This window comes from Xiphophorus maculatus, chromosome 2, assembly GCF_002775205.1.
Source record: "Xiphophorus maculatus strain JP 163 A chromosome 2, X_maculatus-5.0-male, whole genome shotgun sequence".
NCBI lineage: Eukaryota > Metazoa > Chordata > Actinopteri > Cyprinodontiformes > Poeciliidae > Xiphophorus > Xiphophorus maculatus.
In genome coordinates this window covers 28,247,961-28,320,049 of record NC_036444.1, presented here as the reverse complement: position 1 = coordinate 28,320,049, position 72,089 = coordinate 28,247,961, and the positions used below count along the sequence as shown (strand labels likewise).

The 72,089-nt window shown below is 40.8% G+C and overlaps 2 long non-coding RNA genes across 3 annotated transcripts; one reads left to right on the top strand and one right to left on the bottom strand.

The window, feature by feature from the left end:
* Positions 1–41,677: 41,677 nt before the first annotated feature.
* LOC111611698 lies at positions 41,678–47,402 on the bottom strand. The gene is made up of 2 exons (XR_002754169.1): positions 46,058–47,402; positions 41,678–42,270 (listed from the first exon to the last, which is right to left on the bottom strand). It is a non-coding gene; the product is annotated as an uncharacterized LOC111611698 (long non-coding RNA).
* Positions 47,403–47,423: 21 nt separating this feature from the next.
* On the top strand, positions 47,424–71,508 carry LOC111611697. 2 transcript variants are annotated; one of them, XR_002754168.1, is made up of 5 exons: positions 47,424–49,046; positions 49,236–49,316; positions 57,412–57,488; positions 68,698–68,797; positions 68,924–71,508. It is a non-coding gene; the product is annotated as an uncharacterized LOC111611697 (long non-coding RNA). The 2 variants fall into 2 exon arrangements; XR_002754167.1 differs by having other exon boundaries at positions 68,698–71,508.
* The last annotated feature ends 581 nt before the right edge of the window (positions 71,509–72,089 follow it).

Here is a 72,089-nt window from a genome sequence, read left to right as displayed (position 1 = left end):
CAATGATGAGCTGCTACAACCTGCTTTCTAAAAAGCCTCAGACACCTTTTATGATTTTACCTTGGTGATCAGGCACGTCAACTATCAGGAGCTAACCAAATCTAAATCTGAGGTTTAAACAGGGCAAACGTTCAGCAACCTGTTAAATAATCATGTTCTCATCATGTCCACCTGATGTGATTTACTGGTCTCTAACTCTTTCATAGTTGCTCTGTGAAGAGGGCCTGTGAGTTTACCTTGACTTACCCCACACTGACATTTCCTCAACCCATAACATCACAGTTTCCATTTTCCAATGAATAGAGTGGGCTTCTCTGTATGGTCCTTTGGGTGAAACAATCCCCGGTAAATTGACTGACATACACCTTTCTTTAACAGTTACATCTCCGAGGATTAAAGTTTGCTGAGGTTTGAGTCTCCGACGACGCTCTCCCAATAAAGCATCTCCGTCAGGTAGACCTATGCTTCCTGTTTACACAGTGCTTCCTGTTTGTCCAGTCACTCTCCTGTTTCCTTCTCTTTTTGAACGGAAAGCTGCCTGTCATCTTGCGCATGCAACTTGTTGTCAATAAGACTTGTTTTAACTATTCCTGGGTTGTCTGATCAGTGGGTCCGAACTGTACTTCATCCATTATAGTAAACTGGCCTCTCAGATGAGAGGCAGATAGGAGTCTAAAGCCATTCACCGACTTCAAGATTGATTACTAGCTGCTCATAAACAGCAACAGAAAATGGGATAAAACATAAAAAATACTATCTCCTGAAAGCCTGACGCTCTGGGTAGTGAGCCATATCATCCATATCCAAAACCACCACTGGCTGTCCTCATAAGACAATCCAACACTGGTTAGTATTTTCTCTAAGATTTTGCTAGCGAAACAACTCAAATTTAATCTCAGTAGAGTGAAATGCAAGTTGAATTGTGATTCTTTTCACATTGTTATGCACATACTATTATTAGATTACTCCTACAGTATTCATTTCAGCACTTAGTATAAAGTATGACTATGGAGTTTACTCCATCTGCATCTTTGTCAGTAGACCTCCTGCAGCCAACACCTAGAAATACTTCCACTAATGAGATCATGTGTTTTTTTCCCCCCTAAATGCTTCAAAGATTTTGAGAGAGATAAAAATCAAGATTCAGTGACCCAGTAAATTATACTGATGGAATCTGCACTAAATTTCCTCTGCATATACAATCAGCCTTTGGTGTGTCTATACCAATTTGCACCTTTTAAACAGAGCAGACCCCAGAGCAATAAACTGCTTGACTCTCATATGTTTAACATCCCCTGCACTTGCAGCTGTCTAATCACACGGGTCAGATAGAAGTTCAGTGAGTAATAATCACACATTTGCCAGTTTACCCTCTTTTATTTCCTTTGCCTTTTTTTTTAATAGATAGCACAAGGTATTAATCTGCTTGTTGGTCACGATGAAACCGTGCAGCTACAAAACGTAAATACAGATATTATTTAAAAATGTCAAATTGAGAGCAGGAAAAGAAACAGATTACAGAGAAACCTCATCATGTCTTCCTGATTTATTGCGCCTGTTTCTCCTTAAATCTTTAAGCAACATGTTTTTTTAAGAAAAAAGTGACTTTTAAGCTATGTCGGCTGTTTCAAATCTGTTTCCAGCTCACGCTGCTGTCTGTTAACTTTTTCTGGTGATGCATGGGCCTTATAGACTGAGCAATACTGTGGTGATGCCATTGCATAGCCACACCGGGAGGCCGACTGTACTGAGGGAGTGATACAAAGAGGGGGAAAATGTCACTAAACAGTAACTCAAATGTCTCTGTGTGCACATTTTACCTGCAACACAAATATGTTTAAAGTAAAATCCACAATTAAACATCAATAATTATCTGTCTTCCCCATTTTCTTTTCCACATGTGTGCATATTTTCAGTCCTGCAGCTCTTAAAGATTCATGAACTCATGAACTTACTAACCTCTGAGCATTCCAGCACAAAGAAAGGGATTGTTCTTTCCTCTTACAAGGACAATGCATGTTTGTCATCTCAGGGAGGAGTCTGTGTCTAGTGTGTCTGTTTGAGATTTCTTGAAGTCAAAAACGCTTAAGGGAGTAGGCTAAGTGTTTCGATATGTAATATATCCACCAGCTCGTCCATTAGCTGAGTTGATGCTCTTGAAGTTTTCACAGCTTTAATGGTGAAAAAATGGCACTTCACAAAGAAAAGCCATTCCTGCCTCTCCCTTAATCGTTGTGAATCTTTGCAAATGTGCATTTTCAATAAGACAATACGCAAATGTGCTAGTAGAGGTGGAAGCAGTATTCGGCATGGCTGCCACTGACAACTCATGATGGATAACTATGCTATGGATGCTATGATCAGTTACAAAAAAACTGCTACTCAGTTGTGTGCGCTAGCCAGCAGGCAGTCTGCAAAATGAACAATTTTCTTTGTCAGTCAGACGGATGAAACCCTGAAATGGAGACCATCCAAGCGTGCTGACGAGAATCAGGCGCAGTTAGAACTCTACCAAACTCTAAAAGATATTCCCCTGTAAAAGTATCCTTACCGTTTTCTATGTCAAATCAATTTAAAGCCACAATCTTCAACTTATTCTATGTGGTAGACCAATATAAAGATACTGTCAAAATGAATAAAAATGAAACATTTGGTGTTTTCTGCAACCCAAAAGCCTGCCACTGGGGCAAACGGTCGCTTTCCAGCAAAACAACCCTAAGAAAATGCTTTCCAATGCTCTCGTGAACATGTTTGAGCATTATGTTTTCTTTTAATACTACATGGATTTGATTGAAGTAATAAAAGAATGTTCATGTTGGATCCTGAATCCCTGACTCACTGTTTCTGATTTGCCCTGGCTGGGGTGAACAAGTCCACGGAGTCCCATGACTGAAAATAGAGAGCTCATCTGAGTGTGTTATCAAGGCCGTCCCCACGTCCTGTTAAGGCACGTCTGCCAGCCTGTGAAGGCCTATCACTGCGCTCCGGGGGAAAACAAACAAGACCCACATACACCCATGTTCGAAAACACCTGGCAGCATGGGTACTCACATTTTCAGCCGTGTCCTCAGAGCGAAGGTCACAGGTAAACAGTGGAGTTGAAAGCTTTATTCGCTTCCCAGCTGTTCTGGCTGTGTCCCAGGGCTGGACTCACTTTTTGACAGAGGCGAGATTTCAGATCAAAAACATTAGATAAAGTACCACACCTGAAGTATCTTGGGAGATCACATGATGACTTTACCTTAGATGGCCCTTCCCAGGATGAGAATGACTCACTTTCCTGGCACCGCTAGGGTTTTCCTGAGTCCTATCACAATAAAACATGAACACCTCCTGCACATTAAACCCCATTCATGTCAATGATTCTTGCTGAGTTTTTGAGATTTCTGTTAGAAACTGATTCTAAATACGGCTGCTTGTGTATATTGTGAAAGAAAATTCACAAATATTCATGATTATCTTCTCATGGATATGTCAGGCTTTGTCTGTGTTTAGCCCTGAATACCCAAACAGAATTGGAGTTTTCAGCCTATAATTCACGTTCAAATTCAGCCTAAACAAAGGCCTTAAAAGTTTTCTCATCTTTTTGATTTGGTTTCCTGTTAATCATTGAGCTCATATTTAGCTGTATAAACACGAGTTTATGAGAACCGTTTCACATCTGTGTCCAGCAACTTCTGGCTCCTGTGAACAGGCTTTCCAACCCAGGATGACTGAACTACATTCAACAATTCCCCTACATTTCTTGGTTTTGCCTCAACAAAACCATGCTTGAAGTCAACCTACAGGTTTTCCATTGAGTTAAGCTCCAGGGATTTGTGATAGAACCACCATGAGATTGATCTTGTTGGTCTGAAACAATGACGCTCCTCACTTTGTGGTCTGTTTTCGGTCATCGTCTTTTGCAAATTTGACAGCCATTTCCTCTTAAACATGATGATCTCTTCAAAATATTTGATGTTTTCAAAGGTATTCCTTGATCCCATGGTATGTGATAGTCATGTTTGACGCCACAGTATGAAAAACAGTTCCTTATCACCTTGCTTTATAGTGTACTATGGCTTGAATGTCTTATCTGAGGGAGGCATCTGGCAAACTGTCTTCAGCCCCTAGACTCAAAAACATTTGTACTTCCATCAGTTCATAATATCTAAGATAGTCGGTATGTTGTTTGACTAATTCAGCTCATCCTTTCTTTTCAACAATGGGAGTTTATTGGAACTTCTTGTCACACAGGTGTCTAGCAATCGTCTCAGTACTCACTGATTAGTGCACAACTTTTTTGATCATCCTACAGTTGGTTTTTATTTAAAGCATTTTAGGTCATTTTAACTGCGAACCTTCAAAGCACGCTGTTCTTCCGAACGCTGTTTAGAGCTACCTGTTTTAATGAGACTTTTTGAAAGGAATTAACTTTAACCATCAGGTAGAACATTTGCTGCCTTCATCCTTACATAAGGGCCACCTGTTTGGAGGCCTGACTGACTTTCTGCTACTTTCAATTAATTATTCAATCACCCACAATCAGCAGCATGAACATCATGACTATTTGACTATTCCTATTACTTTACTACATCTGCTAGGAAGGTATTTGCCATGGACAAATCTACTTTCTGTCAAAACAGTGAGTGATTTGGTTAGTGATGTTGGATTGCATTGTAACACAACTTTACCAAGATATTTTTGTTTTGCCGTGTATTTCTGATTAGCAGTCAAGAGTCTTAAACCTCAGTCGTATCTTCTGTAACAATCTCCAAACTAAGCACTAGCACTAATGAATGGATTTGTGTCCGAATATAATTCACGTTATTGTTGAGAAGTATCACTTTACCAAGAGGGATTTAGGATTTATATTTTCCTCAGTTTGCTTCAGTGGAAACCCAAGTGATGAATAAGAGATTGCGACTGCGTAAACAGTGCGATGAACGGATCAGTTAACATTCAAAGAGATAAGATTAGCATATAGATCGCCAGCAAATCCTTTTCACGTACTGAAAAGGCCTGCTGCTCCTTTTCACTTCTGCAGTCTCTTGGCATTAGCTGGTTGTGTACGACATAAATGGTATTAGTGTGGGCGCTTTTGGACATCAGCTCAACCAATGTTAATGCACTACTCAGTAAGGTATAGTGTTCCTCTCCAAACACTGGTGCTCATTTAATAAACACTCAGCTTTACTTAAGTATGCAAGCCCCCAGAACAAGATATGCCCGATGAAAGATAAATTATTCAACTGGAAATGTTTTTGGAGTTCTAAGAAAATAGCTTCCTTGAGGGTTTCCAAGCCAATGTTCCCACAGAGCATTACGATTTTAACTTGTACCAGCTTCGGAAGAGAAGGCCGATCATTTTACTTTCTGATAAAGTGAGGAAACGGCAGCAATGTCCTACTCAACCCTTTAATCAAATAAAGATTTGCAAATAAGTAAAAAAAAAAAAAAAAAACGCTGGCAATTTATGCGACCCTTGCTGCACGATTTAAAAATTCATCAGTTTATTTGGCCAGCGAAAGGGGTTAATCACCAACTTTCTCGGCGGAAGAGAATTGGATTTCATCAAGCAATTGAAGGGAGTTTTCAAAAACATCTTTTAGTCTGAGTAATTAACACATTTCCTCTGTTGTAATTTGAGAGCAACTGTAAATAAACCAGGATGAGAACAAAGGGTTATGCTTCCTCACACAAGGTCCAAGATGGCTGCAACACAGTCACTTATACTTCTAGCTCAGTGCAAGGCAAATTAATATTCATTCCACATCTTTGTTCTGCTACGTTCCAGGTTAAATAGTGTGTTTTAGTCTAGTCTTCTTTATAAAGAAATAAAGTGATTTCACCCAACAACCCAAAGCCAGTCTTACATACAGATCAGCAATATGTCAATATTGCCCGAGGGCACTAAACCGGTCCATATTAGTTCTGCCTTTGTGTTTTTTACCATTATCTTACTGAAAGACAGAAGAGATAATAGAAATAATTTTTATTGTCCTTCAGTAGGGAAAGTCAGATGTAGCAACAGCAAAGTGACAGGCAAGTCGGAGCATAATACACACAAAGGCAAAAACATAAACTGTAAGAATGATGGACTATACGGTAGGGGCAAATTTATACAGTATAATAAAAAAAATACTGTGCAGTTATTAAAATGTGCATGTTCATATTAAGATATAAGATGATTTTTGTTTATATGCAACATGCATGCATACTGTATTTGTGCATAAAAACAACAGACAATTTACAAGCAATAAAAAAAATCTGTAAATAGCAGCAGGGATGAAAACTCATGGAGTTTGTTGAGAGCTGTGATGGTTATAAAGTAGCAGCTGCTAAAAGGAAGGATGTATGATGGTGTTTCTTTGTACATCTAGGATGCAGTCTGTCTGCTTCGTGAATGGTGTGGAAGTCATTTTCCAATGGTGAAATTATTTTAGTGTCCTTATGTCTTCACCACATTGCACTGGGTCAAGGGGACATCCATAGGGTCAAGCTGGCCTTTCTGGTGAGCTTATCTGACCGCTTCCCCTGGGGTTTAGATAAGCTGCCGCTCTAATGAACTACGTCTTAGAAAAAGGCCAATTCCACAAAGTCAAAACAGCTCAAGAGCACAACCTGCACCCGAAGAAATATCTCTCCCAGTCTCTTTAGCACAGCAGGTCCTTGAGGTCCAAAGTGGGTCCTCGAGGACTGGCATCCTGGATGTTTTAATTCTCTCCCTGGTTTAGCGCACCTGGACCAAATGATGGGTCATTAGAAGGTCTAAGAAGAACACTGACAAACTGAAGAGGTTACTACTACCACCAGTGAGAGAACTAAAACATGCAGGATGCCGGCCCTCAAGGACCGACTTTGGGCACCACTGCTTTAGCAGATAGAAACTACTCGTATCCTTCCTGTAAAGAACATCAATGTTGTGTCTCCTGTCCAGTTTACTCTTCAGATGAACACTAAGGTACTTACAATGTTGAAATTGTTGAGGCCTCAAACTTCAGTCCTCAAGGGCCAGTGTCCTGCAACCTTCAGATGTCTCTCTGCTTCAGGACACCTGGCTCCAATTTTAGCTCAATAGCAAAGATATGTAGAGCTGGACTGGATGCTAATGAGGCAGTTTTGCTATTTAATTCAAGTGTGTAGGAGCAAGAACGCATCTAAAAGTGTCACATTTGCCCTGTGTCCCCTGCCTGCCTGGCTTTTGCAAACTTTAATCACAAGGCTTTCGTTCAACAATGGTTTTTATCTTGACATTGTTATGCAAAGATTTATGAAGTGCTGTGACTAATACTTTCATTGTTGACCATTTCTCCCACCCAAGCTCTGTGGATCTTGCTTCAGAGTTACCATCAGCACTTTGGCTGCTTCTCTGATTAGTGCTCACTGACCATGTCTTGGTAGAATTTAGCCTGAAATTGTTTACACTGCTGACAGATTACAGTTGAATGATTTTTTTAAAATTATACCAACATGTTACTTCTGACTGTAAGTGTTTTGGAGTGGCCTAGCCAAAGATGAGGGTGATGCCAAAAAGGCTTTCCAATTCCAAAGACTTGGAGCTCATCACTAAAGATGCAGCATCTAAATATTTGTGGAAATGTGCTAATAGCTGATCAGCACCTACAAGAAAGGTTTGACTTCTGAAATCAAGATTTCTTTAATTGATTATTGAGAAGCATACAAACATTTTTTGTCATGATATAGCAACTAATTTCTCATGTTTTTAATGACTGAAATTGATTGAAAACCATTAATCACTTTTCTTTAAGTTTGCAAATTTTATATTTCCATTAAAGAAGTTTGGAAAATGACAAATAAAATAAAAAATCCAAGATCTGTAGTCAATAAGAAGAAAAATACATTTTGACCTGCTCTCAGGGGTTTATCGTAGGTCTTCTTGAGTGCATGCACATTAATGGACCCATAAAACATTAAGAGCAAAAGCAATCTGTTGAATAAATACAGCAAGTAAATAACTGAAAGCACAATTTTTTGGGGAATCTGCCACCGATTAAAGATCACTCTTCCACATGTTGCGCGATAACAAAGCAAACAACAAGTGCAACACGTAAAGCTGGTAAACTTCTAACACGCTACCGCAGTGTTAATGGTGAAACCATGGGAAAGGTAGTGGCAGGTCGGGGCGGCATATTGCCGCGAACTGAACTAATTCAAGATAATGGCGGGGGAGTATGCCATGCCACAGCAAGCAGATAATCCCTCATCAGCTGCTGTCTGGACTCCGAATGAGGAGTGCAATTCAAGAAAGGGCTCCCACTGCGGAGCTGCAGAAACCGAGAGGCAGCCTTCCTAATTGCTTGCGCTACTAGCGACACTCAGACCGGGACAGTACACCACACGAGGGCGGTGGGAGCCTCACTGGGTGGGTGGGGAGGCGAGAGAGAGAGGGGATGCCGAGCACCCAGCCCCCATGGTCTAACTGTGGAAAAAACGAAAAAAACCAAAACGTGAACAATGGCATTTTGTTTAGGCTGAGGGCTCTGTATCTTTGCCTCAGTTGCCATTGTCTCGGACTTTTTCTAAAGCCCCTTCGTAGGTTACAAATCCAGACGCATTGAGTCATTATTGAGTCTGTCATTGACAGGGTGAAACCCGGGAATCCTGCTGGGAACTTGATGCACATGTTTTCCTAAGGAGCTCCGAAAGTGAACAGACCAGCGTGGGTGAGAACAGGAGAAAGCTAGTCGTGGCCGTAATGCCAGTTCTTTTGGTTTACAATCTTGTTGGATTTCATGCAGCAGTTTACACCACGTTTTGTGGTGATGCTGGCGGTCGAGTTCCAAACATTACCTTGAAGTTGTTTATCCACCATTGCTCATTTTGGTGTTTAATTTACGCTCTGTGCAAAGCTAAGCGTTGTTTTCTGATCCCACATTAAATGGGCCATCCTTGCTCCGAAGAATGGCGAAATGACAGGAAGGCGTAGAACGGTCTCCTTGTGTAAATCAGGCTGACTTACAGACAGGCAGTGAGTGTAGGAGACATTCAGAAAACATGCTGTTTACAAATAAGTAAGGTCGTAGAGGGCAAAGTGCCTCGAGACAGTCAGAGGTCAAGGAGCGTTCGAGCAAAAATATCTCAGCAGAATCCCAGGTGACCTCCACACTCTGGCTTCTGGTGGGGTTTTGGCAAACCAGATTGATTTCAGGGTGAAGCAGCGAGATGAGGGAGCCGTAATCTTTTGCCTAAAATTTTAATTATTCCCAACTCGGAAAGTAGGAATCTTGGTAAAGAAGCAGAATCACACTATTGTAAAAATAAAAATAATAATAATATTTCTGTAACTGTGGCGGAGATGATTTCGTTTAATTTGTTAATAAAACATAACTTTTCATAGTTACAATTCTGGGATTGTTTAGAAGGTCAACAAAAGCAATGCGTAAAGTTTTTACTTCTTAAGAATTCAGTATTCAGCTGACATTTGCAGTAATTTAAATGTACAAAAGTTTCTAAAGTTTTGAAAAGTTTGAAAAATTAGAAGAAGAACCTTGAAATGGGTCAGAATTTGGTCGTGATGGAGAAAAAGGTCTGAACACTCAATGTCATGTTGTCGTAAGATGATGAGCTGATGAGGAACAAAAGGAAGGAAGGAAGGAAAGACTGGGGAGGACAAAGGACACAAGGAAGACATGAGGAAGGAAGGAAAATGGAAGAACATGTTAAAGGAGGGAAGGAAAAAAGAACAATGTTAGAAGGAAAGGAAATGAAGGAGATCAGTTTGGAAAGATTTAAAAACGTGGAAGAAAGAAAGGAAGGATTACTAAGCATAAGGAAGGGAAGGAGTGAATGTGGGACACTATCAAGGAAAAATAGGGAGTCAAGAACAAGGAAAGAATGAAGATAGGACAGGAAAAGAAGTACAATTAAGTGACAAGGAAGGACACAAAGAAAAAAGAAAGTAAGGTAGAAATATAGCAAGGAAAGACATAAGGGTAAAGGTGAAGGAAAGAAGAAGGGAGGAAGCAAGGACAGAAGGAAGAACCAAACAGAAGGTACAACATTTATTAAACATTGGAATAAGGACAATATAATGAAAACATATTTTTCCATTCTCGTTTTCATTTCCAGTACTCATCCATACATGGAAATGCTGAAGATTCCCTCGTCTCCCCTATCCCCAACACACACACACACGCTTCCAGAGCGTGTAGGAACCCGGCAGAAATCATAGGGAATGATGCCCATTGATGGCACAAGATGTGACAGTCCTGCTCTGATGATTCATCACTGTCCTGAAAGCTAGCAGAAGTCTGGTCTAAACAGTTTCACACAGAAACTGACAGCAGCCCTTTGATTTGACAGGCAGAATAATAGCTGTGTCTTTGTTTGCGTTCTCTTGTGACGCGTGGAGCCGCCTGATGGATGGCTGTTAAGAGAGAAGACGTTCGTCTTTTAATCTTTTGAAGCCTGATTTGGTGGTCTGCGTGGATTCGCAAGCCAGAAACCGATACGCATGATGGCGTGCAATGAAGATCCAGGATACCCCGGGAACACATTCGACTTTTTCTGGACTAAATCATCATGTAAAATATAGATTTGTTGTCTGATACCTCTGTGGATGATTGATTAAACACATTACGTACAGAGTTAACTAATTTGCTGTATTGAGGTGTAGCAAGGTTTAGAAATGCTTTCAAAATGGCAGAGTTCAGATCAGCTAGAGCTGGATGAAAAAAGGCTACAAGACTTTTCCATTGAAAGACAAAATTAACTGTGAAATGAATTTCAAGTAATGAAAAAGTGGCTTGGAAATGTAAAAACGCCATCAGTTTTTTTAAAAATGACAGAGTTCAGAGGCCAGTTAACATAAAATTATCAAGCTAGCATCAGCTTGTTATACTCTGAGAACTATCAAACTGTACAAACTTATTTTATCTTTTGCTATAAGCGCATTTATTTGAGTATGACTTCTAAATCCAGAGTGTTGCATTCTACGAGGCTTCATTGGGTTACCTCGGTTTCAAACCAGCAAACATCTTCAATCACGACGTCCTATGACTTGAGTTACCAGTTTTCTTCTGTTGTATAGATGGCCCCTCGCCAACTTGTTGCTTTCCACTTTCTGGTCAGCTAGCTAAAAGATGGCCGCTGAACGTTTCTCTTGCTTACCAACAAGTAGTGTTTAAATAATTGACTTGACCAAGTCAATTGTCTTGACAGATGGCTAGCTTTGACATAAAAGCTAGTTAAACAGCTAAAGTTTTATTAATCTAGTCAACAAGTTAAATGTTGCAGATCACATTATTAATACTGTAGTAATCAATATCTCTCATTTTTAGAACTCTGTTTGTATCTTAGTTTTTTTAAAATCTTTATTTTCTTCTTTTTTTACTTGCTCTGACACCCTATTGTACTCGAACAAACCCGTGTGAAATCTTATTTTCACACGGGTTTTTTCTGACTGCAGTAAAAGTAAATTGAGTTATTTCAAATCTTAGAGATTTGATCATTTAGCGTCTAGCCAATATTTTTGCTTATATGTATGTATAAAAATCCTAAATAATCCCAAATCTATGTTATAGATGCCAAAATTGTAAATGCCTATAATAAATATGTTTAACTGTAATTGAGACATTATGGACAATTGGACAATCTTTTTCAATTAAAAATTTTTTCTTGCACCTTTTAAATTTAGTGTAAGCAAAATTAAATAGTAAAACCAGGCTACTTTTACTCAAGGTTATCATACAGTGGAAACCTTGGTGCTGAACATGTGTGATTAAACTTATCGCCTTCTGTCCAACGCCACCTGGAGTATGTGACCTACAAGGTGAATCATGTTACTGTGTTTTCTTTTCCAGAAACTAAAGAAAAACTTCTGCAGTCCAAGTTATGGAGTGAGGCTATTACAACTCGGTGCCAAGTGTGTATTTTAAAATTAAACTAACCAGGCATTCCTCCCAGTAATAGTTAGAAATCCTTGACATTTAATGTAATTTTCTTTTGGCAGAAGCTCATTACTTTTTACTTTTTGCACCGAACAGACAGCTCAGTGTGAACCCGGCGACCCCACCAGTAATCCTTCCACTCTTTAACTGCAGATATTGTCACATGAGCCTGCTGAGCCTGAAAGACAGCGGGCACACACACACACACACACACACAGACACAGACACACAATCTGGAGAGGACGCGTCACAAACAACTCTCACACTCATGCACAGATAATCTCATTACCCTTGTCTCTATGCAGCACGGGTTCAACAGGGTCATGCCTTCGCAACGCAATGGGAATCAAATTGATCAGAAAAGTCATCTCAATGAAAACATGGTCTCTTTATTGTTATTTGTTGTTGTTGATGATGTTTTGAAGCCCGTTGGCCTGTCTCCAGAGGGGGGGAAGAAAACTAGTGGTTGAGAAAAGTCGTATTCTGCAGGGTAAGAAGTGCAGCGCTGCCCACGTTTGGTCCCTCAAATTCAGGTATTTGAGAGGAGTTCAGCCAACAGGTGGCACTTCAGATACAGCAAGAGGGAGGCGAACAGAATGAAAGCTCAAATTCAAACATCTCTAAGGCCACTCAGTCTGTCTGAAGCACTGCAGGCTGAACTGCTTTCCCACTTAAGAGGATAATGCTGCACAGAGGCCTCTTGGTACCGCGGCGCTGACAAATGAGTCAGAGAGTTTTTTACTTATTCCATTGGAAATGAAAATCTGCTGAAAAGATTCATTTCGTGTTTGAAAGAACTGTGGTAAAAGATGTACCTGCTGCCCTTGTCGAAGCATTTCTCATATTGTTCGAGCATGTCTGAGACTGGTTTCAGTCTTGCTCTAAATAGCTGCATTTCCATTTGCCATATACGTACATCCGTATACATCCACTCTCTTTTGACAGTCAGCCCAAGATCGCGTGGAATATGATTTGGGCCTCATTTCTATTTCATCTGATTTGATAACTAAATAGCAGAAAATAAACTGTAGAGAACACGAACGCTTTTGTAGATTCTAAATGATTTCAACATCAGTCTTTTTACTGTAACTACGAGTTTAAACTTTTGAGATCTATGCTTTGAGACAAGTTTTCCTGGCCAGCAGCCGAGTTTTCATATGCTTTGGTCTTGCTGTGCCTTTTGTAAAATCCAACATTATTTAACAAGAAATTATAACAGCTCATTTGAAGAACCTCAACTGCAGCTTAATATGGTAAATGGTCTATTACTTAAAGTTTTATTGCAATATTTTGTGGCATTATTGATAATAAGAACTATTTATTACTGCTTTTTTAGGTGACTATATGGCTGTGACTGCATGACGGCGATAGTCGCCCCACAAACACCAAGTCTGCTCTTGAAAAACATTTCTGTTTGCGAATCGCTTCTTCAGGATGTGTACCAGTCACATAAAAATGTGTGATTTCTATCGCAAAAATACACACAGCGACTGAATTTAATCATATTTTCAAATTTATTGATATCTATTGATACACTTTTATTGAACAAACAGCTGAATAAGATAATATAGAAAACAGAAAAGTGGAGGAAAATAGTAAAATTAACACTAGATAGAATTAATTTAAACCAAGAAATATGATTATGAGCTTGAATAAGAAGCAGCTGCTTAGGGCCCCACACCAGCAGGGGGCCCCTGAATGCATTAAAAGAATCACATGTGTCTGGTTTACACATGTAAGTAACTCATCAGGATGGCTACAAAAAATATGCAGTGTATATCTCAGATCTCTTCTTATTTGGATATTCAAAGGGCTATTGGTAGAAACCTGATGTGAAATTAATGATTCATTCATTCACGTAAATCAAGTAGCATATTTAGTTTTACAGTTAATTGATTTTGTGTTATTGGCTAATTTTATGAATTTATTTTCGGTAATAAGTTATAATATTTGAAATGTACAGTACAAATGTGTTCTAACATGGGCTTTGTGTCTTAATAAATTAGAATAAAAAATTCTTTTCTTTTCATTTACACAGTTCAAAACTTGAAAATCATGCATTATTTAGATTGAATCACACGGAGTGATTCATGTGCCGCGGCAAAACTAGGAAGTTGGCAAAGGGCAAACAGAAAAAGAAGAAGAACAAAAATTTAAAAAGGTTTATTGCTAAGAATTGTGAATAATCTGACTTAGGTTTTATGTAGAACCAAATAGTCTTCGAATTTTGGAATATTTGAACACTACAAAAGTTCAATAAAACCATTTTAACACAGTAATTTTATGTTAAGGTTTTCACAATCATGAGAAAAACGGCAATGACAGTCATTGACATCCACCAATGTCAATGACTGTAATACATTTAACCCACTACTTTCTGAAGAACTTGACTGTTAACAGAGTGCTGTATCCAAGGAGATTAATAGAAAATTGAGTGGAAGAAAAAAGGTGCACAAGCAGCAAGGCTAACTGTAGCCTTGAGCGGATTGTGGAAGCAAAGTCCATTCAAGACTGTGGGAAAAAAAAAAAAAGTCCAGAGGTCCAATATTAAGCTTCCACAGTCAATAATGATTTGGGAGGTTGAATCATCTTCTGGTGTTGGTCCACTGTGTTTAATTATCTCAGAACAGCCAACTATCTAAAAATGTCATCGCACTTCCTGCTTCCCTCTGCTGACGATGTTCATGGAAATGGAGATTTCACTTTCCGACAGAGCTTGGCAGCCGAACCAAAAGTTCAGGACTGTCTTCATCAGCCCATGATGGCGATAGGCAAATGAGGCTTTTAGAGATTTGTTGACGACTGTCTTCGTTGTGCCAGGTTATGCACAAAAAAATTAAAGCTGTAGAACTGACTGATGCGTTTGTCCATTTTCATCCTGTGCAACCTTTCGGCTGGAGAGTTTTATTTTCTGCATAGAAAAGTAGTTTTACATTACAGGAGTCAAATCCGTTACAACAATCAAAATGTGTTTTGAACTTTTCTTGTACAATTAATTTAATGGCAGGTTTTCATTATGTAAGCCATAATCATTAAAACGGTAACATAAATAAACCCTTGAAAAGTAACTAATGTCTGTGTATTAACTCTATACAATATAAGTGTAAAATAGGGATGTATGCATCGGTGCTGTTTAACACAAATTTCAATCATTATGCTCACATAGCAAAGATAATCAATGCAGAGAGAATGAAACGCAAAAAAAAAAAAAAAAAAAAAAAAAAAAAAAAAAAAAAAAAAAAGAGTCCCTGCTCCGTTGTGATAATAAGCGGCAGTCCGGAGTTTTCCGCCATACGTGCAGCCCTCCCTTTGGAGACTCTCAGGACCTTGTGCGCAGCGGATGGAAACAGATGAGAAGCTTTCCTTCCCTGGGAGCTGCTCTAATCCCCGTCCTCGTTGCAGAGCCGTCACGCCACCTCACAGGTTACCTGGAGCCCGGAGGATCGCGCGCGCGCTGCTCACTTTTTGGCTCTCTACAGGAAGAAAACATTTTTTTTTTTTTTTATTTTTTTTTTTTTTGGTAGTTACTTTCTGGACGCTCTGCGGGAACCAACAAAAAGAAAGGAGGAGAAAAACGTACGCAACGCGCGTAGGAATTATATATTTTTCTTTCTGTCTCTGTTTTTGTTGTTGCTAGTTTTGTTTAATTTGCCGTTGTCGGCCATGGCTGACGCGTCGCGTGGACACTCAGCTGACAAGCAGCACATGGTTCCTTGTTATGGTGAGTCGCTTCCAACTTTCTCTTATCCCTCCATTCACTTTTAACACGGTGGTTTTACTCGGTTTGAAAAGTCCTGTAAAAAGTTTAACTGTCCCATAAATGTCGTTTTTACAAGATAGGAGCTATTGTTGGAAAATTGATTTGCCAAATGGGGGGCTGCCTTTGAAACTCGACTTGACAATGACTTTTAGAGTAATTTATCTTTAAAGTTTAGGAGGACCGGTGAACAAGTCTGGTATTGAAAATGATTACATTGTTTAAATGTGAAATATTTGCTTTTTTTTTTTTTGTAGTTTTATGCTATGAGCTATTAGGTGTTCTGCAGTTTTAAACATCCAAATACAAATGGTCATAATTAAAAAAAAAATACTTACAATTTTGTCAGTTAGGAAGTTAAAACTTGAAGTATGGTTAATAGTGCATTTCAGTCCTGTGACTGCACCACTCCAGAAAAAATACTGACCTTCCTCTGTGACTGTGCACCAGCAGCCTGCAGGGTTTTCACTGGAACCATGGAGTACAGAGTGACCTGAAACTGTGATTAAAAATATATTCTGACATCCTGCTGATAAAAAAAAAAAAAAGATGCACCGAGCACACTTTTCCTGGCTAATGCAGAATTTTGAAAGATTTTGTGGCACTAGTAACCTTTATTAAATGTAACCAGGTAAGGAAATTGTAGACAGAGATTTAGGTAGAACATTCAGCAAATGCCCCAAGGTCAGGACCAGATTAACGCTGCATAACCAGCAGCCCCGATTTTTGATTCTCAATCAATTTAGATTGATTCCGTTTTTTTAAAAACATATATGTTCTTGCATATTAATTTCTAAAACTACAGTATTTTAAATTCAACAAAAAAAATTGAGGAATTACAAGACTTTGCAGATGAGCGTAACCTTTATTCAAAAAACAAAAATAGCATAAAGTACATGTTATTGGTTGATTTATTATTGACCGAACATCCCTGGAATAGCCAGGCTTGATGGATTTAGTGAATAAAAACCAACAAAACTCTTCTTTTTTTTTTTGATCAGCTGATCTCAAATTGGAGCCAGTCGAGAGAAAATCAACCTGATCTCTGGCCGATTGATGCATCTCTAGATAAAAATACAGATTTATTAACTTTTTTCTGGTACAGTTGTCAAATAAAGGAATATCCTGTTCAGTGTGAAATAAACCCTCAAGTGAAATTCCAGTGCATCGGCTACCTGTTTTGTCCTAAATTTAGTCCTTTTTCTGCGTCTAACTGTTGCTGGAGTCGATAGAATTGCCTCTGTAATCTACCGCAGTGATTCGGTCGACGTGGATTTTCCTCCGGTGATGAAGCACACCTACCTCCGGGCATATGCTCATCGTTTTCTGCAGCGATTTTGTATTTGCTTTCCAAACTGCACCGAAAATGAGAGGCTCCGGTTCACCAGAGGAACGTTGAGTCAACTTTAATTACATTCTGGCAACAAATATTTATTTCTGACAATAAGCAGGAGACAGAAAAGCAAGATTGCAAACACTGGCATGATGACTTTTCTCTGAGAGTGAAATTACTTCACTCTGCCATGTCTTCAGAGGTCAGAGCCAACGTAGCCAGGTCTTCTGTGCATCCCCTTGACCTCCTCCTCATTTTAAGACAATTTCAAGATAATTATTTTTGCTCCAACAAAGCGACCTCTGAAAATTTCCGACAGCAGCATGTCTGCTGTCGTTACAAGCAGCGCAGTTATGGGTGCATTAAAGCCTCTGACAATGTCATGCAAATGGCTTTTATCCTTTCCATGTAACTTAATGCCTGATGTTAGCATGATCTAATTTTACTGCCGAGTTCTACGTGGCGCTTACTTGCAAAGTGAGCTGCACTGTCCTGAGTTGCAAGCTGCATGCTTTGTGGACTTATGCCTGCTTCATTTTAAAATTGGCTACTATTTTAATGTGTTGGAATATAAAAATTTACTATTAGTGTATTTATTTAAAGATACAGGATCTTTCAAAGTGATTTTTTTTCCCCATTTTATTACGTTACAGCCACAAGCTTCAGTGTATTGTACTGTGATTTTATGAGGTAACTCAAAGAGGTGCATAATGGGGATGTGACAAAGAATAAACACATTTTGCAGTTTTGAGAATATAATATTTCTCTCGGCTGTTATTTACATGCCGTCGTGATCATTTTCAGCATTGCATAATAACTCAGTTGGATTAAATGGAGTTTCTGTGAGCATCGATTTTTATTATTATTTTTTTTTTAAGTCTTGACTTGTATGTCGATTGGTTGTTGGTCTGGCCTTTGACTAGGCCGTTCAAACATATGGACATGCTTTGCTTCAAACTATTCCGTTGTAGATCTTCCTGTTTATGTTTTCCAACACACATAAGGTTAAAAGTGTGATTTTGGTCCCATCTGGCAAGATTGCCTTGTTCAACATGCATCTTTTCTCTGTCCTCATCTGTGCTTCAGTCTGCGACCTTTAGCATTTTTATGCAGTGTTACTTGTGTCCAGTGAGAACATCTGCTCCCATAATGCTTTGGTTAGCCAGCTTTAATATTAAATAAGCATGTAATGTGCACGTTCACAATAACTGGAATATACAGTATTAGCCAACTCCACTCCAAACAGTCCTTTGCAATATGAATATTGCACAAACCCACATTGCGATGACAGTAGAGGTGGGCGACGTGGACCTAAAGTTTTATGACAATATTTTATAGTACTAAATAGGAACAATATTTGAAGTAACTATTCATTACTTCTTTTTTAGGTAACAGGATTTATAGCCCCACAAACACAAAAACCGCTCTTAAAAAACATTCCCATTTGTAACAGGCTTCTCTAGGATTCATAAAGAAGTGTGATTTGTGTCATTAAGCTGAGCGTAGTAACTGCATTTAATAATATTTTCTAATTTATTGATATTTATTGAAACTGTGTGTCTAACAATAAGGACAGTTTTGGTTTTAAAAAAACATTAATTGGAATTTAATGACAACAATAAATCAAAATCCTTATCTTGATATGAAATTTCTCACCATAAATGATTAACGTTTCGATAAATAGCCCCCCGTAGATGACGATATGTTTGCGATATATAGTGCAGCCCAAATAGGACCTTTAATTTATATCATTTATGTAGCTTCACTTTTGCCTCTTTTTGATAAAAAAACTAACATATTTTTGTAGCCTACTTCTAATCCCTGTTCTGTCGTCGCATGCTTCCACCTGAGCTTTGGATTTCAGCAGCTCCTCCTAAGTGGACATGCACTTCCTGGCTACTTCTTTTTTTAAGTCTCACTTTACTTAGTACTGTCAGTTTGGATTCGATGGCCGGTAAGATGTTCAAAGTTTGGGATATAGTATCATAACCTAAGCCTCACAACTGCAACTTTATCTGTGACCCCTCTGTCGAGTTCGTCGCTCTCCATGCTGCTGGTTGTTCATTAATGCTCTCCAGTAAAACCTCTGAAGCCTTTAATGAACAGCTGGATGCAGACTGAGATTAAATCACACACAGATGGACTCAGGTAGGAATCTTCCGAAGACAGTTTATGTTCTTTTTTTTTTGTTTCCTCTGAATTACTTTGTTCAAACCTGCGACAGAATTTCAACAAAGTCTATAGGTGTCTGCAAAACACTCTAACAAAATATTATGATAAGCAGAAACAATCGAGAAGCAAGGCGAATTCTTTTCCCTCCAAAATAAATAAAGTACAAACAACTATCATTTGAGAATAAATCAAACCAAAATCTATCATTTATTTTTTTTTTAATTTTAGATCAAGTTCAAGAAAGTATCAGCTTTTACCACACTAGTGTCAGTCCGATACTGCTACTGACTTGGCATCAATATTTTGTACCTACCATACGGCTGATTCACCAAACTGGGGAACATTTGCTTTTGGGGTTTTTTCATCACAAAAAATTACACTCATCTCTTACTTTTCCTACTTGTGAATCCTTTTTTTTGTTTGTTGATTTTTTGTTTCGCCCTTGCCTCCTGACGGAAAAGTGTTTTGCGTTTTTTGTAGTAGAGGCTGTGTTTGTGTGCGTTTGTTTGGGGTATTTGGTGGGCTTTTATGAACATTACCTAATTTCACAGTGGGCAAAGAATGCGCTTTAATGGCCATGTGGTCATGTGTATGCGCGTACACACGCATGTCTGTGCAACCGAGCTTGCTGCAGTGTCGTCGCCCTCATTCACCCCACCCTCACCCCGCCCACCCGCCTCTCTCCACGGCTTCCATGTAAAAAAAAAAAACGATGGAGAGCGTGCCGAGTTCATCCGAGGACAGGGCAATGCTTTTTCTTTTCAGCATGAATCATTTTGGAAAAATGAGCCTCTGCACTGAATTGCCCCGGCAATTTGGCATGTTCCTCCATTCTGCTTTATTGTCTGTTTTGGCTGAACTTGCACTCCTCCGGTTCCCTGCCAAGAAAACTTCAGGTCCTATACAGCGAACCGAGCCAAATTCGGAGTCCTTGTCTGTGAGCAAATAAAATAAACCCCTTCGAAATACCGTGATCATTTCCTGTTTAGCTGTTGACTCCAGAGAGAGCTACAGCTAGAAAAGCACAGGCGAGTTCTTCGTTTAGTGCTTTCGGTGAACTTAAAAGAAAATCACATTGGGGAAAAAAACAACCCAATGTGAATGCAATTTTAATGTAATACTTTTAGATAAGGACCACCAGCGCCATCTTTTTTGTGAAAGCAATTGTCAGAGGCTAGGCTTCTGCTCTTGTGCAGTTTTGAAGAAAGAAACTCTACCATGCAGTGAGAAGAAAGAAAGAAGCGGTGGGACTGGGGTGCTGGGGGAGAGAGAGGGGGGCAGTAATTATGTAGTCAGCCAGCCAGCTCCCCTTATAATTTCACAACCCCCTCCATCCCCCTCCTCATCGCAGGGAGTGGCCTGCACCGGGGTCCAGGCCGAGCCGGCGGAGGGCTGTGGCAGGGCGGCAGCTGTGGGGTTTGGGTTGGGGGGCGACTCGCTACTTACGTCCTCCAGCTCCGGCCTGAAATATGAAGGCTTGGGAACGGCAGCGGCCCTAATTACAATGACTGATTGCCCCGTCTGTTGGCATTTCTCAAACAGTGATTGTCGTCGTGTGTGTAGGATATTAGTGGGGCGGTGTGGTGGGGGGGCTGCAGGGGAGGGAAGGAAGGAGGAGGGCCATCATTCATTGGTCTTCCCCTTTTGTTCTTTGCTTGAGAACAGCCAGCGATTGAGATCTGATTGGCTGCAGGGAAAAGAGATGTTTCATGATTTGGCGAGGCAGAGCTGGTGGAAAGCCAGAGACAGGTGATGCTGCGCATGGTGTTGCCTTTTGGTGCCCGGTTGAGTGTCTGGCACATCTGAAAGGCTGCGTGTTTCACCACAGTTTAGCCGAGCAGGCGTCGACTTTTCAATCCCATTCAAAGTATACGTGCAAAGCCAGGTAATGAGAATCTTCAACCTGTTGACGTCTGGAGCGTTTTCTCCACCTACAAAAGTCAAGAACCTGGCAAATAAAGGAGTCGTCTTGAACCGGGCGTTTGTACGTCAGCACACCACTAAGAGGTGTGATGTGTGTGTTAAGTGGGAGCTGGTTTGAGTTGCTCTGCCTTGCTTTGTCCAGTGCTTTGGCTTTTGTTCCTCCAGTAATGAATTGTGGAAGCCTTGGCTTCAGCTTGAGTGTCTCATAGCAACTGAAAAGAGAGACGGAGAGCTGAAAAGGCCAGGAGGATATGCCCTCGAAAAGGGCAAGACGGAGCTGACCATTTCTTCTTTTTTCATATTTCTTTGGACAGTTTTAGTTAGGAGAGAAAAATCCTACTGGACAGTTTGTATTTTTGCAATATGAATCGAATTAATTTGTGTGTTTTAAACTGGTAGATTATGGGGTATTGAATGCATATGTTCTAAGATATATATACATATATATATTTTTTTCTCATCAGTACATGGTTTAAGTTTTACATTCAGGCTCAATTATATACATACACCCCAGTAGTATTTGAATAAATGTTTTTTTAGTACATTATTTGTGATCATGATCAAGGTCCTGTCCAGAGTTGTCTAGTAACTCTTGTCTAGTAACTAGTTGCATTTACTCAACTAGTTGCATTTAGTAGCTACATTTACTTGAGCAACATTTTGGAAAAGCTGCACACTACTTTTTGCTTTTAGTTGGGCCACGTTATTATGAAGTATTACTACTCTTATTGAGTAAAACTTCTGGATGCTCTACTCACTTTGAGTAACTTCACTGAATGAAGAACATTTTAACCAAAAATACATCAGATGCAGTTGAATTGAGTCTTCTTGCTTGTACGCTAGCTTTGTTGTTCTAATGTTATACTGTCTGCTGAGCCTTTTGTGCCATTTTTAGATCAGGTGAAGACAATATATATTGTCACTGGAAGTAATCTACCCTGTTTTATTATCTAACGTATAAACTGTACATAACTGTTTATAAGTGCTAGATCCAAATAGAAAAGGCAAAGCTTTCTATTTGCCTTACTTGTTTTTATTTTGTAATTAAGTTATGTATTTGGATTTATGCTTTCACTTTAGTCATCAAAATATCAGCATTTGTGCATAATTTGATATTTTTAGTCTTTCTGATGAGGTTGTAAAATATTGAATCTGATTTTACAATCAATAACGTTTAAGCCGAATACAATTTTTATACCTTTACATGAATAATTGGATGCCTCTTTTTACCTTTGCTTGAGTAAAAGCATGTTAAAATAGTACTACTATTGCGTACACTACTCCAAATTTATGCTAGGGTTTTTGTTGGGGCCTTTCCAGTACTTGAAAGTTGGCATGCTTTGTCCATCCCAAAAAAACATTTTGGTGTGTGCTTTGGATCGTCGTCTCACCTTTGCTCTCACCTTGAGAAAAAAACAAACAAAAGCGGTTCAAGATTTCCAGCTGCTCGCATGAACAAGCCACATGTATTTTAGACACACATTTTATGAGTAGTCAAAAGGTTTGACCTATGGGCAACCCTTGTGTTACAAAGACTGACTAAAATGATGAAGTTCGTCTTAAAGCACCAAGACGAGCACCAAAACCTCTACCATCTACCTACCATAGTAGTGGCAGCATCCTGCTGAGCGACTGTTTCCTGCAAGTGAAACAACAATTAGAAATATCAATTTCAGGACCTCCCCTCCCTTTAGTTTCTCTGTAGTTTGTTGGGATGTTTATGCATTTTATCCTGTATGTATAATTTGGACCATGTGTGATTAAATAGTATTGTTTTTTTTCCATGACTATTGTTCATAAAAGTTAGAAATTATGTCTTAAAATCAAGTTTATTGATTTATATATCTTATATCTGGCTGGCGAGCTGATAAGGTGCCAGTGGTTGCTGGCTAAAACTGTGCCTCATGAGCTCGGTGCTCCAGCTGATTGCAGTGTCGTGTGACGACGTTTTGCATGCGAGGCTCCATTTTTATGACAGGCTACGCATAAATGAGTGGATGAAAATTTACTCCAGGTTGGTGTTAGATCAGCACAGTCATTGCTGTAGTCTGGTCATGTTTGCCCTGTGACCCAGACACTACCTGTCTGCTGCCATGGTTACAGGGGCAGAGCTGGTTTAGTGGACAGACTCCAGGGATTACTTTCCCTGATCTTTAGCAATCAGGCCTGTACCCAAGTGACTGTAAAATGGACCAGATTTCACCCTAACAGTGATGGGAGCGTTACAGTTTGCCCTTGTGGCCTTTAAAACCATCCTAAGTGCTATGTGAAGGATTAGACTTGTGCAGCCTAATTATTCTGGTGTCACTGACTGTTCCTTTGTGATCAGGTTCACTTCAAGTGATTAGCTCTCGTAAATGAAAGAGCATCCAACACTCAAATGTTTTCTGGTTCTGATGGGCTTGGATTGCCTTTACCTGTCAGAGCCATCATTACAAAACCTCATTAGAATTAATAAAAATTACTACCATCCCTACTTTACTCAGCAAGAAAAATGAAAGTACAGGGTGTTTTTTGAAGCACACTCTTCATCTAGAAAAGTTGAATGCAGTGACAATAAAGTATAAATTTGTTGCTAAATGATTTGGCAAGTGATTACATCATCAATTTTAAGCATATTTTCTATTGCCAATCTGTAAAAACGTGAATGTTGATTGGATTCAAGCGCATCAGGGGACGTGTATTTATTTAACTATATCTAGGTATGTATACCTATTATAAAGTTTATATTCCTTATGTAAAATGGGACTGACTCAGTTGTTTACACATTTTAAATAGCCAAGATCATTGGGATGAAACAAGTAGTAAATAAGTTTGCAAGAAACTATTGAGAAGAAAATATGTAACTAAGTAATGTGAGAAAATCTCACACATCTCATCGCATCCTCATTGAGTTCTGAGTTATCCTCATTTTAATAGATATAAATAGACAAGTCACATGAGAAAATCTTATTTTTTTTATTTGGCTGCTTGATTAAGGTGTACACTAAAATTTGTCCAATAATTTGATCTTTGACTTTATTTTAAAAACAAACAATGTACAACTTGAACCAGATTATCAGGTCACAAACATTGTGCCCGTCACTACAGACATAAAATAATCTAGTTCAGGTTTGGCCACCCAAATTGTTTTAGATTTTTAATTAGAAATAGTCAAGTGTTGCATTAAAATAACCGTTTAGTTTAGAACTCCAAAGCATTTGCTTTCTTTAGCCATGTTAGCAACTAAAAATTAGCTAGTCTATATCAGTGGTGCCCAAAGTCGGTCCTCGAGGGCCGGCATCCTGCACGTTTTAGTTCTCTCCCTGGTGGTACCAACAACCTTTAGGTCTTCTAACGAGCCATCGTTTGATTCAGGTGCGTTAAACCAGGGAGAGAACTAAAACATGCAGGATGCCGGCCCTCCAGGACCCACTTTGGACACCCCTGGTCTATATGCTGAACATCTTTTATCTGTCGTGGTTTCTTATTTTTACTAAGTACTCAAACTAAAAAAACGAGCAAAGGCTTACTCGGTACTTTCTGTAAGTGTTCTCAGCCAGCCAGACAACGTCTTTCCTAGCTCCGTTTGGGCAACAAGAGAAGAAGAGGTACACTTAAAAAGCAGACGTCACTTTTGCTTCGTCGACTCTGTGTCGGTCATTTCACGAACCCCAACAGTTCTTGGCAGGACTTCATTTGCAGTCCATACAAGACTATTCTTGAGCTGAGCACATTGTTGTTGACATTTTATTACTGCCTTAATTCATGTTGGCTTTGCATCCACTGCTGAGAGCTTAGGTTAAATACTCTACATGGCTCTGGAGGTCTAGATAAATACCACCTGGCTCACATTTTTTAGTGTCTTATCCGACTCTTGAAGTCTCCCATAAACCTTCCAAAGACTTGCAGTCTTGTAGGTGTCCACCAGATGCTGCAGGCAGCCTGCACTGTCCCTCGCATGTCAGCCAGTGCAGCCCAAGTATCCACTTTGAAGCAAAAAGGGTCTGAGCTGTTTCCATGGCATTAGGATTAAGTATAATTTAGTTGTTCATCACAGAAAATGGGTCCCATTTCAAGCTATTAAGTGGCTTTGATCATACATTTGTTGAATGTGTCTCTAATTCCAGTGATTTAGCTTCAGATTCCGGAAAGCTGAATAAAGCAGATAAAATCAAATTCATGAGGCGTCATGGAAAGGAAAGGTTTTTGGGTTTTTTTGTTTGTTTGTTTTTTCCAATCACAGCTTAAATTTCAGTAAAGCATCAAAAGCTGTCCAAGATTCTTTAATAAAAACCCTAGCTAGAACAGACACAGAAAATTGAGATCTGCCAATAAAACATCTAAGATAAAAGTACGATTGCACACGATCATTTATCATCTAAAAACTTGCGTGAGCGAGAGGGCAGCAGGGCTTTCAGTCAGGCTCTGGAGGGCAACTTTTCAGTTAACTTTGGGAACAAAGCTACCCCCTGCAATATGGCGTGCTGGGAAATTTGGAAGCTGATGAGAGTGCCTTCCAAGCACCCATAGAGTGCCTCTGAAGATCTTTTCAAAAACCTGAAAAATGAAGTTTGAAAGTGGACGAGAGAGGGCTCTCACAGCTGTGGGTTCCGGCCCTTTTTCAAAGAGATATCGCCAAAACCGTCCTCGCTCATGCATAAACTTGAGAAGCAATGACTCTATGCACTGCACAGGATGAACGAAGGGTAATGTTGATTTTGAGTATCCTCAAGTGCATTTCAAATGATTGTTGTGGATATAAAAGCCCTTTCTTTAGATCCAGATGTGTACCTGCACTAGAGAGACTAGAGATGCAAAGTATCCACAGATCAGAATAATCTTCCTTTCCTGCTGAATTGAAATCTATATCTATGAAGTAACCAGCAAACATACACGAGTTACAGTCTGGAGCATGAAAAAAAAAAAAATCAGTCAGCTGAAATTTTAATCATCAGGTCAGACCTCAAAGTTTGGTATCAGCCTGTTTGGTGGATCTCTAGATGAGACTAAAGACAACCCTATATTAGTAGTTTAAAGGGAGGACCTTATGTATTTTACAGCACAATCAAGTAACTTCAGTTGTTATAAAATGCTGTGTGTAAAAAAATTTACTTTAAAAAATTTATTCATAGTCAAGTCTGGCACTTTGAAATTGACCTATGTCTCTTTAAGAACCTCCTACCCTTCCAGACACTCACTTTAGCAAATCAAAACAACAATGCTTCTCAGTGCCACCCATTGATGCCGTTTATAATCGTTCTTAGAAGCTCAGCAGATGCTCAATTCCAGCAGGTGTTTGTTAATTACTGCTGCCGCTAGTCTGAAGGAGCTCTGAGAGTGAGTGCTAAAGTGACAAGGCTAAGCTTTGGGTAAGTAGGCGGTGCAAAACAGCTGAATGGTGTTAGAGTTGCAGTTTCCAAGCTTCCGCCTCACAGAGCATCCCTCCCTTGCAACTCCCAGATTCAGCTCCTTCAAACTACCCAGCTGCAATTAGCAAACATCTGCTGAGCTCGAAATGCGAACTACTTCTCAGTGAAAAGCTGGTAAAAACGTTGTTAAAGGGTTAATAGAGGAGCGACTTCCTACAGAAGAGTATTAGAAAGAGCTGGAGCTTCTTAAAGAGACAGATGCCCAATTTCTAGTCATATGGTGCCATTTTTATAAAATGGCACCATATGCATTGAAAACACACAGTACTGCCCCTTCAAAGGATTTTCCAACCATGGATGAAAGAGTCAAAGTAACATTGTGTGTTTGATGAGAGAATAACACTATTAGATGATGTGAAGCTCAAAAAGTACATTTTCCATAATCACCTTCCTAAAAACAGCTTTATGTGCTAATTAATCTGGTTTTGAAAATGCATGACATCAATTTTCGTTAGCTATACACTGCATATGTATTAAACATTAGTCTGTGACTGCATCGTTTTACGTTTGTGTTTTCCAGTTATTGCGAGTTGCGGTGGTCAGCTTTGCTATTGTGTTATCAGCCGATGCTCTGCTCAGTGGTAGGCAGCCGGAGGGGTCCCTGAGCCTTCGCTCCACAGCTTCCCCCCTTGCGGCTCTCACACATTGTACCATTCAAGGCCCAGACCGTACATTCACCCCGCTCAGGGCACTGCACCATTGTCAGAATAAGCTCACTTGAAAAGCCTTCAGGAGTTTTTTTTTTTTTTCTTTTTTTTTTTTTTTGTGCGAGCAAGTCAGAGCTATTTGCATTTGTTCCAGTCTCAAAGATTTTACAGGTCAGTTGAGACAGGCGGTTATTGAACATGATAGAGTTTTACCACTGACTGTCATCTCCATTATTCATTTGTCTGCCTTGCGCTTTCTACATCCCAGCGCCTCATCATTATTTTACGGTATGTCTTCTGAGTCGCTCAGCTAAAGTGTACGTTGTGTTGATATTATTTCTACCAACAAGTGATTCAAAGTAAATCCTGCAAAGATAAATGTATGTATTTATTTTAGTTAATTAATACACTCAATCATTCAATATCTGAATGAGCATAAAACTAAAGAAACAAACATGAAATATAGCAAACTTCTGCTTGTCAAACAATAATTTTAAACCATGTGATTGAGAGCGACTGAAAATAATGTTTCCCAACGTTTTTGTTTTACATACAGTGGAACATGTGAGGGAAAAAATGGCTTGGAATGGAAACATGTTTATGCTTAGAAGATCCACATGTACAGAAACTTACAAAATCATTTACACCACTTGAACATCCTTGTAGATTGTCAAGAATTTTTCCTTTCCCCAAGTTTGCAAGTGACATGGATCCCTGACTGCAAACAGAACTTTTTAGGACTTTTTTCAGCTATGTATTCAGGGTTTACTGCTGATAGTTGTATTGGTGATAGATTCTCCCTCCTGAGCTCTTGATCTCTGCAGCGCTTCCAGAGTAACCATGGGCCTCTTGGCTGCTTCTCTGATTAATGCTCACCTTTCCCAGTGTTGTTTTAGATCTCCAAAGCTTAGGATATTATTATTTCACCCTAATGCTGGAACTTTATCCCTGAACTTTTCCATTTATCTTATATTCATGCCCTACAATGTGACATAAAATCTCTATAAGACACAAGAATGTTTGCAATGTGATTGACCTTGAAAAACGTGAAGTGGTGAAGCTACTTTTGATTTCCCACATGGACTCAAGCTTATGGACAATTCTTTCACAACTGAATGCCACGTACCGCACACAGGTCTCCATGGTGACCCACAAGAACGTCAGCTGTTGACACCATTTTTCTTCTTGCAAGAAGTTTATGTACACAATCAGTCGGAATAACGATTAACTGAACGAAGCATGATCTGCCAACCACAGCATGTTTCTTGCATTTTTTAAAGTTATTTTCAGATTTTTTTTTTTTAAATTTTTGAAGTGGGGTTTGGTTTAGTTTGAGATTGTTTTGTTAATAAATAATAATAATAATAATTTAAAAAGTAATCTTCATTCCAACAAATTACAACCTTTAACTCTGGCCTCATTTTTACAATACACATTTTTTAACCTACAAGTCAGCGAAAATTGCACTGAAGGCTGTCTTAGTCTGTGTTTACCTAACAATAATGGAAAGTGTGACTTCGACGATCGACACCGATGCTGTTTCTAACTCATTCCTCATTCTGCTGCTTGTGGGCTCAATAACCGACAGAATCCGGTTAAAGGATTTTCAAACTAAAAGATCCTCCAGACTCAACACATAAAACGGAAGTATTTAATTATTTCTTGCGCGGCCCGGTGCCAATCCCCGGGGGTTGGGGACCACTGTGTTATGGTAGATTGTCGTTGCAGCTCCGATCCAAATCAGGGGTTTTCCCCGACTGGGAGCGTTAACGCAGCCTGTTGAATGTGACAGGTAGCCAATCACAAAGCACGGATTCTCCTCTATGCTTTCTGAGGGGAAATTATGGAGGGGATCCCAAACAGCTGACACGGCGCAACCCGAAGTCCAGACATTGGAGATGATACGTGGAAACAACATGAAATATGCAAATCTTTGCATACACTGATTATGCAAAGATTTGCATAATGCATACAAGATATTCTATTCTTTGCATGAAATATTCAACATTTCATGCAAAGAATATAGAAATGACAAGAGGAGGAGTTGGAGCGAAATTGCTACCGCAGTTGATAAACCCGGTAACTTTTCAGCTGTTCTTTGTTAACGTGACATAAATAGGTTATAATGATTTTCATTCAGTCAGGACTTTATGCTGACACTAGCCACATGCATTGCAGGTAGATTGTAGTAAAGCATTGATTAATGCCTGGTTTTATAATTAGTTAACTGGACTTGTAGCCATTATTTTGTGCCCATTGTTGGACACCACACAGCAGGTCCGACCCGATCGAACCGTTATACCTAGGATTTCTGTCGGCTGTGTGGTCTCAGGTTTTGAAAATGGACCGACAATCGGCTGACAGCTCTAAGATCATGTTGTGTGCGGTGGGCTTTACACTAAGGAAATGAGGAAGGGAGGATCAGTGGAGAGCACCGGAGTTGAGCCTTTTTTTCATTTAGTGTCATCAACAGAAAGAGAAAAAGGCCGGAAGAGACGATAAATAATTAAAATGAGTTCGATAGTTTTAATTTATCGTGCGATTAATTGATTTATTGTTTATTGCGACAGGCTTACATGTTAGGAATAAACCAAATACAACATTCAAGAAAATAAACCTGCAATGCATGGAAGTGAAAGGGTGATGGTGTGGGAATGCTTTGCAGCTGCAGGACCGGGCCAGGATTGAGGTCCACACTAGATTCTATTGTGTTTTAGAAGGTGATCATGGATTTTAAGCTAAACTGGACAATGAAACATGACAATGAATTCAAAACAATCCAGAGAATTCACCAGACTCTTGGCCTAGTCAAAACCCAAAGACTTTATCCATTTCCTGTGGGGTTTAAACCATTCAGCAATTCCCTCAAAAAGACAATATCAATTAAGGGACTATATTTGTGATTTTATTTTATTTTTTTAAATTACAGAAATGCGATTTTGGACCGACCCAACTATTCAGCTGATTAGTTTAATTTGTTTTCTCTGTTTTGCTACACAGGCGACTCTCAGCAGTATCTACTGTAGGAAATACACAGAGCGCTGATATCAACTCCCAAGAAATCATTTTAAGACATCTCTTTAATCCAATTTGTAACAACATAGCCCAGAATATCCGGCCAATGCCATTAAGACTACATTTCCTTCTCTGTATAGGAGGTCACACGGTAAAAAGGTTGTTTCTTTTCCAGGAAAGATAAGTTTAAAAGAAAAAAAAAACAGAAAATTGCAGAAAATTTCTTGTGGCTGGTGTCGGCTCAGAGCTTCAGCTGAGAAACGACCCATTAATGGTCGTCTTTTAAGGGGAAACCCTGAAGAGGACAAAATTTGTCTTAAAAATTTATAAATAAAACTTTAGCACAGATTTAAAGACATTTTAAAACTGTAGTTTAAGACACTGAACATTCCAGAGGAGTCCAAATGAATACTTCATGAAAAATGCCTATTGCTGCGAATTTATGTTAAGATGCTGTGATTACAAAAAATAAAGAAGTCCTGTGCATTTTTCAGCATAATCAAACACAAAAATCACTGTTAAGATGCCCTCTTTCAGACATCTTAAATGCATGAAAAGTGTGAAATTGAGAGAGGGAACTTAAGATTTTGTGATGATGTTTTGTGGTATTTGTTATAACAGTAAAAGTGATGATTAAAAAAAGCATTTGTAACTTCTTTGCAGTGTTCTTAGGCGCTGTGTGATGATGATTGTACATTCAAAGCCCTGTAAACACAAATAAGTGTCTTGAAAAAACGCCACACATTTTGAAATAGCCTTCTTCAGGACACCAGTTACATCAGGCATGTCCAAAGTCCGGCCCGGGGGCCAATCACGGCCCGCGGTCAGATTTTATACGGCCCGCAGCTTCGGTTTTATAATGTATTATTTATGGCCCGCCTGCACTGTGAAACAGAATAAATAAATCATAAAACTTGAAACTGTAATTCCTCCTTTCACCAAATGGTGGCAGCACCACTTTAATACTATCAGTCTCTGCCTCCGTGCAGCGAACCGCTCTCCTCTCATTTCTGCCATGGCCACTGCAAAGAAAACAAGTTTACAGTGAAGGCCGCCGCTTTCAAGAGAGATGGGAATTATAATACTTCTTCACTGAAAATCAAGGCAATTGTGCTTGTCTAATTTGTGAGACGGTTGCCTTGTTTAAGGATTTCAACGTAAAGAGACACTACCAGACTAAACATGCTAACACATACAACAAGCTAACAGGAAGTGACCGTGCTGAAAAACTGAAGCAGCTCCAAGCTGCACTGGCATCACAACAGCGATTCTTCACGCGGGTCTGTGAGTCAAAAGAAAATACCACCAAAGAAAGCTATGATGTTAATGTTAATAGCTAAACATGGCAAACCTTCTACTGAAGGTACATTTATCAAAGACTGTGTTATGAAAATGGTGGAGAACATTTTGCCCTGAGAAGAAGCAAGAATTTGCGAATGTTTGCCTGGCAGTAACAGTGTGGCACTGAGAGCTGAGGACATGAAACTGAGTGTTTTGAACGGTAACGTCTGTCACTATCAGCAGTGAAGAGCCAAAAGAACATTTATGCACCTGGATTTATGGCACTTATTTTTATTAAACTCTTGAGTAAGATTTGGCTATGAACCTGTAGATATTGTAAATGACGAGCAAAATTCACTTGTTTTAAGATTTAATAATAACAGACAACTTTGCATTACTTATAACTCCTGTTTAAAATGTTCGTGAGGCAAAGATATTTTTAAACTCATGTAAATTTAAGGTATTTCATACAGTTTGTTCAATGTTATCTGACTCTCCAGATATGAAAGAAAGGCAGAATTTGTGTTTTTAGAGTTGTTCTCATTTGCCTGAGTGGCTTATATTTGTTTGGTTTTTTTTGTCATTTGAAAAATAAAGATAATTGTGACAATGAAAATTGTTTTATAACAGTGTGTGAAACTTTTGTAGTTAAAAAATGTCCGAACAAACTATTGGCCCCCGGGCATCTTCACTTGATCAAATCTGGCCCTCTTTGCAAAAAGTTTGGACACCCCTGAGTTACATAAAGTTAAATATGTCAAATTTGGGGAATCACTGAACTGAACCAGAACACGAAAAATACAGTGTAAGATGCCAGGCCCACATCATTTTTATGCGTTTGAAATGCAAATCACTCAGTCACCTTTGTTTTTACCATAAGTAATGAAAGATCTCTTCTAGCAAAGTGAAGAAAAAGTTAAATCAGAACAGCAGTTTCAAGCAGAAACTTGAATGCTGCTGCTTGTGAATCATGTAGGATCAAACTCATCCTCACATTTACCTTCTCTCAGGATGATGTACGATGACGGCCACCTGACATCCAGTTAGTCAAGACGATTCTGCTTTATCTCGCTGGTTGCCGAGTAGCAGTAGCTTAAACGTAAATAGGCAAAGCTAATTTTAATCAGAGAGCTTTAGCAGGGTGTTGATTGAAAGACCAAATCTGATTTAACTAAAGTTCTCAATTGAACATACACTTTAAAAATGGATCGTTACAGCAGAATTTTTTTTATTTATTGCTGTTTAGATTTTAAAATGTTTGGGTTTTTTTATTATGGAATGCTATAGGTGACACTTGGCCTGCAGTTTTTAAGTGCAGTGTATATTGAGAGAATTGAATAAAATATGCTTATACCTATAAATTATAAGGCAGCAAACCATGAAGTGCCAAAGAAACAAATGGAATAGATTTAATAGCGTAGTCACATATTTGTGTGACTAAAATGTGTTTGTGCAAGCTATAAATTTCTGTAATCCAGAAGGCAGCTTTTTAGATCACAAGTATTCACCTAACACCTTAGAAATAACGACAGAAGAAAATCCTTCCTTAAATGTTGTAGGGCTGCAATCAACAATTATTTTAATAATCGTTTATTCTGATGATTAATTGCTCAATCAAATAAAAACTGTCACATTCTGCAGATTTTTTGTTTCAGATGATGATGAATCTTACCGTGGCAAAGCTTTTGGTGCAGAAACATACTCCTAGGAAGCCATGATTTAACATAGAGCAGGCCTTCTGTGTGTGATGTGGAACCCACTGTTTACATATCATTCATAGAAAATCAAAATACTGCTTCCCGGAGTGGGGATTTTTTATTTCAATATTGCTGGGAGGGACACCTCTTCTCAAAATCTTTTCTTGTGTCTTGCTTGTGAACTAAATATTGTCTTGTTTGATGGACTGAACCACCAGTAATCAATGAGCTCAAGTAAATCTTGTGGTGTGAGGTCACTCGATATTAGAAATCGATATTTCTCATCTACAGGATGCCTGACTTCAGAGGCCGGCTGTAGTTAGCTTGATTTTGGTTAGCTAAATTGGAATTGAGAAACTTACCATTACTTGGGTAGTGCAGCTTCCCGTAACTTACTTGAATTTGTCAAAACAAAACTGATCACTTGTACTCTTTATATGCTCTTTGAAATTGGATTTATTCATTTGCCATTTTATTTTAGTTTGAAAAAAAATGAATTCCAGTTTTGTTTGTTTTTTACATAGTTGCTATGAAGTTTATAGCTGAAGTTTAGCCTCCAATTATGTCTATCCTAGATGGAGTCCTGTTTCAAAAAGTCAAACCCATCCTTGGTTACTCTCCAGTCGACATAGCTTAGCGTTTTTTTAAAACATCTTCTTTGGTTCTAAAACTGCAAAGATGGTTAGTTTTCTATATAAATTTTGTTGAACTCATCTTCTTCAGGTGACCCAATATTGCTGACTCATTGGTTTGTCAGTGTCACCATTATATTCGGAGGTTTCTGTTAAGTGATCAACGTGGAAAGGTCACCAGGATGGAACCTTTGAAATGTTTGTCACTTGACTAAATAAATTCAAAGAATACAAGGACAACATTTAGAACAATGATTCACCGCAAAAGGACTTAGAAAAGAGTGTGGAACAAACCGGGAAAGTCTGACATTGAACTTGACTTTTGTTTTTCTCTTGCTTGCTAAAATGTGGTACACATCTCTACTAATGTCAGGTTTTTGTGATGTAAAAATTAGAATATTGAATTCATTATCTAAACACGCCGTTCTATGTGTGTGAGGGGAGATATCTCCAGTCGCCATCAAGCAAGAGGCTGGGGACACTGATCCCAGTCCGTAAACAGATCACCAGTCCATCTAAGGGAAACTCAGAGACGCTGTCAGGTTTGACACCTATTAAAGACAAATTAAACAAACACAGAAAAGACAAGAGAGTTAGATTCTTTTTATCTCGCAAGGAGAACGGATAGAGATGTGTTTCCAGTCACAAATCTCCAACCGCTCTGAAAACACATTTGTCCGCTTCTCTCTTTTTTATTACTTTCGGAGTCCCTATCACAGAGAACACTGCAACTCTAAAGGGGTGGGGGCAAAACACTTCATCACTTAGTTGCAGTGCTAATGACAATCACTAACTAAAACACATGTTATCTTGCACTAGATTATTCGGTTCCAGACACATGGTAGAACAGAGCAAGTTGTACATCTTCACGGTGACGGTTTTATAGCTATCTAACAGGTCAAGGATGTTAGGTTTCTGCTGAGCGATAATCCTGTTGAAAACGGTTCTCTCTGCTCTTCCTCAGAGAGGCCTTCTGAGAAAAGAATCAAAGTAATTCAACAACACAGAAACATTCTTTATGCTAAGATGAAACCAAACAAATAAAGACATATAAGACAAGGACATTATAAAGGCACATGAAACAACAAATATTTGATAATAATATATACAATTTACCTAGCAGACGCTTAGGGAAACCAGACCTTTTACTGACAGCCATGGTAAAGCACATTTTTATTCAGTTTCAGCATTTGGTCTTTTTAGGTAGGAGTCTCTTGACATCGCTCATCTTTACTAGGAAATATTTGTCCGCTGTACCTTACATAAGATCTCCAGATCTCGCTCTTGTCCACGGATTTCTTCAGGTGACCCCATGGATTTCCTGTCAAATTCAGTTCTGGACTCTACCTTTTCCATTCTAAAACTTTTTTTATCTCACAAAGTGTCATCCTCTTTTTATTTTTGGCTTGGATGCTGAAAAATGAAATCCTTTTTTTGTCTTCAGCTTTCCAGCAGACATCTGAAGGTGTTGGTCCAAAGAAAACTGACATTTGAAACTACCTAGACGAAGAAACCCATGTGATGTAAAGTAACCACAGAGAGTGACGCTGCCACCGGTGTATATCACAGTGGGCTTGGTGTCCTTTTGGTGATTTGCAGTGTTGTTCTTGTGTTACTCATACTTCATGGAACTGGGGCCCAAATGTTCAGGTTTATGCCTTTGGTATGATGAGGTCCTTCTGGTCATTTGTAACCTCTACAAACTATGGCTTTTGCTAAAGGGTACATGTCAAGCTGAACTTTATTTCAGCTTATTCAGATTCATTATAATTGATAGCAGGTGCCAAGGAGACTGAATGCTGGTACATCAACAAAGTAAGGATTTACACTTCTGTGCAGCAATATTATTTCTGGATTTTCACTTGATTTGTGTAGTATTGATTTCACTTTATGTTAGGGGTGCGCTGATTTCTTTAATTTTGGGAGATCAGTGATTGGCCGATACTTAGATGTGGAACCGATCTTATCTACCTCAGCAAAGGTCTCAAAATCAACCACTGTCCTCTTTTCTCTTCTGTGAGAGAGGTTTGACTGACAGACCGGCCCACCAGGTCATGTCTGCACGTTTGCAGTTAACAATAGTCACAAAGCTGTTGCCAACTCAGAGACTTTCTCGCTATATTTAGCGAGAAAGTACAACCCCCCAAAAATTGCCATTGGCCAAAATCTGAAAGAGCAGGTGAGATCGGTAATTGGTGATCAGTCAGAAAATTGCAATAGCTGCACCCGTACTTTATATGTAGAAAATGTTTTACAATAATTTATCACGGTCATCTTTTTATAGTATGAAAGCTTAACATTTTTAACAGAGGTGTGTTCACTTTTGAGAGCTGCTGTATGTGCCCTTTTGAACTACCTCACATTGTCAGCGATGAACCACGTTTTCCAAACCTGCCAAAATCGAACACCGATTTTAGCAGGCGATTACTCGCCAACAATGTCTGACCCCCAATCCACTTGTTAGAGGTTTGTGCCATTCTGCTATCAGGTTGCACGTTTCTGTATCTTCTCAGCAAGGCTTGAAGCCCCTCCTCCCAGCCGAACCTGGTAGGACCAGGACGGCTCGGTTCTCCTTTTCCGTGCCCCATCCCCCACCAGACACAGTGATGGCACTCAGTGCCAGAGACACTCCTCCCTCCCCTCCCCTCTCCTCCCTTCACCAACACTCCTCTATCCTCTCCGCCCTCCCTTCTCTCCGCACCGCAGGCAGACCCAGGCATGGGATCTCCATCTGTGCACAAAGGAGCCTCCTCTATCTGCATACACTGCACATAAAAGGCCCTTTTGTCATGAGCCTCTGCACACATGACCATCCGCCTTTCACCCCGCTTGTAAAAAAAAAAGATCACTCTCTCCAGCAGTCCAACCCCACCCCCAACACTAGACACAGCCCTTTCCCCTGACCCACACCCTGCCAGATTTCTCGTCTGCAGAGAGAGAGAATTGCGCACATCGACGTTGAACTTTATGGAACGGAGACCGGCATCAGATCTTACTGCCACAAAATCCCCTGTTCTCCTTTTCATTTCCTCTTTATCGTAGGCCTGCTCTCAGTCTCTCTTTCGGGCTCCTTCCGCGCCCCTACTTGCCAGGCGCCGGTGTGCTGTAGCATCTGGCGTTCTGAAAAATGAATGCGCTCTCATTTTTTGCAGTTTCCCTTCCAATCTGTGGCATTTTAAGGGGTCTTTAGCCTTTGTCACCGGCAGGTTGTCGCCTCCACAGTCACCGACTCAACTGAAGGCAGTGCAAGAGTGAAGGCTCTGCTTTTTGCCTTCCAACCTCTCAATCCTACGCAGCTCTGCAGAGACACTAATATTTACGAGGTGCGGGGACGATGATAAAATATTGTCGAGCGCTACAATAAGACGAGACGAGGTAGAATTCTCCCCCGTCAGAAGGGGGAAACAAGTGGGCTGCCAGCCATATTGGCCCCGTCAGATGACAGATATTGGTGCGGAGGGATATTGAGTTGGGTCGGGATGGCCCAAACAGCACAGCAGCAGGCAAGCACACACTCGGTCAAGTTTAGGGGTTGGTGGTGCAAAAAAAAAAAAAAAAACCTGCTTTCCTCAGCACTTCCTTTGAAACGCACCCGGGCTCGGTGCTTTGCTCGCAGCCAAACGAGTGTGGATTTTGGAACAGCGTCCAGCTCATCTTGCTGTCGATGCACACAGGACTGCGGAGGAACGGAAGGATAGAATTCACTTCCCTCTTCCAACTCCATGTCCTCTGCCTGACCCTCTGCCTCTCTGAGCCAGTGTGAAAGGTCAGGGGTCGCCAGGCCGCAGCTTCCCGCACTCTGTCAACACCTTTGGCTAGACGATAGTTAGTATCACTCATATTCTGGGGCGTTTTAACTTAAGACATTTCAGTACTTCAACCACAACAAGTGTGGAATACACATCTTAAAGTTCATGAAATTAATTTCCAGACACTTGATGAAGCATAGATAGCGTTGTTACTGTTGATATAAACAGTAACAACGCTATCTAAGAGCTGTAAGCTCTCAGACCCTTTATGTGGATGACAGGGGCTTGGTGAGGTTTGGACCCACCCCAAAGTAACAGTTTGCACTGTAAAAACACAAAATCCTCAATATTGATTAAAAGAAGTACTAGTTCCTCTAGCAGATTATTTTACGTATAACACAGGAAAATGTGTTAGAAGTGAAATAATCTGAGTGAAACAAGTACTTTGTAAATTATTGAACTAAAACAAGACAAAATATCTTGATGAAAACTAACTTGTAGGTTAGTTTTATTTTATTTATATTTGAAGTAACATCTGGACCAAAAATACTTATCCGGGTTTTGTGTTTTTGTGTGGGAGTACAAAACCTCTGTTTGTTCCAAGGTAGATGTAGACATATCTCCATATTAAGTACGCTTAGAGTAAACTTGTGTTTGATTTTGTTCGTCCAGTAGAGTGAGTTGTCCAAACTCTGAACCTGCCGTTGCTGTAACCGGCCCAATATGAACCAGCTTGCTTATGGGTCACAGTCAGCTGATGCTGAATCATCTTATAAATCATCCAAATGCTTAACTTTACATATGTTGTCTATTATTTTTTAGTACCATTCTGCAAAGTCTCTGGGTTTTTGCGACTGGCGTGTAATCGTAAATATATTTGCTAATAATTTTAGTTGTGTTGTCTTTAAGAGCTGAAGTTGGCATTTGATGCGGCGCTTCTGAACAGGTTGATTGAGGGAGAGAAAAAAAATACAAATGGGTGTGTTTCTCAAGAGCAGTATTTGTGTTTATGGGGTTAGAATTGCTGTGTCATGCAGTCAAAGCCACGCAGTGACCCAAAAAAGTAGTAATAGATAGTTCTTATTGGCGCTTTTATCATTATCGCAATACTACCGCAACATATTGCAATAAAACTTTAAGTCCATATCGCCCTCTCCTACTGAATATGACTGACAACTAATTCATATTTACATTGTTGCTAAAACAGGGGATTATTAGACATTAGCTTGCTAAAGTACAAGCCCATATTTTATTGGCCCGCTTTCACCTTCTAGAAAAAAGTTTTCCCTCGATGTGTTTTCGATTTGCACCCCCCAAGATTGAAAATTAGAGTTTAAACTCAAGTTTTGAGGAAACGATCTGATCTACTGGTCTGGTTTACTGTGCTTTTAAAAAGTTGTCGTTTTTACATCCACTAAAATATTCTGTCATACAACTTGGTGAGACTCAAATCCGTCTCAACGAGGGGCCAGAAACAGTTAACGGAGTGAGACGAAGCGTCTCCTGCTGTGTAGAGAGCAGAGTCTCACACAGTGCTCCCACCTGACGCTGCGCACTGCCGGTAAGCTGGCAGAAAGAGGGATAATACACGTCTCTCACACTCAAAGCAGACACATTTGGGGCTTTTCAAAGATTTGTTCTACTTAATAAACTCTTGAATACTAGCAAATCTACTTATTAGATTTTAATTCCTACATGCAACAGATTTAGTGGTTGCTAAGTGTTTGGGGTGCAAAATAATTTATCTTTTCAGATATAATTTGCCAAGGATAACTATCCGACATCATAGTTGTGAAAATGAAATGTTTGTTTTTGTTTTTCTTTGCCGTAGGAGGAATAATTGTCACTGTTCTGTTTTAAATAAAAGCCATTAGACGATTGGATCTGTTTTTGTAGTTCTAACTTTGTGTGTAATTACCACGATTCAATGAAACCACTGTATGTTTCCTCAGAGTCAGGCCCCTGCCCTCTTCACACACCCATTATGTTAGACTGACTGGCGAGGCAATTATAAAATGTATTTTAATGGTGTGTAGTCCAAAGGAGTGTCATCCATCACTCTTTGAAACTACAGTTGGGGGGGAAACTACAGGTAATTAGGTCTGCTAAGTGACCTGAGCTGATGGACTAACAAATTAACCGGCTGGTATCAGCTTGTTGTACTTGTGTTGCTCTGTGAAAAGCACAGCAACACAGTGGGTAATATTCACTTTGGGTGCATGTTTAAAGACCGGGCCCTTTCTTCTTTTCTCTTGAATTTTTAATTGGAAAAGAACCAAAATGATTCCAAATTAATTTAAAATAATGAACTGAAATCTACTACTAATTATATGATTGTTTATTTTCGTTAAGGTCTATGCGTCAAAAGCAAAGTAATAGTGAGGCTTTTATAATAAACAGTTAATTTAACAGCCCTCAGATCATTTTTGCTATTCTGTTTCAAATGGATTACTATATAATTTCACTATGGTATGAAAAACTCATGCAGGCCGCTGCCTCATTTATGGAAAGTGCAGATAATCCAGATTCTTACACAATTCCAGCCGGTATTTATGAGTATTTATTTACAGTTAAAAGCTTAAAAATGGTAGAAATGAATCTACATTTTGGCTCATCTTTGCAGTCCAAAAGCTTTACAAATATAGCTGTAGCTGTTATTGCTAGCATGCAATGTAAAATGCTAACAATAAAGAGTAAAATGTAAATTTAGACATGACTGCAGCAAAAACACTTTGAACTTATGTAAGATCTGCTTTAAATTTTTTATTTTTTGCAGAAACTGAGAGCACTACTGAAATTGCTCTTGGAGTGCAAACTCTGTTTTTGCAGCTGTCCTGTAAATCTCAGCTCTTCTCCCACGTAGATAAATATCCTACTGGAAATAACATCAAACCCATCAGTCTGTCATCCCAGCATGAACTCACCCTAATCAGTGCTTTTCAGGCGACGACACTTTCATCATCAGTGTCACCTGCTCTAAGGGATCCTATTGCATTTACTTTTTTTTTTTTTTTTACAGTGCAGAAGTTTAGAAACACAATTCGCTGCTTTTTATTGTTCTCCGTGAAATACCTGCTTTAATAGTTTGGGGTTTTTTTTGGTTGAAGCGTCGTGCTGAGGAAGGGAGCGTGAAGGGATTCGGGTTCTGGCTCGGTCAGTGGCTCTGCCCCGGAGGAAGCACCGGGAGCGGCAGCAGTGTTTATGAAAAGGATAAAGCGCATTAGGGCGCACATTTGACACATTCTCGGCCGGGCAGAGGGATGCGGGTTCAGGGTGTGTGAGATAACAAAACGCGGTGTTGAGGCGGTGCTGTTGGACCTCTGGCAGCCCTGCGGCACAGACAGTCCGGGCCCATAAAATGCCAGGGCTGCCTCACTCATCCGGGAGGATAAAACAAAAAACTCAAGGTTGCTTAAAGTATCGGTTCTCCTCGTGAGTCCAGGTATGCTGTATATGTATATATATGTATATATATCTACAGATATGTATATATCTATATACAGTAGATCTATAGATATATACATATATACAGCATACCTGGACTCACGAGGAGAACTGATACTTTAAGCTTTTTTTTTTTATTCTGATTTCCCAAGATGCGGAATCCATGTGGATGCACAGCCTAAACAACAAGAAACGCTTTCAAATTCACCTAAAATTGTCCTGTCTTTCATGGGAACGTCAGAAGGTTCTGAGCTTCTTACCTGGTCTGGTTACCATGTCGACCTGAACCAAGGTTTAAAAAGTTTCTACTCTTCCTGTTGCTTAAAATTCATTTTAACCAGATTCCAGAGAAAACACCGACGAGCCCAAAGTTTTCCCTGTCCATACGCCGTGTGGAGTAATGTAGCGCTGCCCCCTCCCCCACCTGTTGCTGCACACTTGTAATCAACCGGCTGAAAGAAAGCCACTACACTGTTTCCTCACATACAAAAAAGGCAAAGTTGTCTGGCAACAAAAAACACAGACTTACTCCGATTAAGGTAAAACCATTTCCGACCTAAAGACATTTGCTTTTGTTGGCAATGTAAATGAGAACTAGTTCTCAATGATCTCACCGGGGTAAAAAAAAATACCCAAAAAGTTAAATAAATAGTTAATTAAATAACCAGCTAAATTCTGATTGTTATTCTTGTGACCCTATACAAAGCAGAGCCTTAAAAATGAGCGATTTTCTACATAGCAAGCATTTATTTAAGTTACCAAGTGTCAACATACAAAAGATGAAAGGAATGTAATCCTTTTAGCTATAATCCTCCTTGTTTTATTTTACCAGCAGTAGGAATGTTATTGCTTTCCTGTTTTAAATTAAAACTGCAGATTATGTCTTACATTTTTGTTTCAAATCTTTGTAGTAATGTGTTTAAATTGCGCCATCCCCTTGCTGAGTCACAGTAAATAAATAAAAAATTCACAAAACTTTGTGCTTGATTGTAAAAACAATTTCGATCTCCTCTGCGTCGGAGGAACGCGTTAATTCGTGTTTAAATTGTCTTTATTAACGCTTCTAAATGAGACATTGGCGACACTCGTGTGGATCTGCTGCCTGAACTGCGTCACGTTGAGCCTGACGCTTGAACGCGGTGCCGGTCCGGCACAATGTGGCCGGCTCCTGAGGGGGGGCTGCCAAAAGTAGTCGGTGGCTTCAGTGAGGGCGCGTCCCTCCCAGGCAGGGTTGTCCACTCTGAGCTCTGCTGTCGAGCAGGTCCTCCGTCTCCAGCCTCTCCTCTGCTCCTCTTCCTCCTCGGGTTCTTTTGAAATCCTGTGGGGAAGGAAAAGACAACAAAGTGAGTTTGTTTCTGCTCTTTTGCTCTGCCTCTCTTCTTCGTCTTCTTTTTTTTTTTTTTTTTTTTTTTTTTTTTTTTTTTAAGATTAATTCATTTGCAAATTATCCAGTAAGCAGAAATCTTGAAAATGTGTTGTTTTTTTTTCTGGATTCTTAAAGTTGAAACTAGCCAAGAGGATTACAGCACAATTTTGTTTTTTCTGCATTTTCACACTCGACAAAAGTTTTTTGTTTTTTTTAACTGAAATTATAGGAGAAAAATTAATGTGAGGTTTCTAAAATCCTTACTGAGAATAATTGAGGTTAATTTAAGTTTTAAATTAGGTAAAATTAGGAAGTAGAAAACGGTTTATATTGTAAAAGTATAATAGAAACTTTTAACTAAAATTCTTCTAAAAAGTAGAAATGGTTGTGTGTTATGCCGTTTGTTCTTTAAATGAAATCAAAGATTCGTCACTTCAATAAGCATAATTTCCAACAATAATTATTTCATTTTTTGTCATAAATAAAACAAATTAAATGTTATTTAACTGACCTTGTTTTTTGTTTTTTTTTTACAGACAAAGGAATACATTATTTTTTTAAAGACTGAATTGTGCACTGAGAGGAAAAAAACGACGACATTTTTGCTTATTTTCTTAAACAAAATTAGAATCACACTTTTTACATAATAGGCTTGTCTTACACATTCAAGTATAGTTAATTAATGGGGAAAAGTGATTTTTGTGTGTCATGGTAAAATAAAATGTATATTTCACATGTTTCTATATCTCTTTTCTTATACATTAAAATGATACAGTATGTACTGTACCTGATTACTTTTCTATTATTCAGTCAAAAACAAAAGAAAAATCCTAAGAGGTTTATATATGCAAGACAAAATCTAATATTTTACTACTTTTTCTTTTTATTTTGCTAATGTTTTGTAATTTTACATATAATAATGAAGTACCTGTTTTAAAATAGGGACACAGACTTCTTAAATTTGAATTTATGTTCTGGAAGTCCTTTTCTCCACAGTTTACCCGAAACAAAAACTAGAAGATTTAATCAGAAGCAATATATATATTAAAAAAATAAAACAAAAAAAGTGTGTTTTTAAAACTCACAGCAGTATTAGCTGGGAAAGAGCTGTGCTGTCTGGACTCACAGGGTTAAAAAATAATGTTCGGATGCAATCAGAAATCCGGATCAAGAAGGATCTGCTCCTTATGCCTTTCACGGAGGCATAAGCTACATTACCATCATATAAAATATAATACATATATAGAATCCCCCTCCTGCGCATGCTTCATCTCCTCCATTTTGTGTTTCGGGAGCTTTTGATGCACATGCAACCATTTCGTGAAGCCTGTGCTTTCCTGCACAATTTGTACGACTTCTCCGATCGGACGGCGCTGAAAACGCGACGTCACGTGAGTGAGCGCACGGAGACAAACGGGCCTGAGGTCCAAGCCGAAACCAGAGCGCAGTACCGACGCAAACACAGAGCAGTGATGGCACCAAACCCTTCACTCCTGTGTGCACAGAAACCTGCAGTGTTCGAAAGCTGCTTTTATGTATTTTATTTTTTTAAGTTTTCTTTTCCTCCGCTCATTTGCGTCCCTGGAGTTTTTCAGGCCTGAATACAAACAGGTATTCTGAATGTCTCGGACTCAGAGAGCAGAAACTGACGGTCACAGTCGACTGCCTGTGGGTGACGAGCCGGGGTCAAAGGTCAGGCTGTGTTAATAGGATGTGATGTGCTGCCCTGGGACCTAGCTCCCACGAGGGATCCCCCCCTCCCGCTTGCTCCCTAATCGGTAATAGTTAATGTGTTCGTAATCTTTACCTTCTTAAAGCAAACAGCGGCGGAGAAGTGAATGGGCCCGCTTAGCCTCCCATGTAACACTTTTGACCCCGGGGTCACGGCCTTTGTTCCCCGCTCGATGGGGGAGTGCCCCCAAAGGTCTCAAGCGTAATAGAGAAGTTGTTTAGACACGTGCAAGGCTTAACTGAGACCACCTCTCTCTCACACACACACACACACACACACACACACACTACGCACTCTTGTTCCTAGAAAGTATATTGTGGACCCCGGCGTCAGAAGGGATGCTTGTGGTTAGCTTTCATCCCGTCCTGAGTGAGTCGGTTAGGAGAAGTTCTCCGATCAGCGTGTGACGTTTAGACGCTGACCACTTCCTGTTTCCCCTCTGATGGCGTTGTGATGTTTCGTTTAAAATTAGAAATGCAGATGATGTTTGTTGTGGGTCTCTTATCGTCTCCTGGGCAGGGCTTTTTTTTTTTCTTTGCGTTACCAGAAAGATATCTGAACCTTTCTGACCTGTGTCTGAAAAATATCGTTTATTTCACTTAAATGTGTTTGGTGTTTTCTCCCTGATGGAAAAGTGAGGAAAATAAAGACTAACAACGAGCTAATATTCTGTTCACAAGTTGTATTTTTTGTACAAATTTTTTTTTTCTAAAAATGGTTTTTTAAAATGCCTATTTTTTTATTTTTACATTTTCAATATTTATAATATTCTTTTCGTTTATCTATAAAGACATAGAATAATTAGATTTGTGCAGATTTACTTTACTTTTTTGGGGGGAGTAAATTATATTTTTTTACTAGAATATTGGAGATAAATTGCAGGGTGTTTCACAGCTTTGTCTGCCATCTTGTTTTATGTTGTAATATCAGGTAAATGTGATTGGTGGATTGTTTATTTATTTGTAAAAGAAGCAACTCCCATCTTTAGTTTTAGGTTTTCTTTGCTGAGCATTTTCATTTGTTTGACTTCTCCAAAAATTTCACTTCCAAGGCAAAAAGCGAAAAAGTAACTATAAAAACTGAAAATTGCAACAACAAAAAAAAGTCTTAATTGGACTCCTTAATTCCTCTGAAAAGAAAAAAAAATCTGCTGTATTCTCTGGGATTATGCGATTATGATAAATTAAAGATGTCTAAATTGGGCATAATAAATAACTTGGATGAGCATCAGAGGGGCAAAGTAAAAGGAGCGCCGCGGTGGGAGCTGGCACCGCACCAAAACCCAAAACTGTATCCTCAGATGAACTTCACGCTGCTGCAAAGTGCAAGCCTGCACACGGAGCAAAACACCCACAAAGTTTCCCCCTGTAAGCCGCCATCAATTAATCCTGGAGTTTTTCAGGCACATTCTCTTTCATCATCCCTCTTTTCACTTCATTTCATTTTTCCCTCCTCCTTCAAATGAAGTTCCCCAACATATGCACACATGACAGCTTTATACATCAAGGCCATAATGAAGTCACAGGTTTTTCAATTGGCTAAAACACATGGCGAGATGTGACGTGGAACCGGGCTCCTTTCTCTAAAAGCTGGGTACATAGCCGGTGCCGGCGTCGGGAGCCCGAACCGAGCTCGAAGGGGGAGAGGACGGGGAAAACAAACCCCAAAAACAAACTGCAACGTTTTCTTTCAAAAACAAAACAGCCCATTCGCCTCCCGTTCGGCCCCGGTGTGCAATCGCAGAGAGAGACTGAGCAAACAAGAAGTGCAAAGGGAGACGTTGGGATTTTCGTAGTAAGAAATGAGAACCGGAGGAAAACCAGAGGCGGTGGGTGTGCGCAGATGCCAGCAACCCCCTCTTTTTTTCTTTTTTTTTTTTTTTGCAAAACAGTAGCAGCCATGTTTGAAAAACCTCCTCAAGCCCCTCCAAAGAGCTCGGCGCCCTCCAAACACCGACATAGAAAGTTTTCACGGTGTAAAAAGAGTAAGAAAAAGTTGAACCCCCACCTTTTCTTTTTTTTTTCCTCCCATTGTCTCTGCTAGTCCCCGCTCGCCCTCCTCAACTCCCCGAGCCAGCAGTTTAGAAAGCAGAAATGAAATCAGAATAGTTCCTCTGTAACAGACTCTCTCTGTTTTTTTTGGGGGGGGGGTTAACATGTCCTTTTTCCTCTCCGTATAGAAGCTGCTCTGGTTTGAGGCCGAAGGGAAAGGAGAGGGGGGGAAGAAGAAGGAGAAGAAAAAAGTTTGAGCCCACGAGCTCTGCCCTTTTCTCAGTGTTTTTTAGAAGCGGAGCCAAAAGAGGCAGGAAGTTGTTGTACAATAGCGTTACAGTAATCTGCCACAAAACGGGGAGAAAAAGCTGATCGCGGAGAGAAGGTGGCAGGAAAAAGAAGCAGAAGAAGAAGAGAGGAGGGAGGGCTAGCATGAGAGCAAAGAATAATCAATACAATCTAAGATGGTGGAAGCAGCCCGAGCGCTCCCCCCCTTTTTCTGCTCCTTCCTGCGCCTCACCTACTCTTCATGTAAATCAGAACATGAAATCCATTTAAGCAAACCTGGTCTTCTGTTTCAGAAGGGGCAGACCAGCATCTCTTTCTCTGAAGAGAGAGCGAGAGAGAAACACAATTCGGTTAATTTTCTATAAACTTTTTAAGCTTTGGTAGGCGACAGGGCAGCTGGGGAAAAAAAGTCTCTGCGCGAAATAACGGAAAAATCAATCAAAACTATTAATGGTTTGTGCCAGAACAGGTTTCAAGGGTTCAAGCTTTACGACAGAGGGTGTGTGTGTGTGTGTGGGGGGGGGGTGTTTATGAAAAGGAGGAGGCTCCCGGCCACGTTACTGAAATTAACACTCTCCATGCTTGCTCTTCTGTTATTTTTTCTCTCTTTTTCTTTTTGTCCTCCATCCCGTGAATCCGTCCGTTCGCCCGCTCGGTCTGCTTCACGTGTTTGTTTTTCCTGCCAGGAAAAGTACGAGCGAGGCCCTCCCATCGGAGTGTGTGCGCGCGTGTGTGTGGGTTTTCTTTTTTTAAGCGACATGAACTGCACCGTAGCGAAACAGCAAGTTAATAATTTAACGAGCTCTCAGAAGAAACGTTGCATATTTCACAGATTTCCTTTCAGCTGTGTGTCTTTTTTTCTCTTCCCCTCCTTTTATTTATGTTCCTTGCTTTTTCCTTTTCTTTTTTTCCCCCTTCACTAGTTGATGTACAGTAAGGCGGAGGTACTGTATGGAGGAGCCCAGTGGGAGCGGGAGCTACTGCGCCTGCGCGCTGTTGGAGAGTTGTTTCTCCACCTCTATCCCTCCCACATTCAGATCTCTCTCTCTCTCTTTTCTCTCTCACTCTCTCTCTCTCCCCCCTCCCTTCCTACCTCCTCCTCAATTCAAATACAGTTCCTCGCCGTGTTGGACATGTGATGAAAAAGTGACGGCTTCTCGCGCTCCGCTACGCCTTCTATTTCATCATCAGCAACACCCCCCCTCTTCACTACGCGTTCACCATCTCCTCTCTCTCTCTGTCTCTTTTTCACCCCCCCTAACCTCCTGTCTTTCTTCTTCCCCGTTTCGTTTGCTCCCCTCTTTCTGCTCCAGCCTCACGCAAGGGGGAGACTGAAGCTCTGCGAGGGGAAAAGAGAGAGAGAGGAAAAAAAGTGCTGCTATTTCTACAGTCAGGGCCTCCCCACAGCCCGCCCCTCCATAGACGGAGCTGCTTTTTCTTTTTTTTTTTTCCTTTTTTTTTCACTCACTACTAGCTGGATTTTAACCCTCTGCTTCCAACTAGCTGCACAGCAGCAGTTCTGCAAAACCTGGCAACAAGTTGATATTCCAGGGCCCTTTTCTCTGACTTTTGCCGCATAGATTTTTTTGCGTCCATCTTCGGATTTTCTTTTGCTGTTTAATTTCTTTTTTTTTTTTACTGAAAAAGAACAAAATATTCTAACTTTGTTGGGGATATTTTTCCCCCTCCTCTCCGCTTACGGTTTTTGTGTCGAATTTATTCGCTTCTTCTGGTTTTCTTTTGGATGGATTTTTTTTTTTTTTTTAAATCTTCTTCCTTTTCGGCGGCCGGGTGCGTGGGGACCAGAGGGCAGGGAGGGGGGCACGAGGGATGAAATTTCTCCGCTGGATGGGAGAGCCGGGACGCCATTTCGGGTAACCTGCCTGCGGTACGCTTGCGGTCTGGATGACCACACAGTGGATGGCAGCGAGAACGCGGCCTGTGTGGCCGGAAGGCGGCTGTTGCACGTTTCAGTGTTCCTAAACACCCGTCCGCCATCGCCACTTTTGACCCGCATGAACTTCCGTACCGTGTTTGTTTTTTCGCTCCGCTTTTTGCCCCCCTCTTGTTTCCTTCCCGTGTCTTGCCGTTCGTCTCTCCCCCTCTCTCTCTCTCTCTGTCCGTCTATCTCTCTCTCTCCCCTCCTCACACTGACTGAAAGGGAACGAGTGGAGAGCTGAGCCGAAGCGCTTTCTGGGACAGGTGCCAACTCCAGACAAAAGAAAATTTTAAACTCAACAGCAGAGGGAAACGTTCCGAGTCGGAAAACAATCTTTGAATAGTTGCATCGGAATATCTGGTGTTTGCACGTTGCGCCCCCTTGCATGTACAAATTGTTCCCCTGTGATTGTGTATTTCTGTGTGTGCGCGCTGTTGAAACTAAATGTTTCAGCAGCAAACTAAACACTTTGACACTTTTCTGATTCGGAGTGAAGGCATCTGATTCAGGGCGTGATGAGGGGAGAGCGGCGTACGGAAAAGCTGCATTATTCATGCCGAGGCTGGGATTTGGAGCGCCTGTGCCATTTGCAAGCATCAGACATGCCGTGTGCCTGTTTGCTAACATTCCTCACGGAAAGACTTGTTAACCGGGGCGGACAGGGCCGAGCCGGAGCCCCGCAGACCACCGCGTGGCGGCCTCTCGTTGTGTCGGGCCTCGCGTCGCTGGCCCAGACCGGACCGTCCGCCGGAGAGGAGACGGGCTAGCTATCGCTAAGGTGGGTGGAGGGGTGGCAGCCGAGGCTCGAAGGTGGGACTGACCCCAAGAGCTGCAGCCGGAACTGAAGGCTGAGCTGGAAATGGGACAGTCTGATGGAAGGGGCAGAGGGGCTCCTGGGCAGGGGGGATCACTTGGTACCTGAAGAAGCTCTGAACCGGAGCTCATGGCTCTCTCCTCTTCTTAACAGGAGGTACGGATCTACGACGAGGAGAGCTGGACGGAAATTCATCACCAGAACAAACATTCGCCTCCTCGCTCTCTGGAGTCTGTGAGTATTTATTTTATTTTTATTTCACGCACATATTCTTGCAGAGTTTCGACACCAGTTCTTTTTGCAAAAGCGAAGTTTAGATGCTTTTTTTTTTTTTTACAAAAAAATTTTATTCAATTCAAACTTTCTTAACTCTTGCGGGCCCGTTTCCGTCTGAAACTTTAAAACAGACAAAAAACCAGCATAGAACTGAGAAGATTTTCACTCTGAATTATTATTTTTTGGGGGTTCCGGAACTAAATTACTGCATTTTTTTGGGGGGGGGGGAATAGCAGTGAGCAAGCAAAAGTAATCAGTGGCTCTTGGATTGCACTTTGTGGGAATCAGTGAATAAGCGGAGGGCCGTAGTTGTGGAGGAATTTCATTCGAGGGATGCGGTTCGAGCTTCGGATGCAGAGAAGGACATAATGTACTGATCGGTTCGGTCCGTTTCCGGGTCTTTGGAGCGAAATGTTTATCAGAATATTTACTAAAATTCGCTCTATAATGAAAATATCTGTATATCGATCACATAAACACCAGACTTGTGTGTGTAGGGGTGTGTGTGTGGGGGTGCGTGGGAGTGTGTGTGGATAGGTGGGTTGGGTTGATTGGTAGATCCTTATCTGTGTTTTTGAATGCAAGAAGAAATTGTATTTATGTCTCAGATTCAGCAAAATCACGCTGAAACTGATTACTCCGTTTAAATTGTTTTAATAAATGCAAGTATTTATTTTTTAGTAAGCAACTGCAACGCAAAAATAAATTTAAAAGATAATTTTTGCAGATTTTTTGTAAAGTGTACATTATGCTAATTTGAACGCGACATATTTTTTGCTGAATTTTGTTTCGCAAAAACAAACAAATACACTTAAAATCTAAATTGTGGCTTTATTACCTATCCCACCTGGTTTGTAAGTCTATTAACAGATCTAAATGGACCAAAATGTCAAATAAATTTTTTAAATATTTTTTTATATATCCCTGCATCGTTTCTATTCATCGAATCGTCTCTATCCGCCCATTCCTGCTCTGTGATTCTCTAACGAGCTCCCAAGTTGTCGTGCTGCCGAACAGAAGAGGGCATTCTTGAAGGACAAACCTGACTGTGACGTCACTCGGGGCTTTTTTGGGGGGGATGATTGAAGCTCTTTGTATGTGCGGTCGAGTTAAATGCATTTCAGTGCTAGCTCCTGCTGAAGTGGGCAGACATCTCGGGCTGGCAGAGCATGGCGGCTCTCCACCCCTCGGGCCTTTTTTGGCAGTGGATGGCAGGATTCCAGTCGAGGGTTGCATGTAGAGAGGCAGATGGCAGGGTGCTGAGGCGCCTCTTTTGTCAGAGTCCACCTGAGTACGAGGACGGCTTCGACAGAGCCGACGGAGACGCATTTCTGTTTTTTTTCTCGCACGAAAGCTGACTTCGGATTAATCACAGCTAGGAATACGCACGCGACGGCAGCGCACGCACAAAACACAAGTTCACAGGCAAACTCTTATGTGCAATAGTGAGTATTTTCCCTTGATTGGCTGGTTGTGTTAATGCTAGCTATTAGTTGTTTCTTTTAAAACAACTAGACGCTTATTTTTTTTTTAAAGAAAATAAACATTTTTCTTCTATTTGCGCCGTTTCACGGTCTGAATCCAGTGCTTCATGTGTCGGCCATTTTACGTTTTTTCTTTCTTAAATCCGCAGAATGGTTTTCCCAGATTGCAACAGGTCCTTATAATTATTTGGGAATTTTAAATAAGCATTTTTTTTGTATTACACAGCACACACAATGCAAAAAATAGACAGAAATTCAAGGGCTATTTTTGTGGTTGAACTTGAACTTGAGGTCGACTTTAACCTTGAACTTGAGATGGAGTTGTGCTTAAATTTGTGGGGTTTTTTTAGAATGTGCCATTTGCAGAAAACAAACATTATGAAATAAAAAAAAACAATAATTATCCAAATGTAACAAAACGAATAGGACTGAGCGAAAAGAATAAAACAAAACAAAGTTGCTGAAGATCGACATGAATTAAAATTGCTTATCTTTAGCTTCTTGTCGTTCACTTAATTCTGTCAAGTCACATTTCTGAGTCACGCCACAACGTTTTTCTTTTTTTTATTTTAACCAATTGTAACAGTTAGCGGATTCTTGTTTTAATTTTTGTTGTTTTGTTGTTTTTTTGGGCGGGGGGGGTTACAGTATATTTTTAAATGCAGATATAGTTTTCACCAGGTGCATAATTTAAAAGAATTTTTTTTATTTTTGCTGAGATTCCTTTAGTCTTATTCACGTTAGAGATATTTGTTTGGAAGAGTGCGTGTCTTTTGCTGTGTGTGTGTGTGGGGAGGGGTGGGCGTGTGTGTGTGTGTGTGTGTGAAGGTCGATTGGATTGCAAAATGATTAGAGGCTCGTTGCTGGGATTTTCTTTTTCTTTTTAGAAAAAATTACGTAATTATGTCATTGTGGATTTTTTTATATATACTGCTCAAAAAAATAAAGGGAACACTTTAAGTGTTAAACACCTGTTTAAGTGTTCCTTTTATTTTTTTTGAGCAGTGTATATTTATATATATACACACATATATGTACATACACACATACAGTACGTCCATCAGATGAATATATTTCTGTTGTGAAATTTTTCTAATATTTATCTATCAGAGTGTGAATGGTTTAATTTATATCCTCACTTTTTTACCACCTAAATTATGTTTTGAGAGCAAAGAATGATAAAGAAAAGAGCTTCTTCAAATAGATATGGTCTCACAGCACGAATAATTAATTAGACAATAATGTTGATTCCGGATTCAAGTGTGCTGAAACTAATGGGGGGGAACACAAATTCACTCAGGAGGTTGAAATAAAAGACGAGTTTCATTTCCAGAGCATTACTGATTGGTGTGTCTCGGAAAGGTCACGTGTGGCGTAGCTGCTGTGCGTTTCTGCCAGTGTGTTCGAACCAGCGCCTCAGACAGAAACAAGCCGCCATTGCTTTGCTCTGTTGGTTTAATGGACAAAGTGGGATGATTGTTACTCATAAAGCAGCGAACTCCTTTATGAGTTCGCTGCATTCAATTTGCCTAATATCAAATCCAGAGCGAAGTTGTGAACAGGGGGCCCAATCAACACATTGTTTAAATGTGTGAATTTTGACATGCTAACAAAGATTCTGGGTTTTTTTTTCTTTACTTCTTCACTTTAATAAGAAGTAATGCAGAACAAAAACTAAGAAACTGCATGTAGTTGTGAGTTTCTGATTAGATTTTTATCACTATTTAATTAATTTGACTTTTAATGACGCACCTTTGTTGCAAACGATGAATAATTGTCCAGAAGTAACATAAAATGGGTAATTTTTGCATGCGGTTATTGAACTTGAGTAAAATAAGAATAAAATATGTATTTGAAAGATCCCATTTGTACATCTGGATTTAGAAAAAGTGAGTACACAATTAAGCTAGCAGGGGGGGAAAAGCCTAAAATTGAAGGCCTAAAACCGGAACCATTCTGCAAAACCTTTTGATACCTTTCTGTTTTGTTGCGTAGAAGCTGCTACATCTGATGTAATAAAAAAAAATTTTAAATTAGAGATTGTTAAACCCCACTATGAAGCTAAAGTTCGAACAGCTTTAGATCGAACTCTGATCAGGTCTGCATGGCGGCAACTAACCAGGCTCCCTCTCCCTTTCCTTCCCTCCTGCACTGGGAACATGGGGAGAGCAGATGAGTGGATCTACAGTGGCCACTAAAGGCTGCGGCACAAACTCGCACGAGGCCGCTCCTGATGTAGTGCCTGCCCGGTCTGAGTGGGGGGGAGGGAGGCAGGACGGCGAGGCCGAGGCGCTCCACACGCCAACGGACTAACAAAGCACTCCATCTTCGCTTTTATGCTCGACGGCTAAGTTATTTCAGAGGATAACACGAGGATTTTAAACATTGGTTTGACTTTTTCATAAATGGCTATGCTTCGTTTTTTGTTTTTGCTTTTAACCCATACATGGAAGCCATTAGCCCCGGTGGCTGCTGGGGGATTGGCTGTTTTATTCCCCTCGTGTTAATCAGGATGCCAGCTGGGAGTGTCACATGTAATTTATCCTGAAAACCGCAGTAACTCCGCAGAGACGGTCCGCGCGGTCATAATGACATAATATTGGACTGGGGGAGAGTTTCAGGGTGACGGATGATGTGGATTTTCCTTCCCCATACCTATTCCTCTTTTCCTGCATACGCTCTGAAACTAGACCTGTGTGACTTTCAAATGGCTGCTTTGCATCATGGCCTCCTTCACTTAAGAGAGGTCGAGGCTTTTTTGTGTTGTTGCTATTTCACCCCTTCTCAAATTTGTGCTGAATATGTGACCCACTTCATAAAGACTCCACCTTTAAGCAATGTTTGGGACTTCTAATCAAGCCGCTTCTCTGCCCTTATGATGATTGTTTGTTTTCAGATGCGCGTGATCTGTAACGTCACAGGTCTGCGCCTCTCAGCGCTCGTCGCCGGGACAGATACTTGCTTTATGTACCTGCCAGCGAAAGCGATATTCCAGATAAAACCCGAGCTGCACCCGCTCAACTCCTCTCTCTTCCAGAACTCGTATATTTCCCCAGCTCCTTGGCCTCCGTTGTCGCCAAGGCAATTTAGTTAGAGGGAGAAAAATTGCAAAATCAGCAACATATTTCCACATGAAGGTAAAATTGGAAGTGTTGAAAAGGCTCGCCTGCAACTCCTCAGCTATGAAAATACTGTTTAACCGCTGCCCCCCGCCCCGCCCGGTTCATTTCGACTCCATCATTCTGTTACTAGTTCATCAGCAAAGAACTAAATGATCTTGGCTACTATTGGAGAAATGCACAAGTTTTGGCTTTGCTATTGCAGCTCATTGTTATAGTGGCTTTTCACTGATTTCCACCGTGTAACTCAGCGCTCCAGTAGTTTTGGCTCCTTTAGTTTTGGCTCCGGCTGATTGTCTGCAGCCCCAAGAGCAGAAATCAGGAAAGCTGTGGATGTTATCTTCTGCAGTGTGCTAAGACGGTGTGTGTTAATGTTTATACTGAGGGGTCATGAAAGTCTAAATCTAGGGTTTTGGGATCAGCATAAATTTGTTAAAAAATAAAAAAATAAAAGCTCAAATAATTAAAATAGCTTCCCCTCTCTTTACTGGTCCTTCTCACTGAACACCCCACCTTCATACTTCTCTGACATCAAACAAGAAACCCGTTCTGCTCAGAACATGCATCAAGAAAAAGCTGGAAGAACTCCAAAACTTGGGTTTCGAATGATGTAATTTTGTTTGTGCACCTCTGGGAAAGAGAACACATTCTTCTGCTCTTGTGGAGCATTTGTGGGCTGTAAAGTACTCCAGTTGTTGTTAATTGTTGGCCTTTTTGAATGTTTGTTTTTATCATTTGGAAGGTGATGTTGACCCTCAAGTGTAACAGAAACCCAGCACTGCAGAAAGCCAGGCAAGCAGAGTTGATGGAAAAGATAGGTGGCTGTTGATACAAAGAACTAGTTGAAGAGGCTGCAAAAATCTTGAAGCTGGGACAGAGGACAGGGCTGTGATGAATGGCTTAGGTCAGGGGTCAACAACCTTCACAATGCAAATAGACATGTTTACCCTCATTCTCATTAAGTAACATTTTACTAGAGAAACAAAACCACCATGATCTTTCAGAACTGTTACTCATCAACTTCATTAGTTTTAACGGTTAAATAATTCTACAAGTGAATGAAAACATTAAAAACACATTTAAAATAAAGTTTTCAGCCTAATGACGAAAAGAGAAGCCAACACAACATTATTTCTTATTGCTGTTATCTTTATGCTGTGTTATTTTTTAAATGCTATGCAAATATAGCATAAACATACTGCTAATAGTGATATTTGTCATTATCCTTTTGTTGAAAAACACTGCTCAGTTCTATATCACTTTTGGCAAATGTTAAGGTTGACCCACTGTGGAGGGCGTAAAGCAGGGCTCTGCAACCTGTGGCTCTTAAAAACTTTAGCTGAAATGATTAAGAGCTTTTACATATAGATATAATAACAAATGCACCTTCTAGCAGTTTTTAATGGTTTCATTTAAGAATTTTTTGTAACAGAATGAAACGAAGAGCACCAGTAATATATATTTTTACATTACTTTCTTCAAATTTTAACATGCTATAGAAGGAAATGTGTGGATTGAATACCTCTGAGCTAAACAGTCATATTTGGCCCCAGAAACATCATTAGCACACCGTGGTTTAGCTCACTTCCTTTCCATATGTTGGATAAATTCATATGGATTTGTAGCGAAACTTGGTATCTGATGTTCCAAACACGTTCTTCATCCTATCTGACTAATTGAGTCATTTTGCAAAGACGTGGTCAAAAAAAGTCTCTGTGAACTGGTTAAGGTCTTGTTGCGAGAAAGGTTTTTTTTTTTTTCATAAACCCACGCAAATTGCACATGAGCGTTGTTGTAAACGCATCAAACCCATAGGGGGCAGTTGAGCGCGAAGCTAAAACCTGTGTCAGCCAATCAGATTGCTTCAGTGCAACAACTTCCTGTTAGGAATCCAACATGGCAGCAGGAAGTTCATTTGTGTGAATAGATAGATGTATAGGCTGAGCTACTTTTAAACTGCTTATTAGAATATAAAGTCAATAAGATACAAGGGTAAGCAATTCAATTATGTGAATATGTTGGTGCATTATTTATCGCAGACTGTAATGTGCGGGATCCTAAATCTTTGTTTTTCTGTATTTTCTCAAATCTCCACTTTGATGAATTATTAGTGAATTTAAGCAGAGTTTTCATGTGGACGAAATTCATAAAAATGTATGTGTTTTGTCAAATATCCAGCTATGTGTGGACTTGGCCTAAAACACACTCAAACAAAAAACTGGTCAAAAACTTTTCCTGCCGTTTTACAATTGCGCTCTACTTTGTGTCAGCCTGTCACAAAAAGTACCATAAAAGTGCAGCAACTTGTGATTGTAATAGAGAACAAGTCAAGGGGTGCAAGTCCTTTTCCAAGGTGATGTAATCTATGCTTTTGTACAGTACCCTGTGATACACAAACCAAAAATACTGCAGATTATTCCCTTTGCTTGTACGCAAACCAGGCTCCGTGAGTCACCAACATGCATGCACATAAAAACAGCACACCCACACTCACAGTGAGCGCACAGATCGGACATGAATCTCCCCTCCACGGGCTGGAGGAGTTGGGTTACTCATGAGCACACAAACATGCGCTGGCAGCGCTCCAAGCCGGTGCCTGTAATTACAAAATGTTAGGAGACAAAATTTAAAGGGACGAGTCCCCAGCAATGTCCCACGCAGAGATTAGCGTCCTTGTACAGAATTATCACCGGTTGGCAGCTGCCAAAACAACGAGTGGAGCCTTTTAATTGGCAGGGGGAAGGGGGTCCTCCTTGGGTCTGCTGGAGGACGGTGCTAGTGTCTCGTTTTGTCCTCCATCACGCTCTTTTTTTTTGTAGTGGTTGTCTTCTGCAGCCTGAGATTCAGATGGATGACTAACCAGCTCTGCTGTTTCTCATGACGCTCCACCTCCACACGGCCGTGTTGGCTCTCCGCGCACGAGATCGCCGTGTACGTTAACGCCGCGCAGGCCTGCACGTGGTCCGCGATGTGCAAACCGGGTCATGGTGTGCTGTATGTCCAGTGAGGCGGTTATTATGCTCACAAGTACACGCAGATGCTCCGCTTCGCCCACGCACATGACACCGCGGGCTTTCAGCGAACCAAGTGTGCCAGTTGCGCGTGCGCGTCTATCCAGCAAGTGGGTGATTCTGGGCAAGGCCAAGGCCGGGACCGGTTGGTGTCAGGAGAGCATACGGCGCCGACAGTGGCGCACGGGGGCCAGCTAAGAGAGTGTGGCGTGTTGCGTGTTCGGCTAATGAGGTTCTACGGCCGGGCCAAGCTGTGGGGCGAGCTTATTAGTAAACAGGCCACGAAGAAGAAGACCCCGCAGCCCCTCCGCTCCTGCCCGTAGACTCTCTAACACATCGTTGTGCCGATCAGATTTCTGCTCATACTTCTTGGTTTTTTTAGCATTTTTTTTTTTTGCACTGCGAGCTCTCATTTGATTTTTCTCTCTCCCTCTTGCAGGTTGTGGGATGGCGTTCTAGCCTCTGGCACTAATATTTGGCCAACAAGTGACGTTGTGGGAAGTCAAAGGCAGCATTGTAAGTATCTTTATGGCGCTATAAATTTGATTCATTGTATAGTTTGGATTAGAGATGCACCAGTCAGGCAGTTCCTGGCCAATACCAACTGTTTAGCTTTTTGTTTATATCTTATGTGGCGAATCCACATTTTCTCCCCCCCAAAGCCTGTAACACAAAACAGGAAATGTTTGGAATTCAGCACAAAATCAAATGAATTCATTTTTGCATTACCGTGTCAAAGCATTTATCTGATCTCATCTTGGATTCTGCAGTATTGAGAAATATGTTACCTTCGTCTTGAGGAACATTTTGTGGAATGTTAAGTCTACATATTTTGCTGCAATCCTTCTCTGAATAGAGCATGTATATTGGGATAAAAGCCGTGGAGTTCAACTGTGTTGTAGTGGGGCATGTTACTTTTGCCTTGTTTTCACAGCATATTTTTGTCACATATATATTTAAGGAGCAGTAGACCATCTGGGAATGAAATTTCAATAATTTACATGAAGCCCTAAAGGGACAGAAAGCTATTAGCCTAATTAATCAGAAAGTAGGTCATGCTGACAGTTTCAATTTTAGTTTTAAGCATCTGGCATGCCAAGGTGAGTCCAACATTTGCATAAGCGTTGCATGAGAATAAGGGTGCATTCACACCAGCCCTGTTCAGTTCGCTTTAATTAAAGTCCAGGTTGTTTGCATGGAAAGCCCAGTTTGTTTTATGAGGCTTGAATGCGCAATTGAACTCTGATACGGACCAAAAACATAAACTCTCCTCCGCCTAAAAGCCCACGTCTCTGTGCGGTTGAAGTGAACACTTATGTGAAAGCCGAAACCGCTCCAAAAGTAGGGAATGGACTATGATGCAAGGCATCCTGGGTAAATATGACCAAAACGATGGCTTGTGCAAGATTTAGAGCAATTCTAAATCAGCTAAAATCTGATGCTACTCCATTTTTGTTTACGTTTTGCAAGGAAGGAAGTTGCACTCATGTCTTCTGCTGAGGTCTTTGTGTTGTTTCCTTCAGTGGGTTTTGGTGCAGCGCCACCACAGGTGAGGGGGCTGAACAGGTTTTTCAAAGGATTTGGTTCATGTGACATAGTGAAGCGTGAAAGCGAACCGCACCAGGCGATAACAGATGTTGCAATTTTTATCCCAATCGAACAAAGTCTAGAATCAAACCCAGTCGACTATCAGGTGTGAAAATATTTAAAGTAACATGATTTGACTGCTGATGTTTGAGTTGCAGCTGCTCCCCCATCTCTGGTTGACTGATCGGTGCACCTCTAGGCAGGATAAATTGAAATTTATCAAAATGTATCCCTGTTGTTTTGTTTTGTATTTTATTTATTCAGATGTCAGCGATACGATTTTGTCTATCTTTCATTTGTTATGCACACGGCGTCTCACGGCTTTGTTTACTGTCTCTTCCTTTCTCTTTGTGCGCTTGTGTCAGATTAAAATTATAACGTCTGGACGTTGCGGCTTTATTCCATTTTTAAGAAACCCGAGCAGGTCCCAGTGGCTTATTAGTGGAGTACATTAAGAAACCCAAACAAACATAATCTTCACGGTAAAACGCTTTCAGGCTAATCTTTACCGTCCGCCAGGCGTACAGTGAAAGTCCTCTCTCTCTGTGCCCGGGCCCGGATCTGTGAGAAAATGGCTTCCACTCTTGTGCCTTCCAGCACTCGGCTCCCCTCACCGCCATTTTGTGCGATCGCTGCCAAAGTAGTCAGGTAGTTGGACGAGAGGGACGGAGAGGAGCGGAGGAAAAGAGGCTGCAACTGGACGCCGGGTTGAGGAGCGAATTAAAATAAACGGAGAGGAGTCGCAGGAAGCGCAGCGTCAGAGCGTTAACCGTCTCTCTCTTTTTCTTTTTTGTTTGTTTCTTACGGAGAGTTGTTTCACTTCTGTTCTGGCTGACTAGAGGAAAAAAAAGCAACTCTTTTTGTCCAAAAAGCTGGCCCAGGGTGGACCTCCGTCAGCTGTTCTTTATCACATGACACAAAGCTGCTTCGCACCACCCGTCCGCCGTGCGTTATTTGCCCGTGTTCTCCTTCGACTTGTTTGCTCGTGATTCTCTAAATAAACACACGTTGCCTGCCCTTATACCTGTTTTCAGCCTGAGCGGACGCTGCTGTTGCTGTGGCTGCATCACATGAACTCGGTAACCCTCCCGACCCCGGCCCCGGCCCCGCCTCGCAACCTCTAACTACATCAACTATCTGGAGTCCTGTATGCGCCAGGCATTTGATTACATGTGCAGATGTTATGATGATCCTCCTCTCATCTGACCCTTAAGACCACAGATACCAGATATCTAGACGTGTCTGATGAGGCTTTTTTTTTAACTTCTCATTGCTCTTTTTATCTGATAAAAGCAAATGAATTAGTACAATTAGATAAGGTCTTTATTGTTTTGCTAATTTGGACTCTATCATGATAAATCTGAATCAGTATAATTCAGATTTACTCTAGCTGACCAGGCTAGTTGATTGCTTTGTTTTCACTTTTTACGCAATTTAGAGCAAACAAGCTACTCTTCTATCTGGAGTTTGAAACTTTTACCCATTTTTCCTTTGCAGAGCAGCTTGAGCTCACTCAGATCGGATGGAGGTCGATTGATGGACATCAGTTTTTAAAATATTGTTTCAATACTCCTGATCTGATTTCAATCCAATCTGATTTGAAACTTCCTGGCAAAAAAAATACAAAAACATTTCTCAAAACCATGATGCTTCCTCCACAATTTCTCAGTGTTTTTCCCACAAATACAGTTTTCCATGTATGCCAAAAATATTGGTTTAGTCTCATCTAAACAGAGCATCTTTTCCCACGTTATAACAGCAGAATGTCTTCTGATGGCTTTCTTTTAACAACAGTTGCATTCATAAAACACGAAATCTTACCAAGTGTTTTTTTTTTCCTACTAGTTTCTAGTGAAAATATCTTAAGTTACACATTGAAATAAAGTTATAGAAACTTGTTTTGAGTCAATAATTCTTAAAAATAGATTTTTTTAAAAAAAAATACTAGTTCCACTTTCCACTAGCAGAATTTTCACTTGCAACATGGGGGAAAATGTCTTGCTCTAAGTGGAAAAAAAATCTGCCTGTTAACTGATTTTATGTAATTATTGACTTAAAATAAACCCTTCAACCTCGCTCAAAATGTTCGTTTTCCTCTATTTCAAGATATTTGCACTAGAAACTACACAAAGCTAGACTCTTCTTTACAAATTAGGCGATCAAAAGGCAACTGGTGGATTTTATTTCAGCACATCGGAGTAAAAGGGCTGAATGCTGTCTGCACCTTTTGAGATTTTTTCTCTTTACAGCCCACACCTTTTTTTTATGCACCGTTCTGTGCCTGTCGCATTCAAATCCCATCCAAGTACGCCGAAGTTTGCAGCCGCAACACGGCAAAGTTCACGGGGTGCAAATACATTTGCGAGGCTCGAAGTTATGCCATATGTATAAATACGTCCACACTGTCTCAAATTTAGACTCTAACTTAGTTTCTAGCTGCAGAACATAGCAGAAATCCCCCCTCCTCATTCCTCGTCGTCAGATATAGGCAGCCTATTTAGGCCTGTCACAGACGATCTCTCATTGCGACAGGCAGCCAGTCAGTCAGGAGCTCCGTTAACAGTGCAGCATGCACTCTGTCCCCTTTGGCTGCTCCCTCCTTAATCTGCTCATGTGTTTGCATATGGGACAGAGCGGCGTCCATATTGTGTTTGCGGAATGAATTATTAAATGCCATTGCATAAGCATGGTCGGTTTCTGGGGCATATCGCTCCACCATCTACCCAGAGACTAAAGCATGAATACATTTAGACAGCCTAGACCTCTTGGAAGTGATATGGCGGAGCTGGCCGGCCCGCGTTTGTTTATGGTTATATAGAGCAGATGGCCATGCAGCATGGTCACATATCACACGCTGACTGTGGTGCGAGCGCCGCGGCGTGCTCAAAGCGCTTTTAGGCAGAAATGTGGCCTCCACTTGAAGAGGGGGAGATTCGAAGCCACAGAAACGCATCACAGTTTTGTTTTTTTTCCCCGATTCCATGTCTCCTTATCGGAGAACATTACTGTACGCTCGCTTTCACTCTGGCAGCTGTCGCAAAAAAACTGCACATTCGCTAATAACCGCTGCCAAATCCGTGTTTTCGGTTCTATCTGCGGCTAACTGGGCTATATTTACGGCCGCAGCTTTCAGCTAGAACTGCTGACTTAACTCCGCTGTTGCCTGGAAGAAACAACCTCTCAAAGGTTACGCGTCTCTCCCTCTCATCTGTAAGTCGGAGTTTAAATCCATGTGTCCCACTCTAAATATAGCTGGCAACAGATGCAGCCTGATGAGGCGCTGGTTAAGGTGAAGGGAGAGAGATGCCTGTAGGCTGGGTGAAGCAAAAGGACTATAAACCTGTGGTAATGGCCAGAGACCCAACAGGCGGCTCATGGCATGCGGCTCTCCAACATCAGTGCTGAAATATGCAAAAAAACAAATGTAGATGATTGCTGGCATGAAGACAATGGATGTTAAAAAGTTTATAAATGTGGAGGAAAAGAGACACCTGGTTTTGTTTGTTCATCAAAAGACTGATATATTTGGTCAAAACTTGAACAAAAAGCATCTGTGAGCAACAGTTTCAGTTTTTTCAGAGTCCCTGGCTTTGGTTTAGGTCCAGGCTTTGGCTAGGCCATTTCAGCAGGCTTTGATTCCAAACCATTCCGTTCAAGCTTGGCTGTATGTTCTTGGTTGTTGTCTTACTAGAATGTGAACCTCCACCTCAGTCAAGTATTTTGCATCCTGTGACAGGTTTTCCTTCCCTAGCAAAGGAAAACCTTTCCCCCTACTAGGTTTTACATTTACTTTCAGGCTCCTGTGTGGCTTCAGTGTGTTTTCACACCTCATAGTCCGGTAGACTCCGGTTGATTGGGGACCAAAGTTTCAACATTTGTTACATTTTCAGCTGCTGCGATTCTCTTTCATGATGCACGAACCAAACTCCTTACCGTGTTGCCTCTGATGGCGCTGCACTAAGAACCTACTGAGGGAAACACAAAAACCTCAGAAGAAGACATGAGCTAAGCTTCTTTTCAACAAAAATGGAGTATAGTCAGATTGTAGCTGTAATAGAAATTCACTATTGTCTTTGGTAAAACACCATCAGCCATTTTTTCCTCTGGCGCTACATTTGCTTGTTTGTTTTGGTTGTTTTTACCCAGAATTCCCTTTACGATGGTCCTGCTTTCGAACCACACCAGATTTCACATTAATCAAACAGAGACCTTAGTTTTTAGTCGGATCGGAGTTTGCTTTTTTGGTCCACGTCAGAGTTTGATTACGATTACTCCCAAAATGAACCGGACTTTGTAGACAAACGAACTAGAGTTCAATTACTAAGCTAAACAGGGCTGGTGTGAATGCACCCCTGGTGTTAACGCAGAACACAAGAATCGCAGCTTCCTTCTGGTTCTCGCACTGAAGGATGCAGTTCACAAAAATAAGTTTCTAAGTCTCCCCTGAAGCAATGTCTTCCAAAATGTGATGTCTAAAACTAAACAAAGCCGCTTCTTTGCAGAACTGAGTCTCCCGCCTGTGCGCATGCAAAACCCTTTCTGCTCCTCCGCGCACGTAATGTCAAAATACTGCATGTGTGAGAAATGAGAGGCAGCTGGCAAGGTTGGACAGAGTGGTCTGAGCAAACCCCTGCTGCTCACCCTGTCATTACAATGATTAGGGTCACATTTTTACACTAAAAGATGGGGCTGCAAGGCTAGGGATCAGCTAAGTCTGCCTAATCCCCGCCCTCTTCTCCTGGCATGTTTTTATGGCTCTGCCGGGGGCGCAGTGGAGAGCTAAATCACCAGGGGACAGTTTATCCTGACAGGCAAACACACAAACAGCGTTACGAGCTCATGCGCGCGCTCGCTGCCTCGCTCCGTCACACACGTCAGGACACATGTTGATCGGCAGCGACAAACTCGCAGGCGAAACCCGAGCTTAGGCGCGCAGGTGAAGCTGCAACGCACAATCGGACCGGCGCGCGTGCTCCCGTAAAAAACTCTTGTTCTGTATATCACACACGCTCACACATGATTTGCAAGCATAATATCTGCCTCATGCAAAGGTGACAGGGAGGTCAGCCTGTCTGACTTTGAGCAGAATCCCCCTGCGGCTTGCCCCAGCCATTGCCCCTGGCATGTGTAACAGAACCTGCCCACACCCTCCACACCACCCCTCCACCCCCCAGCTCCTATCCTGCCTCCTCCTGCTGCCTGCCCCTTGGCCTTGGTATAAATAGATGGGGGGTCTGGGTAGAGGCGGGGGGGTACACAGTAACCATGCTTCACTTTATAAATGCCCCTGCCATTGCTATCTGGATTCCTCCCATCCTCGCTCAGACATCTTTTGTCTAAAGCAGGCAGAAACCAAATCACTTACATTATGAAAGGAGCATTACTTATTTTTTTTCCAAATAAATAGAAGAACTAATGTAATACAGAAGTTGTAAAAATCAACCACAATGGACAGGCTTTAAATCCCCAAATTTAAATGAAAGAGTGTTTTCACATCTGGTTGGTAGACTCGGTTTGATTGCAACCTTTGTTACATTTTCACACTGCGTTGTGTCAAACGCTCCAAACTAATTAAAAAACCTGTTTCCCATCTTGCCTGTGGTGGCGCTGCACCAAGAACCACTGAGGGAAACAACATTAAAACCTCTGAAGAAGACATGAGCGCAACTTTCTTCTTCGAGAAATCTACATAGAAATAGAGTGCCGTCAGATTTCAGTGATTATCCAATTTCTCTTTTGCTGTTGGGAAAAGATCTCGAGCCATTCCGCACACTAGCGCTAAACTCGCTCATTTGTTTTGGTCGCATTTACCCATACTGCACTGCGTTATAGTCTGCTTCCTGCGTTTGCAACAGTTTCCTGTCTGCTTGGCTCCACATATGCATTCAAACCACACCAGAGTCGGATAGGGCGCTCACATTCAAACCTGTGAGTCCTTCGCAGAGCAGCTGGATTTATAGAGATTAAATTATACACTGATTTACTTTGTGTACTTTGTTCCAATTCAGTCTTTAATTTGAACACAGTTCTGTGCGAATGTTTTGAAATTAAACTTTCAGATATAGATTTCAGATGTATAAAAGTCTGCAGAGGAAATTTTATTCTGGAAAAACATGGAATCAAAAAGTATGGAGACTTTTGTAAAAGGCACTTGATTTGTTTAGGAGTGTCAGCAGGGCCCGATTTACAAGGATGTGGGCCAGTTTTGGTGCCCTATCCACTGAGGACAAAATATTTTGCCAATTCAAATTACAGTACATTATTAAGTAATATATCAGCTGCTATGAAGCGATGCTTTGTGGGTTTCATACGTTCCCTGACCAGTGGCTCCTTGTTGTTCCCAAACAAATTTACCATGACTTTACAATTTTCAAATATGCGAGTTTTATTTATATCCATAAAAATCCAAAAATGCTTATGCAACTCGCCAGTGGCGGCGTTAGGGGGTGCTATAGCTCCCCCTGGAAAAGTCATAGCACCCCCAGAAAATATTGCATTTATTATTTTTATCTGATTTAACATTACTTATATGTAGTTGTTGCGGCATTTTTATCAAAAGATGCAAAATACAAAGAAATTATTATATACTGAGTAAAAATTAAAAACACATCCCACAAGAGGATTTAAACTTTGTCTATGCATACTATCACTTCCAGGAAAAGTTGACATGATGCCGGCTCCGCCCCCATGCAGACCTGGAGCCATCCTCCCCCAATCATTCCAGGGTATTTGTTAGCAACTGACCAATCGGCGGTCGCAATTTGTCAGAAAGTGTACATCCCTTATCTAGGTGATAACAATATTCAACAATATTGACAGTGTTCATGATAGCAAACTACCATGTTAGTCAGCTCAAAGATAACCGGTAGTAAGCATAACATGTTTTTATCATAATAGTGATAGTCAAATCAAGCCCTGTAGCGGTTAATTAGGCAATTAAATAAACACAAGTTAATAAAAAATAAATAAATATGTTTAAATCCATGTCTCCACCACGATGGATGTTCAAGCCAATACTCTCCTTTGTCCTTTGTCTATCCCCTTTGTCATGAATGCTGTTTTAACCTAAACAATGTAATATTATCTGGAAGTAATCTTGCTAATGGCTGAAGGCTTTGTGCTGACGTCTAAGCGTCAAATAAATGCAAATCAATCTGATTAAAATAACAATACTGATGCGTGTGTGTTGATAACTATAGGGAGAAAAAAATCAGTCATAGCATCCTCAGTAAAATGCTTAGCTTAGCTGGAGCCGCCACTGCATCTCGCCTGATATGGGCCTATTAGTATTGTATAAAGTACAATGTTTGCTAAACATACATTTATCAAAAAAAAAGAAAAATCTGTGGGTTCTCCAAGAATTTTGGCCCTGGGCTGCAGCCCTAGTAAGCTCTTTCTAAAGTCTGGGGGAGTCAGAGTATATTACGATAAATACAAATGTATTAAAAATATATATTAATAATAAAAAAATTCAAACCATGTTTGTGGTTGCAACCTGAGAAAATGTAAAATACTTCAAGGAAAAAAAGTGGGAATAGAGTGTGCAAAACCTGCTGAACTTTGCACAATTTAGCAAATTTGCCCTAGATGTACGACTCAATATGAACACAACTACAAATCTGCAGTTCAACTGGACAACTGATCTAATCAGGATGACTTAAATCATAACCAGATACATGCAAAGAGTGGTCACAGATTGTACAAGGACCTCTTTTTTTCCTGAACAGTCCTTACACCCACTGACCGCAGAGATTTGAGAGCCCACAGATCAGGTTACAGGGTTACAGCACTCCACCTCGACTGTCACTTCAGTCAAACTATGCTCGGGTATTGATTGATCGGCGCCGAGGCACTCAAGACTCAAGTGTGATTGAATTGCAGCGACTTTTTAGGCAGTGTGCGCTTTTTTCTTTCTTATTTTTTTGCTGCAAATGTCATTGTGAAAATAAGATGATGTAAACAAAGATCATGTTGTGCCTGGCTCCCTCGGGGGGGGGGGGGTCGCCGAGCCGCTGCGAGTGGACGCCTGTCTTGAAACCGTGTCCTCGCGAAGCCCGTCTGTTGACTTTGTTTAGTTGCTCATGCGTTCGTGTGACATTACGAGACGGTGAGGTGTGGAAAGCAAGACATTTTGCACCGCAGAACCTCCGAGGAGCCGATGGAAGCGGCGTGTCGGTGGCACAGCTGAAGGGAATGCTTTGCCGCGATTGCACACTTCTGAGAAGGCTGAACTTTGTAAGGTGGACGACGTTCGGGTGAAAAAGCTTGTGGGCGCGCGTGTCCTCTGCTGCGTGTAGGTGTGAATGTCTCTCTGTCACTGCAGTATAAGACCTGGCTTCACTTGAAAGCAGTAGCTTTTCTGAACATGCACTCAGCTGGCCAGGACCCTGCAGCCATAAACTATATTAGACTGAAGTATGTCCAGTCAGCAGACTGGGAGGAGTGCGCCTTGACCCTGCCTTATGAAGTCAGGGCCACATGTCGCTGAGCGTTTTACAGGACTCAAACGTGATTTACATTTTTCTAGCAGAGATTCCTTACTTAGAGCCCAAACCATTTATGCATCGAGTGGTACAATAGCTCACAATAGTTGAAGTAGGCAACTCTCTTGGCGTCCTCATTTAGTGTGTAAATCCAGAGAGGTTGGACCAAGAGGTTAAAGGTAATTCAAGAGGGTCTAAGATCAAAATCCCTAAACATTTCATCTCAAAAACATGACGGTGGTTTTATGAACCTGTAAGCAGTCATCACGTTTGCAGTGTCGATAATTATTTGTACAGGAAATGAAGACAGGAAGTAGTGCATCAACAATGATTTTACTTGTAACATGTTTTTAGTTTAAGTAATTGTCTGATTTAACAGTGGGGTAAACAGTATACGTAAATTGTATAATTTTTACCTTTTTTTACCCTGCAATGCTTTTACATTAGGTAATTACTTGGACCACAAACTGTTGCATGTTCAGATTTCCGTAGATGTTTTCACACTGGAAGTTCATTGGCAATGCACTGTCTCCTACTTCTATTTCCTGTAAAAATAAGCGCAGTTATGATTGTAAATAAGTAGAGGTGCACCAGGCGATAAATTCGCTAAGATTCCCTTAATTTTGAGAGATTGGTGATCAGCCGATAACTAAATGTGAAATCGATGTTATCCACCGATCTTATCTAATTTTAGCATCTTCCAGCTCCATTTTGGTGCTCGTTGTAACCGCAGGGTGAGTCAGGTGCAGATCATCTGGGATGTGCAACTGATAGAAGCGAAGCAGGGCGGGGCCGCGTAACGCACTTGTTGTGCAGTGTGCTGCGCTCGTTACAGTCTAAATGACATTTGCATCTCACCTCCTTAAACTATCAGCTCTTCTATTTACACTATAGTTAGTAGATCAACACACATCGTGAATTAGCAGCAAGATCTTGAAACGGATCCCCGTCTCCTGTTGATTTATTTTTAAGTGTGCGCGTACTCTGTGTTTCCATTCGTCCCCTGTCAGCTTATCTCCATCTGCAGAGTATCGGCACGCTCCTTTTGTGTCTCTACGGGTCTGTGCTTGTGCATACTTACAATCCACAATGCTATGGTGTAAGTAAGGCACCGTTGAATAATGCAGGGAGGCTCAGGCTCGCCACTGAGCAGACACAATGGGGCCTCTCGGCTCAAGACATACCGTTCCGTAATGTGCTGTGCTGTACGTTTGTTCCCTCGCATATAGGTACTAGTTCTCCAGGAGTACGTGCCGGCCGAGGCCGCCCTCGCGTGACTTTTTGTTCGGCGGTGTGTTTGTGCGGAGAGTAAACACGGAGAATGCCGTGGTGTTTGTCAAGCAGCATATAAGATATCGGCCATGCCTGATCTGGCTTACCACAGAAGAAAAAAAAATTAAAATCAATCGGGCTGCGAGGAAAGTTGAAAAGTATGTTCACTCCTAAGAAAGAAAGAAAGAAAAAACAAATCACACTTCCCCCACTCGACCCCCATGTATGAGCTGACAACCTCTGGGGTGTTTGTAATTGATCTCACAGACGTCAAATCTAAAAGTCATCATGTTGAAATATTTCGCCTTTTCCTTTGTTACAGAAGTAACGGATTTTCCCTCTTGGGTTTTTCTTCCCTCTTTTTTTTTTATAAATTTTTTTAGGTGAAGACTACCTGATGTGCTACTGACACCGTGACGGGGTGGGAGGCCAGCCGACCCCGTTCGCCCCCGTCGGCGCTCCTCGCCGCATGTTACGGAGCAGGTGAGAAGCATTAACAGAGAGCAGCAGCTGTGGCCCTGTGCTCCACACATGTGGACCGGGATGAGCGCTTTGTTGGGCTCAGCCACTCTCAGTAATGCTCACGCTCTTCTTGTCTTGGAAACAAAGAAAAACAGCTCAGGAAACAAGAAACCCTACAGAGCATTGTGCATGTTGCGCCACTCCGACAACGCCTCGCAGACGTGTTCACACCTCCTGACCGTTCACACCTTTCGCCGTGTTACGAACACAAACTTTAATGTGTTTTTATTATAGCGACTCCTGAAATGATACAAAGAAAGATGCATAACTCTTGGTTTTCTTTACAAATAAAAATCTGAAAAGTGTGGTGTGCATTTGCGTTGAACCACCAATTAGTGCCACTTAGTAAATAAATGGAGCCCATCTGTGTGTGATTTAATCTCAGCGTAAATGCAGCTGTCGTTGTTTGCAGTTTGCCACCTGCCCTGCAGAGGGCGCCGTGAAAACGTTGTCCTGTGGTCAGGGGAACCCAGTAGTGAGCTTATTTTTGTATCCAAAGCGGTAAATTAATCCTACACATCTCCCCGACCTCACCATCCCCACTGTGAAACACGGCAGTGGCTCCGTGATGCTGTGGGGACACTTTTCTTCAGCAACGACAAGTAAGTTGGTCAAAGTTGGTCCTACGATAGATGGAACTACAATGGAATGATTTCCATTATTGCATATTCATGTGAATGGCCTAGTCAAAGGCCAGACCTAAAACCATATGAGAATCTGTGACAAGACTTCAAAATTGCTCTCCATCCAACCTGGACTGAGGTTTTACTTCACAACTGTGCACGACTCTGCCTTAGGCCTGTTCTTGCTGGAGAACTGACTCCCCCGCAGCATGATACCACCACTGCCGTGTTTTACAGTGGAAAACGTTCAGTTTTGTTCTCATCAAACCAGAGCTTCTTTTTCCACATGTGGCTTGTGTACAAACAGCACTTCTTATAGTTTTATTTAAATGTTTTTGTTTTTTGTTGGGTTTTTTTACTTTTGTTTCTACAGCTCGTCTCATTGAGATCCAAAATCTCATTTACAAGACGGACCTGTTTCAATTAAACAAAACGACTAAAATCACAAACACGGCAACGTGAGCAATTAAGAAATTAACAAGCTAATAAAATATCTGTTCACAATCAAATTACAAACTAATAATTGTTCATTTGGTTAATGTTTAAATGGACTTAAGTGACTTTTAAAAAGAAAATTTTAAGAGGTATTGGAGTAAAGTCATCCTAAAATCACACCACTAGGTTTTTTATTTGTAAAAATCATGAATTAATTTCCTTAATTTTCCTTAATTACACGCTACTTTATGTGGATCTATCACACAAAATATCATCAGTCCATTGAGGTTTGTGTTTGCGACATGACAGCAGGTATGAATATATTTAAAACATTCTCAATCATCTTGTGTTGATTTGATTTAATTGTGATTTAAATCAGCTCCACCGACTTTTTATACGTAAACTCAAAGTGGGACAATCAGGAGGTAATGCTGATTAAATGTAGCAGCACATTGTCATACCTTTGTGGTTAAACCTATTAGTTCCAATTACGCCTGCAGCATACAAGTTACCTACAGGTTGCATTTGAATGTGAAAATATCTTTGCCCATGCAATTTGTTTGGGAAATGGGTGCCCCAGTCCGATCATTTGAATTCCCCTTCAGGCCTGAGCCATGAACTCCAAGACCCAGTTGTCACATTGTGCTCTCCACACACAGGCTCCTTTCACGGCGCGGCGTCCCAGAGGAGAGCGCCGCGCGTGTTTGTGTTTCTGTGAATCATAACTGCTGCTTTGCATTCAGCGAGGTGTGTCGAAGCGGATTACAGGCATGAACTCAGGCGGGAGCAGAGCGAAGGAGAGAAAGCTGTGTTTTTTTTTGTCTTTTTATTTTTGTTTTGTTTTTTTTTTTTTTACATCAAGACTGTCCTTTGGGGTGAGGTAGTAGGTTGTATAGTTTTAGGGGTCACACCCTTTCTGTCAGATAACTATACAACTTACTGTCTTTCCTGAAGTGGCTGTAATGTCGTCAGACACCAGCGCCGGAGAACTCTGAAACCGGCTCAACGCCGGAAATGACAAGCTTACGGACAGACTGGACACAGGATGTAACCGGGACGCGGAATTTGAACCTTAGTTGCAAACGGTTTGTAGTAACGTTTGGTGGTTTTGCTCTCAAGTTTAAGCTCTTGTTTTAGACAATCGTTGCAATTTTACCTTTTGTCTTCCTCTGCATTGTGTAAAACTGTTCCTTCACCACTACTTTTGTGATATGTGAAATATAGAAATCAAAGCGTCACAAAAAGACCGTTTGAGGATGTCGGTTTCCTGTTGCTGAGAGAACACACGTTTGTTAGAAATCGCTGAGTTCAGTGGCAAACACGTAGGGCCTTTTCTGATGTTCGTACGGGGTGAGGTAGTAGGTTGTGTGGTTTCAGGGTAGTGATTTTGCCCAATCAGGAGATAACTATACAACCTACTGCCTTCCCCGAAGGGCAGCAATCCTACACCATACAGAAACCAACAAACCCAACCAGTTTGAGTCACTGAGCCGCCTTTTCTTGGAGAGCAGCTTTTGATTGTCAGCAGTGCAATAGTAGCATCAGGTTAAAGATTTTTTTTTTTCAAGTTTTTGTTACGACCCAAAATAAAAAGAAAATAGATAATAAATCTCAGGTGCTCTGTGTGCTTATTTAATTTAACATTCACTGTTGTGTGTTGCTGGTAATGGTTTTTAAGCCAGGGCTACACGGTGGAGCAGTTGATGGCGCCGTAGCTTTGCAGCAAAAATGTCCTGAGTTTAAATCTAGGCAGGGACTCTTGGGTTAGTTAGTCTCTCTAAACTGTGGGTGTTTGTGCATAGTTGCACCTCTCTCGCCCAATGGCAACAGATCTCATGTGACCCTACATGGACAAGTGTGTACAAGATGGATTTCTAAACTACTGCTGACATTAAAGCTCCTCTTGTCATGCATCATCCATAACATTCCTTAAATGTTCCACTAATCTGGAATAAACTACCGGAAAACTGATGAAACGCCAAGTTCTCTTTAAATCACGGCTAAAAACAATTTTGTTTAGAGCTGCCTTTGATCAATAATAACTGGAACGTCGTATACTCTGGTCTGTGTTTAACCCGTCATCGTTTTCCACTTACTTTGCCATGTCAATATAATGTTTAAGCACTTTGAATTAATGTTGAAATTGTGCTATGCAACTAAAAGTACCTTGCCTGAAGGTTAAGTTCAGGGTTTTT